At 27.5% G+C, this 72,089-nt stretch overlaps 3 protein-coding genes across 4 annotated transcripts; 2 read left to right on the top strand and 1 right to left on the bottom strand.

Annotated features, from left to right (window-relative positions):
• The first annotated feature begins 892 nt into the window (after positions 1-892).
• LOC145829541 (chitobiosyldiphosphodolichol beta-mannosyltransferase-like) lies at positions 893-2,636 on the top strand. Its single transcript, XM_082937378.1, has one exon. The coding sequence runs from the start codon at positions 903-905 to the stop codon at positions 2,304-2,306; it is 1,404 nt and encodes a 467-aa protein (XP_082793504.1). The 5' UTR covers positions 893-902; the 3' UTR covers positions 2,307-2,636.
• Positions 2,637-3,192: 556 nt separating this feature from the next.
• Positions 3,193-14,549, top strand: LOC145840174 (TBC1 domain family member 23-like). Its single transcript, XM_082947718.1, has 8 exons — positions 3,193-3,539; positions 6,095-6,692; positions 6,943-7,185; positions 7,482-7,588; positions 7,756-7,916; positions 11,523-11,705; positions 11,953-12,085; positions 12,250-14,549. Exons 1-8 carry the CDS (start codon positions 3,223-3,225, stop codon positions 12,803-12,805), a joined length of 2,298 nt encoding a protein of 765 aa, XP_082803844.1. The 5' UTR covers positions 3,193-3,222; the 3' UTR covers positions 12,806-14,549.
• Positions 14,550-23,519: 8,970 nt separating this feature from the next.
• Positions 23,520-48,897, bottom strand: LOC145849500 (uncharacterized). Of its 2 annotated transcripts, none has more exons than XM_082954473.1 (17): positions 48,775-48,897; positions 46,645-46,756; positions 46,048-46,167; positions 44,260-44,397; positions 41,256-41,486; positions 40,776-40,953; positions 39,959-40,075; positions 39,386-39,641; positions 38,939-39,073; positions 34,894-35,141; positions 33,896-34,106; positions 30,917-31,062; positions 30,558-30,674; positions 30,165-30,349; positions 28,763-28,938; positions 26,699-26,811; positions 23,520-26,425 (listed from the first exon to the last, which is right to left on the bottom strand). In XM_082954473.1, the coding sequence occupies exons 1-17, from the start codon at positions 48,861-48,863 to the stop codon at positions 24,564-24,566; spliced, it is 4,434 nt and encodes a 1,477-aa protein (XP_082810599.1). In that variant the 5' UTR covers positions 48,864-48,897; the 3' UTR covers positions 23,520-24,563. The 2 variants fall into 2 exon arrangements, with proteins under 2 accessions (XP_082810599.1, XP_082810600.1); XM_082954474.1 differs by having other exon boundaries at positions 30,920-31,062.
• Positions 48,898-72,089: the final 23,192 nt, after the last annotated feature.

Raw genomic sequence — 72,089 nt, 5'->3', positions numbered from 1 at the left:
CTAAAAATATGCTATATTTTGACAAATTTTAAAATTCTTAAACTAATATGACTAGTATAAAAATCGTGGTAACTAATTTCCTTATTCTTTTTATTAAGCTGCTTTATTTTTTTTCTAATACATTTTGGTAGATACTGTCCAGTTTTACAAGTAAATGTAACATTAATTTTGATTCTTTAAAATATGATTATCACTATTCAGAAATCCAAAAGACATAATAAAAAATGCTTTAAAAATTAAACTTTAGCTTGTTAATTTTGAAAAGTTATAGATAGTCCTTACTTGTTTCCTGACTAAATGTAAACATTTAAACTTGAGTATGATTTATCTTTATAAAAAATAAATAAACTTTTATAAAATTAAAAAAGTATTTGGCTGGTTTTTAAAGGGATACAAAAAAAATCTTTTTAATAGTATAATGTACTGTACAGTCTATACTGAAGTTTTCCTTCTTCTTTAATTAATTTCTTATTTAAATACAAAAAAACCTTTAATTAAAGTAAGAATTTTTTTAAATGTTACAAACAAACAACATCTATTTGTAAATATTTATCTATACATGATTTACTATAAGCAAACTATTCCTGCTAGAAAATAGTCAAGAAGTTATATGTTATTTAAGAAAGTCATTTTTACAATCTTAAAAATACTTATAATAATAGTTTGATACTTAAATATGCAAATCTTGTTCTTTATTAATAATTATTTATTATAGATCATGATTTGTTTCATTAGACTTCATTCTAGTTATTATACTGCTGTTATTAGACTATATGTTCTTAAGAATTTAAAGTTATAACTGAACAATACGTAATGTAAATAAAGCAATTCAAGTTTTTTTAATGTTATACTGTTTTCAAATTGCACTTCAAACATTTTTCAGTTATTTTAAACAGTATTAAATGATAACATTGTTTACTTTGATATTCTACCTCTTGTTTTTGGTGGTTAAGTTTGTTGCCTGTTTTTTTGGAGTAGTATTTGTTTGGAGAATTATAGTATGGTGTTTTGAACTGGGCAAGAACAGAGTGGCAGTGGTAGTTTTGGGTGATATTGGAAGAAGTCCTCGTATGCAGTACCATGCACTTTCTCTTGCGTCTCACAATTACGATGTTAACTTGGTTGGTTTTGCAGGATCAACGCCTCACAGCTCTATTATGAACTGTGAAAAAATTCAACAGGCTCATGTGAAAGAAATTGTTGTTTCAAATTCTCGCCCAAAAGTAATAGCATATGTTGAGAAGTTTATACTACAAGCATGTTATTTGTCCGCAACACTGTTTAATATTGGTCCTACTGAGTACATACTTATTCAAAATCCCCCGTGCATTCCTGGGCTTTTAGTTTCTTTACTTTTTTCTATGGTAAATAGAAGCAAACTGATTATTGATTGGCATAACTATGGCTATTCCATTCTTGCTTTGAAATTAGGAATTGATCATCTTTTGGTAAGAGCTTCTAAAATATATGAAGAATTATTGGGTCAACTTTCTTCTGCTAATTTGTGTGTAACAAAAGCTATGTGTGATGATCTGTATAGAAACTGGAAAATAAGTGCATCAGTTATGCATGATAGACCAGGGCCCTTATTCAAACCTATATCTTTGAGAGAGAAGCATGATTTGTTTGAAAAACTTGCTCAAAACTATCCCCAGTTTCAAAGCAATGATGAACTGTCTAACAATAAAATTACTTTTGTTAATGAAAAGGATGAAGTTGAACGTAGGAAAAAATGTCCTGTAATTTTAATTAGCAGTACCAGTTGGACTGAAGATGAAGATTTTCAAATTCTTATTGATGCTTTAGACAAGTTTGATGCAGAAAACAGTGAAATAACATCAAACAAGTTGCCTGATGTGCTCTGTGTTGTTACTGGTAAAGGACCTAAAAAGGCCTATTACAAAAAAATTATAGAAACAAAAAATTGGAATCATGTTGAGATTGTTACTCCGTGGCTTGAAGCAGATGATTATCCCAAGATACTTGCTTCATCAGATTATGGTGTGAGTTTGCATTCGTCTTCTAGTGGTTTGGACCTCCCAATGAAAGTTGTTGACATGTTTGGCTCACAACTTCCAGTTCTTGCACTTGATTTTAATTGTCTAGATGAGCTAGTGCGCCATGGTGAAAATGGTTATGTTTTTAGAAACTCCAATGAGCTCAAACAGCAAATATGTGATTTGCTAGTTGATATGACAGAGGCTAAAAGCACAAAGGCCAACAAGTTCAGGCTTGAAGTTGATAGATTTAGAGGCAGAACATGGGTTAAAGCTTGGGATGAAATTGTACAGCCATGCTTTAAGTAAAAAATTATAAAACATTGTTTTGGTTCCTATTCTTGAAACATTTTTAGTTTACATTTATATGTATTTATTTTTACACACGTCAAATAGTAGTACCTACTTCTAACTCTTTTGAACTTTATACACAATTGATTTTTGATATTTTAAATAATTCAAGTTGAAGTATCATGTTTTGAAATATCTTTTTTAAGCAGATAATATTTACTTATGTAAAATATTTAGGAAATTTTTGTTAGTTATTTTATCTGTTTTCTACTGTCATGAGTTTTTATATTTTTTTGTTTAATGCATGCTATGTGTATAAGTATAGCTTTTTCAAATACTTCGGTGAAATTGCAGTATTTTTATGGACTTTTTTATTTTAATCTTATTTATTATTTGAACTTAATTCTAACTAAATTCATTTGTCTTAAATCTTTTTAAGCCCTATAAAATTCAAAAGTTTGTGAAGCAATTTTGTGCTGTTATATAAATATTTAAAAGAATAAAATTTCTAAACAGAAATTATTATGTTTTTTTTTTTAAATAAAATTTTTGTAACAAAAAATGTTAAAATTGCTTTAGTAGAAAAATTAAAAGTGGAGTCATTTTATTTTATTGACGCTATTGTAGAGTTAACTTGATTGAATATTTTTGAATTTCGAAAATTTATTATTCTTTTAATAAATGAAATACTTATATAATTATAACAGCAAATTATTTTTACAACTTTAATATTTAAAAATGTTTTAGTTTTTTTAATCTGGAAGTTATTTAGTTGTAATGTATCAATATTTTAACCACTTTTTTTAAGAGGTGAAATAATTTTGTTATACCATAAATTCAATTTGTATTAAAGTTTCTAAGCAAATAAGTTAAAATAAACCTAGTCATTGTTAGACAGAATATTTTTAAATAAATTTAGTCGTTAAATCGAAAAATGGATGAAACAGACTCGGATGCTGTGATAGTGTCTGAAATAGCGTCGGAGCTCTCCAATGATTTGAACGAGTTTGTCATCGATGACACAACAGAAGGTGACGAAGGGGAAGATTTCGCTGAAGATGAAACCAACAAGCCCGAAAGTGAGAACTTTTCAGCCAACATTGATGATGCAGAAAGCTTCAATGAGGAGGAAGGAAATTTTGAGTCTTTCCTGTGGCACGATGAGCTCGATAACGCCCTCAATGGTGATTACGTTGACCACGGAATAGTCAAGTCCATTTGCAAGTTTAGAGTTGTGCCTGATCAGTATAGGTATTTTTTTGTTATTATTGTTGCAGTTATTTTTAGTAAAATATAGCACGCTGTTTAACTTTTATTTTTCTGTTTGGTTTAAGTTTTTGTTGTGTCTTGTCAGTTATTTTTATATTTTTAGTTTATCCTGTAGTATACTTCCTATTTTAAACTAATTTAGTCAAGTTTTTTTAGTGTGTATGTGCTTCAAATACTGTTATATTTCAGTCAGTAAACATGTTTAAAGTAAAATTGAGTATATATTTTGTTTACTGTATATTATATTTGAAAAATGTATGTATATGAACGTAAACGGGTCAAAATTGCACGAAGACAATTTTGCACCAAGGGTCAAATTTGCACTAGTTACAATTTTGCACAGAGGGTCATTTTTGCATGAGAACGAAAATAAAAACAGAAATAAAAAACTAAAAGATGATTTAGTTTTAAAAAAAATGTTACTGGCCGAGGGTAAGGGTTAGGGGTAACAGTGATAGTAAAAATGACTAATGAAAATAATTATAAAAAAAAAAACTAGAAAAATGGATAAATAACAATAAATTAAGTAAAAAAAAAAGCTACCAACGGAGGCTAACAGTAATAAAAAAAAAATTTTTTAAAGTTACTCACCAAGGGTAAGGGTTAGGGGTAACAGTGATAGTAAAATATATAAAAAAAAACTTAATTAAATTTAAAAAATTCAATCGTGAAAAATTGTCTTCGTGCAAATTTGACAGCTACCCATATGAACAATACTTTGGAAACTGTTTTTCAGGTATACTTTCAGTTTAAACATTAATTTTTTTAAATGTCTTCAGAAGAAAAAAAGTTTAAATAAAATTATTAATAAAAGTTATATTTTTAACTACTATTTTTTTCATCTGAAATTGTTTTCAAAATAGTTATACCAAATAAAGTGTTTGCTTTATAAAAAAAATGTCTTTTAGTATATAAAGTTGCGTTTACATTACTGATGTCATGATAGTTTGCTAAAATTGTAATTAAATCTAGTAGATTCTAACTGGAGAAGTATTTGTAGTGCTTGAACACAAACGATGTGCTATAGTATTAGCATTATGGTGTTCAGTTATGTTTATTTAGATCTTGTAAATACTTATTATTATAAACTAATTACTACAAATTATAAATCTATCAATATATGTATAAGATGTAACGTTAAAAGGCGTTAAATCCTGGAGATCCTGATAAGCTAAGCTCATCGGAATATATACCACAGATGTTTTTGTGTTAAAACTTTATTCCGACTAACGGCGTTTCACTGCTCTCAAATAAATTTAAGAACAGATCTACGGAGTCTATAAAATATTAACACACACTAGAAAAAAAGCATGTATAATTATGTATGGTGTTTATGTGGAATAAAAACATAAAACTATAAAATTGTCTACAAAAATACAAATTTAATAAAAGCAAACACTAATCTCAAAAAGCTTTAAGTGTAGGCAAGTTTTTAAAAAGAAAATTAAATTGAGTTGTGCAGAAACGTTACGTCATAATAAATTTAACAGATTGATCAATAATTTATGCAGCTTAAAAACATGAAGTATTAAATTTGCAAGTGTTTGTGATTGTAAATGTGGATATTGTGAAATAAATAAGTGCATAAGTAGACATAGTTATTTAAAGTAGAATCGTTGGTTGTGGGGACAAATATTCGATAAATCTTGCCGTTTATTCAGAAGTAGGTCTTTATCTTCTGCTGCAATTACTGCTCTTTCTGTATTGCAAGTTGGGCAAATTCTACTTACTCCGTTGGATGCATGTTTGATCTTTGAAACAATACTCCACTCCATGTTTGGCCTTTTACCGTACCTGTGAAAAAAGGTCCAGACATAATCCGATAAACGTGTGCTTTGTTTTTTATTTATATTTTTAAAAGTATGTTTATGGTTAGCATATCTATCCTTGAAACTGCCTGCTGTACTTCCGATATAAATTTTATCTGGGCCCTTACTTTCAACTTTAACTTTATAAATTACATTTTAAATTAAACGATTACCTTTTAATGGGCAGTTATCTTTATTTATTTTACGGCAATTACATATTTTAGGCATATTACTTAACTTATCACTATTAGGCTTAGTTGGTTTTGAATATTTATTTATAGTTTTATTGTTATGCATTTTACTTATACTTTTAGCGCTATTATCACTTACTTGTTCTAAGTTTTCATTTATAATTTTAGAAATACTTCTAGTTATACGTTGATTATTATAATCTACACTATTATTAGTACTATTGATATGAATATTTTCATTATCATTAATATTTAAATTATCATTACAGCTTATATCTTTAATGTTTAAAGTTTAAATATGTTTTACATTATGGTTACCATAATTAAAATTACCATTATTAGGATTATCATCATTACTACTGTTATTATCACTACTATTAGAATTATTATTTATATTATTACTGTTATTATTAATATGATTAGTATAATTAAAAATATTATGTATATCTACGTTATTACTAACTTTATTACTAGACTTATTATTTGTATTAGCTTTGATATGTCTATTTTAGAAATAAATTTGTTTTGATTTTAATAGACTGCAAGTTTGGAAGCTGTGCCTCAACATCAACAACCGGAACAACTCCATGCTGTCCTGGGACAAAAAACTGGACTTGCAGGAGCAGGAAACAATAAATTCGGACTGCAAGCGGCTTGTGGAAGACCTCGTGGACTCCGGATGCGAGCTGAACAAGGAGCAGTGCTTGGAAGACGCGATATCGGTGGTGACGTTCTACTGCAAGTCCAGGGCCGTCAAGTACAAGCCCGATTCCGAATGCATGAACGTGCTTTCAGTGCTCGTGCGCATGGGACTGGACTGCACTTCCCTCTACAACTGCTTCTACGCCATCCAGTCCAGGTTCGTCCCGCGCACCGACCTGTCCCCCCAGGTCACCGAGGCGCCGTACAACTTGTTGAGGCTCCTCCTGCTCTATCACGACCCCGAGCTGTGCAATTTTTTGGACACGTGCAAGATAACGCCGGAAGATTTCACAAAGACGTGGTTTTCCAGCTTGTTCACGGCCGTTTGCAGCCACAAGGTGTGCTGCGCGCTGTGGGACATCTACTTTCAGCGTTCCGATCCGTTTTTCATATTCTTCCTGAGCCTCGTGATCCTTGTAAATGCAAAAGAGCAAGTAAGTATTTTTTGATATCACCATTATTTGGTTGAAAAAAAAACGTTTGTGAAGTTATTAACTTATGAGTTCTTATTAACTTTATTTATTTTTTCCTGAATAATGTTGTAAGACTTATATGATAAAGTGTATGTTCGTTTTATTGACAGAAACTTAAACTTCTTACAAGCAATAAAGTATATTAAAATATTTTTAATTGAGTATTTTTTTTACTTGTTATTTTAGTTTAAAACAAACTTTAATTAATCAGATAGTAACCAGCGGAGAGCTGCCGGACCGCGACGAAACGGTGAAAATATTGCAAACAGCGCCGTCGGTGTTGAGCCCCGGGGACGTGGACGACTTCTGCCAGCTGGCGTCCTACTACAGCGACCGGACCCCGTCCTCGTTCAAGCGCGACCTGGCAGCCTGCTTCTACAGCCGGGCCATGATCACTTCCTCTTCCAAGTTGAACGAAGTCGCTTCAGAGCTGAAAAATTCATTCTGCTTCAATGTGAGTAACTTGAAACTTTGTCTTAGTTTTGTGGTTGAGTTTGCTGATGATCTTAAATTTTTTCAATACCTGTAGATATTAGTTTAACTTATGAAGCAATGTTGATTAAAATAAATGTAGTTAAAATATCACAAAGTTGTTGGAGCATGTAACACTAGCTTCTTAGTTATATGGTTTGTTACTAAAATATTTGAAAGTAATATTTTTGTTTGTAAAAAAGTAAAAGTATATAAAGTTAAAAGAATCATTAAAAAATATTGATCTAGTTTATTTTAAGAAAATCTTACAAATACCAGATTTCAATACCCGAGCTGTTGCTATCAAGCCAGCCTCAAGACGACTTGGAAGAAGAGGAGGAAACACAAATAAGATATTTTCTCGTGGATTGCAGGCCTGCTGACAAGTTTGTAATTTTCTATTTTTACAACTTATTTAATGCACTCATTTAAAGTTTAAACTGTTCAAGCAAAATTATCAACACACTTTTGACCGTTTGATTTCGGTTACTAAAAAAACATCAAAGTATGCTTGTTAATGAACTGCTAGTGATTGGAAGTTTCCAAACAACAGGTACAACGAGGAGCACCTGCTGACCGCGTTCCACTTGGACGCCACGCTCATGCTGAGCGAGCCTGATGAGTTCGACGAGGCCCTCACCTCCCTGTTCGCCGCGCAGGAACAAGCGATCAAGTCCGGGTCGTCCGCCGGTGGACAGCACCTCTGCTTCATCGGTTTGATACATTTTTATTACTGTTGAATGAATTGAATTAAAAAGTTTTAAAAAAAGATAATAATATTTTCTAATAGTATTAGATAAATTGTTATTAATAATTATGATGCATGAACTTAACTGTTTTAATAATGAATAAAAACCTGTCAATAAACACAATCAAACACTTTTTCAATTGAATTACTTCTAAAATTAACAAACAGAAAAGTTACAGAAGCTGTAAAATTACTTAACTTGATATTGCTATGAACCAATATATCTTATGAAATAAATAGTACATAGAAAAAAAATCAATTGAATTTTATTAATAGCATCAGATAGAAATGGTTGTTACCAACATATAAAACTTATACTAGTGTTTGAAAATTTTACAAAAAACTTATTATTGCTGAGTATTTAAATATCTTTTCTTTTTAGTGAAGTGTGTAAAGTCATGTTATAAAGTAATTTAATTATCTCTTCTATCATGTCTTGTAATTAAAAAACAATTAAAACACATGTTTATAAGTTTTTAAAACACAATTTTATATTTTTTTCATTTACCCACTATTTAATAGTACCAATTTTTAAGTATATATTAAGCTATTTTATTACAAGATTGCTATTAATTCAGTATAGTTTAAAGTTTTTTAAAAGATGTTATAGCCTTTTGGATGTTTTTTAATCAGGTTGATTAGAGGTTTTTCATGAGTGTTTTGTCTAATCCGAAATAGTTTTATTAATCCTACCATAATTTTTATTAGAACTTAAGTTGTTTGTTAGAAATTTTATTTTAGAAACAACTTAATTTTAATATCAAACTTCTATAACTAATGAAATACTTGGAGCATAAAAAAAATCCCGTTCGGTCCAATTATGACACTTCTTTTATTTTTCTACTTTGTACTGGTTGCACCTAAACTGAAGCAACAGTATTTTATGTCTTTGTTAAAATTTAAACTTTACTTTCAGTTTGTTCGTAAAATAGTTAGGTTGTTTTATATTATACTAATATGAAATCGAAATCAAAGTATTTTAATGAAATAAAAATCAAGGCGCTATTGTCTTTTACAAGTTGATTTTATTTTGTGAGTCAAAACTGTCAGAATTTTTTACCAATTTCAAAGTATTTTTTGAGATTTAAGAGATCAAAGCAGGACATTTTTCTAAATTATTTATAGAAAGTACAAACTTATATGTAAAAGAAGACTATTTTACATATTATCTATGTTCTAATTTATTTTTCAACAATATTTTTATGATTTCTAAGGCTCGTTTAACATTTTTTTTAATGAAATTTTAAAAACTCTTTTAAATTAAAAGTTCCTTGTTTCAAGTATAAGATTATTTTAGTTTAAAATTTGTCATGTTTTAAAAATTACTTAAGTAACATTTCTTGAATACCTGAAATCTCTAGCTCATAATGTAGAACATTAGTTATATTTATAGTAAACTTTCAAAATTCTAAGAAAATTTAGAATAAAAATGTTGAGATCCATATATTTCTAATAAACTTTTTTACAAAATTTAATTTAAACTTTTATACACTATAAAAACTCATTGAATAATTATTTATTTTAATTCTGTAATTATTTTAATTATACATATAACAGGGTTGCCTGGAATCTTACAATTTAGGCTAAAATAAATTAAGAAACCTGAAATTTTCGAAAATTTTTACATTTTAAGTAGTAAATTACAGTTTGACACAAGAAACCTATCATATAGATAAAAAACTGTCATCATCAATTTTTTTTAACAGATTTAATGTAGTTTTACACTATCTTTTCAATTTTGTTATACTATAGGAGACAGTTTTTTACCTTAAACTTGATTTTAAGCTAAAAATATACCTAAAAACGTGTACTGTGCTTATTCACTTATCCGGACTTCACTTATCCGGACAGCCTCGGTCAGAAGAAAATTCAAACAATTTTCAATATTAGACACTAAAATTTTTGTATGATACAAACATTTAAGCTTTCATGCTGTAAGAAAATTTTAAGTTATTTTATAAATTCTACAATTTTGTTCATTTCTATGATGTAATAATTAATAATACTAAAGATTACATTCTATTTTTGTTGAAACTTAGTTTATTTATCAAAAACCTTTGCATGTAAAGTAAGTCAGTTTGGAAATTTTTAAAACAATGCTATTTAAAACATAACTTTTAGTTTTTTATTTAAACTTTCGAAGTGTTTTTTATTGGTAACTAAATTATTATCGCTGTCAGCCAGAAGTCACACCAGAAAAAGTTTCACAACTTATTGAATTCTGTGAGTGTTCTGCTGAAAAACGTGAAAAAATTATATAACAAACTTCTATTTTATCTTATTTTAGTAAAACTTCCATTAAAAACTAGTTTGTTAGGAGTGATATGTTTCTGTTAAATTAACTTTAAACTTAGTCAAAGTTTTTTGTTTTTCTTTATGTCTATTTTTTTTCTTTATTTAGATTTTTTTTTTTTTTAGAGAGATAGTTTTACATTATTTTTTGTTTTCAAAGAAAAACTAAACTTACATTTTCTCTTAAATGCAGCAGTTATATTATTATATGAAAATTTAGTTTTTTGTATTTATCCGGAATATTGGTTATCCGGACATGTTTACAGAAAAATATTGCCCAACGTGTCCGGATAAAAAATAAGCACTGTACTTTCAAAATCTTGAAAAAGTCATAAAACCTGGAATAAATTTCTCAAAACATTTAGCAACCCTGATGTAAAAGCCACTGTTATTTTTTGAAAATATCAGATACCTATGACCTTAGTTTAGAAATACAATAATGCATAGAGTATTTTTTCTCCATAATTTACTATCCAGTTTTTTAGTTTTGATATTAGAAAAATATCAAACACTTAAAAGCATTTAATTTTTATGGCGTCATAAGTAAAAGCTTGATCATAGTGACGTAATATTATAAAACCCGCAAGTGTTTAATACATCACTTCTGTAATATTAGTAGCAAAAAATGTGAAAATTAACCACCGACTATGTAGGCTTTTCCTTTTAAAAAAGCAATTTCTAAAAACCACTGGAATGTGGTTTATATAAAGCAAGTCATTTAAAATTAAGGCACCGTGTTAAAAATTTTCCGGCAGTAGAATTTCAGTTAATTAAAATAATAACTTAAGTCCTGTTACCGGGGATTTTATAACACTATACACAGTGATTATTACAAGTTTGGCCCACACCTACTCTGAAACAATCTTATACAAAGGACTTTGCGAACTTGATTGAAAAACTATTACAGGTTGCAATGAAGTAAAGCGCATTTTAAAAAGCAGTACGGAACCCTTTTACTCATTTAAAAGTATCGAAAACACTCTATTTACCTTAAATTTAGTTTTCTACTAAAAAGGGACAAGCAAACTTGTTTTCTAAAAAACTTGGAATAAAACTAGAAATCCTAAAAGAAATTTACAAAAAAAAGTTCATTCTGTATATCGTGCATCTATACGAAACTTCCTTAAACAGTGCTATTAGTTTATCACTGATAAACTTTTTCAATTGAAGATATAAACAATTTTACAAATCAAGACAAACGTTAAAACCTTATACTATGCACATTTCAATAAAAATACTTTTACTTTGTTATTTAGCTTTAAAAAGTTTACGTTGAATAGGAAGCGGAAGCGCGATTGAAGATCAGTACATGTTCATGGTGGTCGCCAATCTTCTTCAGAAGAGGAAGAACTACATCAGCGTGGTATCGGGAGGGTACAAGTCCCTCATGGAGTATTTCCACGACGTCAAAGACATCGACATCTCAGATTGGATCGTCGGATCACGGAATTCAGAGGAAAAAAGTAATTTGTGTTTACTAAGCATTAGTGGTGTTTTAAGTATTTATCTTATTGGTATTCTAATTATTTTTAACATCTTAACAGGTGTAAAAACTTGATAAATGTGTACATTATATGAATAAATTACTTACTTTGGTAATGAATAGTTTTCACTTCTTTTTATAAGTTTAAAAAACATAAAAATACTCAACTAGAGTGTGTATCTTTTTAACATTTAAAAATTAGATTTAAATTAACTCAAACTTGTTAGAAAATTTGCAAAAGGGAGACAAAAAGTCAAATTTTATGAATAAGTTATCTGTCGGTTGGAAGAAATTTAACCTGAAGGAAAAAATGAGCAAGCTAATTGAGAACACAGAGGAAGAATGGGATCAATCCGGAAGGTTTATTTATTAAACAGAATTTATTAATTTTAAGTTTCATTTTTATTTTATAACAATTAAATTATCCTAATTAAAAGAATAAAGGATTTTGGAAAAATCTTTTTTAATTATTATAAAACATCCGACTTTTTGATATGATATAAAAAATCTAAACTAATTCACAGGCCATCCACCAGCAAGCAAGTGACGTCACATGACTCTAACGACCCGTTCAGCATCGGCGGCGACGAATCGTCTTCCGATGACGGAAACGACGCCGACGACGAGTCGCACCAGGTCGCCAGCCTGGCGTCATGGCAACGCAGGTCCGACACGCGCCACTGCTTCGAGTGCCAGTGGGTGCGGGGCGACGGGCAGCTGATGCACGCCCATTTACATTTGTCTCCGACAACCATGACCTGCCTGCTGGAAGTCGACCCGCGCACCAACAAAGGAAATCCCCCCAAAGTGATACGAGTTAGGGCGATGGAGGGCAGGACGCTGAGGGCGGTGGTGAGGATCACCTCCAAGAAGTCCTTCCCCGAACTGATCACGTTCAGGTTCGGGGATTCCCAGCAGATGAGCGACATGACGGAGTTCTCGGAGGGCAGGAAGATCGAGGTAGTGGCCACCGACAAGTATATAATCCCCGATGCCGGAACTTGCACCACCATCATAAAGAGGCTCATCCAGGAGTGCGACGAGAAGTTCAGAAGGGAACAGCAGAGCGGTTCAAACTGATTTTTATTATTTATTTGTGCAAAAAGAAACAAAAGGTGCATTTTAGAGCGATTTTTTGAGAAAAAGATTATTAAAGAAAAGCTCTTTTTGTAGTATCTGTATTTTTTCCATATGCAAAGCTGTGTTTTTTTATACTCACTAATTACAACATTTAAACCAGGGTTTCCCAAATTCATTTTCATAATCTCCAAGGTTACCAAAAAACCTGGAAATACCTGAAATTTAACAATTTAAGCTAAAAATATCTGAAAAAGTATAGAATTTGCAAAATTAAAAAAACTTGAGTTTGGAACCAAAATCACTATAATACCTACAGGGTTGCCACTTTACCTTGAATCCTGGAAAAACCTGGAATTTAACAATTTAGGCAAAAAAAAACCTGGAGTTTTAACAATTTTCACATTTTCAGTAGTGAAATTTTAATTTAACTCAAAAAATCTATCATATAAATAAAAAAAAATTATCATCATCAAAACTTTTTTTATTAAAAAACATATTTAAAGTAGCTTTACAGTGTCTTTTCAATGTCTTTACTATTGAAAAGAGTTTCTTACATAAACTTAACTTTAAACTAAATATAGACCCAAAAATGTGTACTTAAGAAAACCTGGAAAAACTTTTGAAAAAACGAGTGGCACCCCTGTACCTATAAAAAACCTGGAATTTTATACAATTTTTACAAGTAAAGTGCTAAAATTTCGGTTTGGCACAAAATATCTTTCATACAGATTAATAAAATTTGTAATTATTAATTTCTATTTTTAAAAACACGTTTAAAGTAACTTAACACTATCTTTTTTATGTTTTTATACTAACTATGATAATGTTTTTATCTTAAACTTATTTTAATATTAAAAATAGACCCAAAAAATTTTCTTTTGAAAACCTGGAAGAAATTTCTTAAAAACCTTTGGTAACCCTGAATCTCCCAGTCGATAAAATTTAAATAAAGAATTTCCCTTTTTCATTACATAACGTCCCTTAAATAGTTTATTAGTCAATTACTCATTTATTTTAGCGTTTCCTTACTATTTATCGCCCTTGGTACCAAAAATTTTTTTTAAAAAGGGCGATATCGCCCAATATTGAAAACCCTGTTTTAAACTAATTATACCCTTTTGGTACATAATATCGTTTCATAAAGTTTTACAAAAAAAAGATTCACTGCTCACTAACTAACTTTCTTCACAAATAGTTTAACTTTTTATATATTGAAGTTCTTAAAATTAATTTAAATTTTTAAAAGTGGTAGTTACATTTGTCTTTGTGAGTTTGTTAAAGGTTTCAAACATTTTTTTAATCTTAATACTTTAACTTTGTAAAAGCCTAAAAGCGAATTTTTTTTAAAGTATTTATGTTCACGTTGATTTAGATCATATCTAAAAAAAATTAATAAATCCTGTTAAAGTACTTAAACTAAATATCAAGTTTAGCTTTTGTTTTTTTTTATAAGTTTCAAAATCCATTCGTACTGAATAGTTTGTATTGAAAATTATATTGTGTAGGTTTTGCAATAGCTTTTTTAATTATAGAATTAGTTTCAAGTCCAAAGTTGTTTATTGTTTTGATGTTATTTACTATCTTTTTCAAAAATATGTAATTTTTCTATATATTTTGCTTGATATTTAGTTACTAAACTAAAATATTCTATTGAAGGATGTACTTTTCAGCACTTTTCTATCACAAACATATTTTTCTTACTTTTAGTTGCTTTCTTTTGAAGCTTGTATTAATAGTTTTGTTCAATGAAAGTACGACCACATGTAGTTTATTGTTGCTTTCAGTTGTTAGTCATAGCTAAAGTTTTTCACTTAATTAAGTTACTCATTTTGTTATCCAAGTTTCAATATTGTTTAAAGTTTACAGTTAGCGTACACAATAAATCTTGTTTTTCGATAGTATTTAGGTTTTAAAGTATAGTAAAATCATGTAAAACTGACAAGTGACAATTTCTTTATTTTCTTAGTAATGGTAGCTCGTTGTATTGTTTTTACTAAACATGCTTTTTTTCAATAGGTTTAGTTTTGTTTTTTGAATCTGTAAGTTAATGAAAAAAAATTGTTATATGAAAACATTCAATTACAAAAAATAGGTTTCATATTGCCCATTACATATTGGAAAGTGCTCAATTTTTTCACTAAATTTTTAAATCAAATCTTGAAAATAAAATTGCTTATGATAAATAAATTTTAATACTAATTTTTTTTAGAAAATTAGCAGCTAAAGCTACCTTTATTAAAACAATTAAAAGTTATTTTCAAGTACTTTTTTAAAAATAATTACAGACTAAAAACATATCTAGAAATGGGAAATAAAGAATAGCTAAGTAATTTAACATTAACCCAAAGAATTCTGAAAATCTTGACAAATTTCTATAACATAAACCGTTCCTGTTAATAACTTTAGTAATGTATACCATATATCGTTTGTTAAAGCGATTTCCTACTTTAATCATAATCCTAAATGAATTTATTAAAAACTAAATTTATCATTTTTAAACTTTGTACTTTTTTTAAATGATGTATTACCCACTGCATAAGAGAATGTAGCAGTGAGCTACTCTTTTCACATTTTGAAAATTTAATACTAACTAATAACCTTAATTTAAAGATGTATAAACCAAGTATAAAAATTTCTCAATACAAAACAGACTTATTTAGTTTTTAAGTACTTAATTCATGTTGCTTTAGTTCCATTTAAACTAGCTTGCAAAACTTAAACTGTTTAATTGTCTAAGATTAGCTACAAACGTGCATTGTAAACTAATAACATAAACTTTTAAAGGGGGTGCACGACAATTCAAATTATTAATGAATAAGTTAAAGGGGCATAACTCAAAAACTAATATATATTATAAAAAAATATTTATGTAGGTCTTATTAATATCTTCAAGCCATTTTTTATTTTTTGCAAAACTTCTAATATTTTTTAAGATATGATTAAAATTAGTTTAAAAATATATAAATTTTTAGTAACTTTTAAACATCTCTTTGAAAATTTTGCAAAAAATGACTTGAAAATATTAATAAGACTTACATAAATATTATTTTTATAATATATATTAGTTTTTGAGTTATGCCCATTTAATTTTTTTTTTAAGAATTTGAAATGTCATGTAACCCTTCTAAAGAACAATTAAATTTTTATAATTGTCTCCATAAAAAACTAGCAATTAATTTGTAGTAATATGTAACCCAGCCAACTAAATAAATGGTATAAAGCTAATTTAGTTGCACTAAATGACTTAAATTAAGTGAACTAGTAAATATCTTACTTAAATGTTTATTATAAATTGTGTTAGGATTAGTCGTATAATAGTAATTTAGTTGCTTCTAAAACAAGCTTAGATAAACCAATTTCAATAAAAAGAACGATTATAAACTTTAATCAAAAACTATAATTTTTATGTTTATTTAACACTATTGACTTAATGCTTTAGTTTAAATATAAAGCAATATGCTAAAAACTATTTAATTCGCTCTTGGCTTATACTCCTTGTTCAGTTACTGTGTAAGGAAAAAACGTACCTTAACATGAGGGCATTTGAAAAGCGATTGAATTTATTGCCAGAGCATTTCGGAACTTTGTTTTTAGTATTTGCAAGAGATATATATTAGCTTTTTTTAAATAAAAGGTATTATTATTGAATTCAATTATCTCACAAAATTTGTGATTAAAGGTTTATAAATGATGCATATTGGGATACCATTAAACTAACTTGAGATTTCCAACTTTTTATTTGTTAATGTTATTAGTTGCAATAAAATTTAAACGACCTACGATTTTACTTTATTACTTAGATAATATCAGTATTTCCATTTAAAAACAAGATATTACTAAAATAAGGTTATTTTTTTGAAAATAACTCATATAACAAGCATAAGAAACTTAGTGTATACAACATAAACCAAATTCATAGAAAATATAAGTACTAGAAATAAATAAGAGTTTAGTATTACTCAAAACAACTTAACTACTCGTTGATGGTAGACATACTAACTAGAAGTTCATCAACACTAATACCTAAGTGAAAAAGTGATAGAACAAAAAAAGAACAAATCATGGCGTTTTGATGCATTTTTGATTTAAGCAATTGTAAACGAGATGACAGCAAACGGAGTTAAATACAAGATGATGATTAGAATAAATATTTGTTTTATGTCCAAATATAATTCGCAGTTTTCACCGTCTGTTACAGTTTAGATAAGTCTCAGTTAAAATGCTGAAGTTTAATCAGTTATTCAACTTAGTTTTTATTTATAAACTATAATCCCTAATAAAATAAAAAACAAAAACTTATAAGTTACCATTCCAAACAGTAATTCTTAAAGTTGTACTTTAATTGTTATTTCATACTTAAGTCATGGTATATATAATTACTATTAATAAACTAACATTTAATCTAATGTTTCATATCATAATTAATTCATTGCTCAAAAAACATTTATTTACAAACCAGTTAAAACTTTACTCTTTCAAAATTATTGGAAGAGTGATGGGAAAGGTTTGATATTATATATGATTATACTGTTGAATTGTTTTACCGCTCAGCTATCACGGATGTTCAATACTATGGTCCAAGATAAGTTGTTGTACATAGTGTAGAAAAATACAAGAAATTATTGTAAAATATAACTGATTTTTCTTAACCATTTTTATAAACTAATGGTTTCTATTTCAATGTTCCACCTCACGCGACGCCTGATGTTAAAATTGTCATATATTATTTACTTTTTAATTGATAAGTCTATCAATTACCAATTATAGGAATAAATATACAAGGATTAGTTTTATCAAAAAGTTGTCTGCACGTGTCTGAATTTTAGAATAGATGTACATTTCATCAGTGATTCTTATTCCTAGTATTTGTTAATAAAGATGCTACTGGTTTAAACTTTTTTCATTTATAAATTTTAATTATCTTTAGATTACGGAGATTTATTAGTGATACAGGTGTTAAAATTTTACATTTAACATACTATTTAATAAAAAAAAACGAACATGCCTAACTTAGAGCTTTATTTTTTTGTAACTGAGATGTAAAGCAGAACTGACAAAATGATAACAAAAACACAATTCGTATAAAAACATAAGAAATATTGCATAACATTACGCAAAACAAATACACTAACCATTAATGATAGGAACATTAACTAAGTAGAATATCAATATCACCAATTATAAAGTTATTAAATGAAAGAACAACACAAACACTAAGACAAATTAGCCGCTTGAAAATCAAATCATGGAGTTTTGATTCATCGTTTATTTTAACAATTGTGATTGAGATGACAGCAAATTGAGTTAAATACAAGATGGTGATCAGACTGAATATTTGTTTTATGTCCAAATATAACTCGTAGTTTACACCATCTGCTCCTGTTTTATATAATACAGTTTAAAAAAAGACTAAGTGAGAAAAATTATAAAAAAGTCTGTAATTGAATTTCTCATATTTCAGTTTATATTGATCTAATATAAATTCCCTAGATAAAATTGCATCTTAATACTTATGTCACTAAAATAACTAACTTAGTCATAATTCTAAACAGTAATTGTTATGAAATCTTAATAATAAAGAACTATTTAATTTTAAATTCTTCTTTTTACTAAATTTGAATACTTATTAACTACTATCATTTAAACTCACCTTTAACAATAAGTCCAGAAGATACTACTGCAACTGGTGAAGTTACATATTGCTTTATATGTTTCATCTTAGCAATTGTTTCATTTTTTCCAGAGCTAGCGACATCTTGGGCTTTATTATCTGTGACGTTATTACACTCAGGGTCTTTTGTAGATTCGTCAGATTTGAAATTTTGATCCGGAATATCGTGGAGTTCTGTTTTAGGACAATCATCATGGTTTGTTGACATAGAGTCAGTGAAAAGCAGAGAGTCCATCTGAGCAATCTTGTAGGCTTGGGCGTCAACATTTGATTCAGGGTTGGATCCGGTTTCATTAGAAGAAACATTATTTGATACACCTGTTACTATTAGTATATTTGACTTCGTACATTTGAAAACACAAAGTTTACTTTAAATAGAACTAGAATGGCCCAAGTAATACATTTTAAATTGATAAGAAATAGATTCAAACTAACAAATTTACAAATCTAACCTGGTGGTCCATCAAATTCACCAATCACCTGAAATTTTAAGCAAAGTTAGTCAAAGATGTGGCTAAATCTTTTTGAACTAGAAGACAAAGGTTCATTATATTAAAACTATCTTAACTTAATAAAACTAAATGAAAAAAATTAAGGTCAGTAAAAATAATAATCAATATTATTTGTAAAACGGACTAAGATTGAAGAGAAAATGTTTAAAATTATAAATTTTTGTTATACCTAAACTTGTTTATACAGTCACCTACTTAAAATAGAGTATGCTAGTAAACTTACTTTGTCAATAACTAACTGATCAGCAGTTGAAAAGATTGGACACAAGATTAGTAGAAGTATAAATGTCTTCATATTTAAACACTGTATTAAACTACAAAATAAAGACAACCTAATGTTATTTCAAGATAATTGTTATTTTAACTAATTACTATTATTAATAACTATTTCGTAAACTATAACCTAAGTTAATAAATGAAAGCCTTCTTTGTTATCTAATTAAGGTTGTAATTAAACATTACAACAACAATAATATGAAAACTTACACCTAGAATTTTCAATATTTAACAAATGTACTAACATATGCTTAGTTAATTGAACAAAAGCCTGGAATTTTTAGCAAGGGAAAACATTTAACTAAAAAATCTAATGTAATCAAGTTGATTTTTAAAAGATGCAAACTATTTGTTAGCTAAATTTGATATTGTTTCACTTCCTACAACTATTCAAAAGAATTTAGATAGATTAAATTTCAAAACTTATATCTAAAAGTAAGTCAATCAATGTGCTTTATCTTTGCTCATAGGAATGAATTATAATACAGACCACATCAAGTAAATTTACTGTCTAAAACTCTTTTTGACAAAAGTTGATTCTCATTTAGTGAAAGCTCTAGTCTTAATTTCGCATACAAAAAACTTTATTGCTTACAATACAACAAGCAAAACTACATACAACATAAGAATTTATGACATATCTCGTGCTATAATTTCGATTTAAGATTTAAATTTACAAGCAAGCCATTTAAAAGCCGCGTCGTCAAATATCATACAAACTCTTATTAAACATTCCGTGTTAAACTTTACTTTTTATTTCATTTCAATTTTTGTTGCTTTTGTTGATATTAACAGATATACCAATCGTCAAGAATCAAGTTTTTCTATTATCTATTATATGAATAAAGTTTTACTCATAATAATATCCACGCATAATAATTGAAATTATCTCAGCTAATACAATTTTTTAACTTTAAAATTGAAAGAATAAGAATAAATGATTATACTAAAGTTGTTAAAAAATGATTTGTTTAGAAACTTTTAACGTGTTAACAAACTTTTTTTGATACTTTTTTAAAATCTTTCAGCAATTTAAGGTAAGTAAATTTAAGATAACAAAACTGTTTAGACTTCGTTTTGAACTATATAGTAGATTTCTGTATACAATATTACTTTTTATCTAAAATAGAAATTCGTTCAAATAGTCAGAAAATTTTTTGAATCAAAAATTTTTTTTTATTTTAAAGTCTTTTTAAAAAAAACTTTCGGTTTTTATTAAAGTACGTTAAAGTTTTTATTTCACTTGATGTAGAACATTTAGGTCCTTTTGTACCCCCTAAGTTTTTTTTTTCATAGAAACTAAACTTGTTTATATCGAGTTAAATTTTGGATGGAAAATTATCTAATTTTATCAACTACAGAAAATTTAAAAAACACTTTTTTTGATTAAAATATTAAGTGTTTTGGTTGAGTTCAATAACTTCTTTGTAACAAAATATTTATTTAAGTGTTTCGTATGTTATAGTACGAAATACTCCCTAGTTGCTCAAATCATGAACCTCAATAATAACTTTTTAAAACTAAACTAATATGTAGACCTCAGATACATATTTTTTATACAAAAAAGAGTTCAGTTTATCTGAGTTTAGTCTATAAAGTTAAATAGTTTATAACAAAAATAAAGTATATTAATATAAAACAATTGTCATTAGTAAAAAAAATTATGTCATAAAACACATATCAGAAGCTTAGGTGTAGTTTTTTTTTCTTTAAATTTAGTTTATGTATATAAAGCTGCTCCAACTAAACGTTACTGCTTTTTTTGACTAACCAAATTGTGCATTATCACATTTAAAACATTGCTAAGACATTTATTAGGAAGAACCTACTTTACTAATCTTATAATGATCCTATTAAGCTTATTTTTTAACAAGTATACACTGTACTACAAATAAAAACAATTCAAGTTAATTTTCTATATTTTTTATGTATTTATTTTTGTAAAACTTAAACTTCTTATAAGGACTTTTCAAAACTTATATATCCTTTTAATGAGTACTTTATCACGCTTTGTTCTTTAATAAAGTTTTCATATGCATTTTATACATAAAATAAGCTCGTAATTATTACATATATTGTCCTGGGCATGACGTTAAACTGTTCTGGTGTATGACTCGATGACCGAAAGGTTTTTTGTACACCAGGTCCTTTGACCAAACCTTTTGAGCGTACTTTTTGTCGTTCAACAAACAATAATATATTTTGTTCAATCATTAGCAACCGATTAATAAATGTGAATTAGTTCTTCGTTCCATTCATGTAAGTAGTTTATATTATTACTTGTTATCTTATTAGGTATTTTAGCTTACTTTACTTAATTTAGACTTAATAATTACAAATATTATACAGTTTTATAACAGTCGGATTTGATATTAAGTATTTTACCTATTATTAACCATTAACCACTAAAAATCTGTAGAAATTATTTTTATTTCAATGAACACATGTATACACATACCTTAGCTTCTATTCTTTTTCTTTTAGAGTATTTATTTTTACAGAACCCAGTTGAAATGTGTTAGTCCGTTAACACACAGAAACAAATATCAGTACAATAAAAGAAGATACTGTTTAATTTGTTTTTATTAAAATAAGTTATCTAGTTTAAATGTTTCAATATTTTAGTTTGTGCTATTAGTTATAATTTTTTCTAGTTCTTCTTCTAACTTATCATTTTTTTTTTTCATATTACTAACTAACACCGAATTGGCTGTTCATTATCTATTAATACTTGTTAATTTTTACTTACTTTTTTTAGCTGTAACAACTTATTGTTCAAGTGCAATTTGCTGACAGATAATTTTTTAACTTTTATCCTATTTATTAAATGTTGTGAAATGCTACTTATCAGCTTGTACAAATAAGTTTTTGAATAGTCTAGCTCAAAGTTATATTAAATAACTTTAAAAACTAACTAATCGGTTTTGTAAAACCAAACTACTATTAATTACTTTTATCTTCAAATTGTTAACAAGTAAGATATTCGAATATTTGTATTTGAATGGCATTGAATTTGAAATACTTTTGTTCTTGTTAAGCAGCTGCATGAACAATTTTAAATACAAAGCTGAACTTTCTTTCAATCTAAAACAAAGCGATAAGCAAACAAATGATACACCATTACAAAACGAGTTTACTTACAACTTAGCGTTTGAAATTTTTTTTAAACGCATTAAATAGTGAAATACCGATTTATATATAGAAAAATAAATACTTAGAGGACATCAATTATTTACACTAGTGATTCATAAGATTTTCTAAAGCTGTTCACACTTCATTACAAAAGGCTTTGTTTATTTAAAAACAATGTATATATAAATTCATTAAGTCGTAAAGACCTGTATTGTACAATAGTTTAAACTTCAATAAAAAAGCAAAATAGCGTTAAATATAGTTCCTGTATAAAACTTTTTAGTGTTTTTATTCTAAACAAAAATGTTGACAAGCAGTTGAAAAATTCTAAGCAAGTACGTCCTTACGAAAATAAAAAATAAATTATAATTTATTTAGTTAATATTTGTTGCTAAATATTTATGATAGTTTAAAATTTGTACTATTCAGATTTTTTTGCACATAATTCCAAAAATTTAAATCACATTTCAAACTTTAAAAATAACTTTTGGTCTTGGCTTATCTTATAACTTAAACTCATTGGAGAAAATCTGTTTAGATAAAAATTTTCAAATCTAGCTTAGCTGGGTATTTGGTGGGTTTTATCGTTGTATCAGTAGGGATGTCTTACTATTTGTAACAATATTTCAAGCTCACTTCTTAGTTTTTATGATAAAAAAAATTCAAAATTTCGATTTTTTCAAGTAATTTTCATACTCTTTACTAAAATAATTTCCAGACAGTAAAAATTAGTCAAGGGTTTAAAATAATAATATTTTTAGTCATATTTTTGATATTTCAAAATAAGCTAAATTTGTTTAATCCAGAAAAAATTGTTTATTTAGTTAAGTAACATTTAAAATACTTTATTTATATTTTTTCAAGTTATTCTATATTAACTTTTTATGTTTGAATCAAAAATAGATTCTTTTATATTAATGAAATTTATACTTAAGGAGTTTATGAGTAATTTGGGTTTTAATACCTGTTTTTTATTTAATCAAATACAAAACTTACTTATAGCACATTAAAATGCTACAAAAAAATATTTCAATACTGAGTATCAGTACTTGTTTATATATTATTAGATTTATTAAAATTAACTTTAATTAAGTATAACGATAGAAAAACAAAAGTTAGTAAGTTTACAAATGAAAAAGTAAACACGAATTAAAACACAAAATAACAAAAAATACACAATTGGTGATCGAAATTAACAAAATTCATCATTAAATGGAAGCACCTTAAGCTTTTGTCATATATTTATCTACTAAGTGCACTGAAATGAAAAGCATCTAACTGTTAGAGCGTTTCACAACAGACAGAAAGACCACTTTTTTTTAGTTCTTTGTCATTTATCCTGGTCTAATTTTCTATATTTTTAAATGCTAAGAGCGTGATAGAATATTAAAGTAAAAACGTCCATACAACACATCAGTAAACATACCGATTAAAAGCAGATAAAAATAGAATTGAATCGTACAAAAGCAGGGATAAACTCATCTTACAATGAAAACTGTACAGAACAAATTGCGTTCGCACCGTACAAAGTATTTTTGCAAAAAAAAAATTACACACAAAATAACGTAATTGAAATCCTGACTATTTCCTAAGCGCTTAATTTTTCTTTTTTTTTTTCAAAAAGTCTTGAAACGCAGCTAGTACCCTAACCAAAATAAATTCATCAAGTAAAAACTTTATATATGATTCTGTACAAAACTCAAATATGTATAACACACAATAAAAATAAGTAGATATATTTTTGTAAGATAAATGAACAAAACTGTAGTTTACAGAAATTTGGTATAAATATATTATAAGCTTCAAAAAGAGTTATGCTACATATATCAAAAAGTCGTAGGTTTCCAAAGGGTGTGTGCCGAAATATAATACGGAATGTTTTTAGCCGATTATGTTAAATTAAAAATAAACATATTTATTAAAAGTCGCAGTCTAAATGAAACACAGTTTTTTAAATGAAAAATAAAGCTGACCGATTATGAGTCGATATGTAACGTTGGAATCGACCGAATTTCAGGTTTCTCAGTAAACTCGTGCCAAACAGATAGTCACAGTAAAAACACAACAAAAAGTTGATAAAAGCCATACAGATAATCAGTTAAAAAAGAGATCAAAAAAATAATTGGTACTATAAACATTGTTGTTAGTTGATAACATTTGTTATACTTCAGATTAATGATACTGTTGATTCTTCAACTTCTTCTTCATTTTCTTCATCGAAATCCTTCAACACGTCATCCAGCATCCCGCAAGTCTTCTGAACCTCGCTGTCGTAATTCTTGCTTGTGACGTCACAACTTATTGAGTAGCGGCGCTTCTGATCGTCCTTGGGATTTTGGTACTTGGAAGGAGACGACGCCATCCTGCTTTTGGAGCTGCGCCTCGTCAGCGTAGGAAACTTTGGCTTGGAATTTTTGAAGGAGTAGGAGCTACCTGTGAGATCCACGCTGCTCGACCTCGAGTGGAAGCTGTAATTCGAAGTTTTTGACGCGAAAGACAAAACTTTTGGCGGGCTCTTTTGCTTGCTGTTGCCCAGCAACCGGCTCACAGCCGACTGGCTGTCGCGGCTCTTAGGTTTGGCGAACAAAACTGAAGACCTTCTTTTCAGCAGCTTCGACTTGGAGGCGGGGAAGAGCGCGTAACACTGCGTCAGGCTCGACTGGTTGCTGCTTTTCGTCTGCGGCTTGCCCCTCGTGTCGAACAATTCTTTTGCCGTCGGCCGCTTATCCGCATTTCTCGCGCTCCACGTTGAGTTGACGCCCGACTCCAAGTTCAGTCGCTTCTTGACTCGCAGCGTGTTGGTTCGGCTAGCCACCAGCATCTTGAAGGTTTCAGTAGAAGTGTTACTCGAAGGCCGGGTGGACTTTCTATGTGGCGAGCCGCGAACAAAGCTCCTACTCTTTTCCGGGCTCTTGCTTTCCGCCTTCACCGGGCTCGGTTCTTTGCTCGCGGGTTCTTTAACTTTTTCTTCAAGCGATGGAGTTAAAGGTCGCGGAACTTCATCGAAAGCTTCGACACTTTCAGCAACAACTTGCAACTGACCCTTTGAACTTTCTACCTCTGATTTTTTGTCAGTTTCTTGCAATCCTTGAAACTCAAAATGTTCGTCCTCTAAACTTTTCTTTTCCTCTAAACTTCTGTCTTCCTCAAAACCTTTTCTCTCCTCTAAAATATTTTCCTCCACTGAACTTCTATCTTCTATAAAACTTTTCTCCTCCTCTAAACTCTTGTCGTCATCAAAGCTTTTGCAAGTTTGATAGGATGCAGGAGAGCTGGATAAATCAGACTTGTCATCTTCAGCTTCGGTGATTCGCTCATCCTGCACTTCCAAACTCTCCATGGATTTCTCTTCCTCGTTGACTTCCTCCTTCTCCAGCTCCACGCTGACGACCTCGTCGTTCTTGGAAGAGTCCTCGTCAAACATATTTTCCTCCGACAAGTTGTCGATAGACTCGATGCTCTGGCGAGAACTTTTGTGCGTCTGGCGGGAACTTTTGTGTGTGTTGGCGGGAAATATGGTAGACATGAGGTCGTGGCAGGACATCCTGCGCTGTTGCAACTTCGGGGAAACACCGCACGAGTTCAGCTGGTTGAGGAAGTTGTTGTAGGACACGGGCCGCTGCATCACATGACCGGAATGGTCGTTTCGGTTTTTGCCGCGGAAGCGTAGCGTGGTGCTGAAGTTGGGGAAGAACTTTTTCATTTTGTTTTCGTGTGGCGGCGGGGGCGCGCTGTTCTCGTCGTTAATTGTGACGTCATCGCCAATGCTGTAGATCTCCGGGTTCGACGAAAGGGGGACTTTCCGCGCTTTGAAATTTTTCTCCTCGTCGCGGTCCGCTGAAGCATCCAAAACCTTCTTTAAAGGGGGGTTTCCCTCATCAATGCTGACGTTGCAGTTGTTGGAGTTAACGTTGAGCTGCTGCAATCTGACGCTCTGATTGGTGAATGTTGAATCTATTTTACATATCTTGCTGCTCGTCTCATCGTCGATGAAGCCTACTTCCTCCTTCGTTGAAACGCTCCGCTTGCCTGTAAATTAAAATCATCAGATTTTCAAAAATAACGTATCTTTGTGTTAATATATAATAAAAGTAGTGTTTAAAGTGTAGACAAAAAACTTATTTTTTATTTTTTATGTTTATAAAACCTCTTTTGTTTGCTATTTGTTTTATTTTTTGTTATTATTTATTGTTATGTTTTTTTTGTTAAAATTTGTTTGTTTTTGTTATTATTTTATTTTTGTATACCTTTTGAAAAACTTGAATTTATTCAAATTTAATACTTGAACAAGTGAAAACTGACCGTGGAAAGAAAGGTCGTTCGTGGAATAGCTCATTGGGTCGAAGTCGAGGCCGTTTTCCATGACAGTTGGGAGAAAGAAGTCGCTCTCATCAAGATCGTCTTCGGTTGATTCGCTGAAGTAGTTGAATATTAAAAATTATGTGAAAATGTTGAATTTTGTGAAACACAGACATTCAAAACTACATTTATTAAGTCGTTTGAACATACACAAGGCTGCTAAAGGTTTTTTGAAATTATTTTTTAGTTTTACTAAATTTTTCCCAGATTATTGAAAGTTTAAGTGTTTTTTGATTATTTTTGGTACAAAATTAAATTAAGATAAAAACTGCTTAAATAGTATAAAAAGATACTTTAAAAATGTTTTATGATATATTAAATGTTTAATGATACAAAAAAAAATATTGTATATTATAGATTTTACGTATATAATAAAAATTTCATTGTTTTACATGTAAAAATTGTATAAAATTCCAGGCTTTTTTTTTTTTTTTGTGAAATTTCTTCAAAATTACAGGTTTTTTCACGTTATTTTTTCCTAAATTGTTAAATTCCAGGTTTTTATAGGATTTTAGGCAACCCTGCATAATGATCTTGAATAAAATATATGAAAAGCAAACGTATGATTATAAGACAGTTCGTAAGTATTGAAACACATATTTGCTAACAAGTTTGCTTAATAAACGTGATGCGTCCAAACTAACTACATAGATTAATAATGAAAGGTATTAAGTGTTAATAATCCTGAACAAGAAACAAAAAAGTTGAAAAAAATCCAATATTATGAAGGATCAAGTACAATTTCACTTAGTAGTACTTAAAATATTGTTAAACAAACTATAATTAAAGTACAACTGACTACATCAAGCCTAGTATTACAAAAATATATTACATCATTATAAAAATTCAAGCGTTTGAGGTACATGTAAAATACCTGCATTTAAGTTTTAATTGCTTTAAAACAACTAGTGACACTTTAACAAAAACATCTGGTGAGTTTAAATTTGGAATAAAACTGTTTACTTAAATTACAAACTTGTGTTTAATTAGGAAACCAAATGAGTAAATATAATTAAATAATTAATAATGCATAACTTTTTTAAATCAATACACGAACGGAAAGCAAATGAATAAAATAAAAATGTTCGCAGTGCTACTTAGAAGTATATTTGATGAAATAGTTTTATTTATTGATAAAACCATAACACATCAAAGCTTTAAAACTTACAAATATTTTTGTCTGTTAATAATAAAAATATTTTTTTAATTTAAACAACTATTTATTGATTAATAATATACGCAGAGCAGTCAACTTTTAAAAATATTTATAATATAAGCTTATAATTTTCAAAAATATTTATAATATCAGCTTATAACTTTCAAAAATATTTATAATATAAGCTTATAACTTTCAAAATTCAAAATGTTAAGCAGATTAGTTGGAAAAAAGTGTTTTTTAATTCTCGTAAGGCTTAAAATAAACTTTTAAAGCTTACAAGAAAGAAACCGCAGAAGCTCTTCTGAGAGGTAAGTATGAAAATATTTACGTTTAACCAAACATCATTGGACTCGTAAGAAGTTTATCAGAAAATCTGGCTTATAAGCCTAGTGAAAGTATTGCAACAACTGAGAATAGTCGCAAAGGTCAGCACGTAACAAAACGTGATATTGCACAAATACTTACCAAGGCATATTTGTAAAATATACATTTGCTTTATTAGATAAATTTTAAGAGATGCTACAATACAACTTACCGTTTAACGTTTACCATTTATGATTTAGATACTTCTAATTTTCCAAATTCTATACTTATTTTTCCACAACAGTTTAAATAAAACTATTATAAATTTAATTATATTTTAGAAAAATATTAAATAATTTAATTATAAAAATGTTTTACTATGGACAAGATAATGACATAGACTTGAAAAAGTTAATTAAGTTATAGTTTGATATAAAATAATTTTATCTAACCAACGAAATAAATAGAAACCTGCACAAATATCGTTTTCAACAGATGTGTAATAAATATACAAAATTTTCTATAATACACAAACAAAAACTTACTGTTGAACGTCTTGATTTTCAATTTTGGGCGAATCGTCCAAAACTGGTGATTCGAAGAAGAATGTGGCGTGAGGCCGGGGAGGCTTGCGGCTCATTATGATGTCATAGTCGAGCGTGTTGTCCATGCTCTTCGACGAGTAGTGACGAAGTTTCGGTTTCGACATCTCTGCTGTTTCCTGTTAATATAAAAAATAAAAATTAAGCTTGTAAAAAGACACTGTTTAAACTAATGAAGTAAAGAGACCCATAAATTAATTTAAAATTGTATAAATATAGTCATCAATATTATATTGATTTTATTTTTTCAAATTTAAACATTTATAAAAAAAAAAAATCAAAATATTATTTATACCCAAATTAGTATTTAACTGTATAAGACAAATTCAAACTATCTGTTTTTTTACAATACTAGCCTTAGAGAAAAAGGTTTTATCACTAGAAAAAAAAAGACTTAATTTGTTCAGATACAAACTCAATATGCAAAATTCTTCAATCGAAATATTACGTAAATTGTAGAAAAATTATTAATATAAACCCAAATATTTGAACACAAATGAGTTCCAGAACAACACAAAAGAAAGGCGACTTAAGTGTTTTGACAATAACTGTCGCAACAAATAAAAAAGTCTTACATAACAAAAACTTCATAACAATTTGTTTATTATAAAAATAATGAAGACTTAGCATGGACTTTTTTGCAATATTTTTGATCGATGTTTTATTGTTTTGACCTCAAACAGTCAACAAAGTAGAAAACGTCAATATTAAGATGTATCTTTTTTTAGTAAACAACAAATAATTTTAAGGTTAACTTTATACAATGTCGAGAATTAATCATACTGTATTTATATCAACTTGTAGTAATTTGTACCATAACATCTTAATATGTGTAAAACGTGAAATTAGTGTAGAGAAACTAAAACCACACAATTTTATTAAATCAGAACAAAAAAATTCACGTGCGCAAAATAAAAATTGGTTCAACATTTCAATATAAATAATACATTTGCATTAATAACTTAATTTCTTTTAACTTAAACTAAAAGTTTATAAATCAACATGATCAATTAGTTCAGATAAAGTTTTCTTTGCAATAAGACAGTAATCTATAATATAACGACCAAAAATTAATACTTCAAAAAAATATTCACGTGTGCAAAAATACATTCTATAACTTAGATTTTTTTAAATCACCACAGTAAACTTCAACTTCGTAAGTTTAAACCCAAAGTTTATAAAACAAAACGCTCAACGCGCTCAGTTATAAACCTTCAGAGCTTACAGATAATACCAAGCAAGAAAGTTACGAATAATGAAAATCACTCATGAGAAACCAGTCAAACTGCTGTGCGCGGAAAATGTTTACAAATTTCGCTACAACCTGCCATAAACAAAAACAAACTTCGACTTTCTCCGAGTCTGTCAGCATGTCAGCTTCGCATGCAGATTGTTGTTGCTTGGCAACCAGCTTGCTCGCCTGTGGGGCTTGCTGTTGCTTAGCAACGACGCCCTTGTTGTTGAGCTGCTGTGTGGAGGAGTGTCGGGATGAAACCAGCGAGTCATCACTCTTCGTTCTTCTCAGGGAGCCTAAAGTTTGAAGATCTTTAGTATATACATATATAAATATAATGATAATGTATAAATGTTTATGTAATAAAGATAAAACTTTATTGAAATACGAACAATAAAAGCTTTTTATACAAATAAAGTTTACAGTTACAAAATATTTAAAAACTTTTACAAATTAAATATTTTAATTTAATTGTTAAACAAGTTATAAAACTACAATACTCACTTCTTCTCTCATTGATTCCGTTACTTCTCTTCCAAAACCTTCCGAACTTCACCTTCCATTTTGAAGTGGCGCTGACGTTTTTGTCGTACATTTCAGTGTGAGCCCGTTCTCTGCAGCCTGCACAAATGTATAAAAACATATAAGATAGGTAAATATAAATCCTACAAAAATGTTAACACTTAATGAACAACTTCCATTCACCAATTCTTTGAATTTTTTTCAAGTTATGTTACAGCAAAGTCAGAGCTTTTATAACTTACATAACAAACATACTCAAAGCACAAAAACCATATGAGATATATATGCAATTATTTAAAACTTACATTAATACAAACACAAACTATCAAACGTAAACAAACTACCTTGCTGGGTTTTCCCCGAGTGTGACGTCACGCTGAGGAAGTTGGGAGATTTTATCAGCTGATCGCAAGGTGGCGACGCGGAGGAGTCGTGGTGGTGGGATGAGATCATCAACGAAAACGTCTTCGACTTGATTCCCCGCCGCCTGTGTGTGCATTGTGACGTAATAAACTAATGCGGCTGCATCAACAAGTAGCAAACTGCTCGTTAAACGATAATTGATTTGTTTTATCGAGCGGTTTTATTTTCGATTACCATGTATATATATATAAACAAGATTTTACAAATGATTTATCTATTACATTTCTATATTTTTTATCAAAAAATTCTATGGCTTTATTTAGAATAAACAAACTTGAACAAATAAACTACTTCAAACCTTTTATAAAAATAAGTATTAAATTGTCACGAAAACACTGTTTCAGCTTCAACTTTAATTTGCACATCATCTTTACATCAATTACGTCGGTGGCACGAAAAAAATTGTTTCCTAAACAACCGTCACAATTGGAACAATTATGCGCGAACGAGCTAATTAGTTGTCAAAAAATTACATCATCGCAGTTCGAATGCGAAGCGCAATTTTGTATTAAAACAAAGGGATGCGTTCATTGTACAGCGAACTTCAGTAATTACACAGTTTAAAAGTTCCAATTTAAATTCCTCAAATTGCCCATTGCGCGCAGTTGCATGTAAATTGCCCTACTTTATCCGCGCAGCACAAATTAAAAAAAACAAAAACACACAATAACGTAAACATAAACAGCGACCGCTCAAATTACCAGTTTCTCTCTCAGAGATGTACAGATTCTCTCTAAACTATCAATTACGGATTGGTAATTTTCTAAATTTTCTTTTTGCTAAGATGCAATTACCTGCCAAACTGAGCCACTCCGAACCGTTACCGACCACCTTTCTTTCTTGTCATTTTTGCATGCATTGATTGAGTATAAAAAGCTAAATTAATTTCGAAAAGAATTAAATCAAAGAAAGAAGGTTGTGACAGCGCGATCAATTATTTTTTTAAGTTTGCATGCATAACTATGAGAATTTTTACGAAATCAAATACTTTGTATGCGGGATTAGCAGCCGCGTTGCGATCGAAAAAGTAAACCAGTGCGCGACAATAAATTCAATATCAAATCGCGTGTTTTTATTGCTCTTTTTCTTGTGAACGTAAAATTATCCGCGGTCATCGGCTAATGCCTTGCTTGCAACAAATATTTACCTTCAGCGCGCAGACAGATAAAAATCTCCCACACAATATTAATCCCAAGAAAATGCGCCCGCTGAGCCGGCAGATTATTTTTTTGGGGAGGGTAAATACAACTTGCACAAACACAGATAATAAATAACAAGCGTGAAAAACGCAGTGTGGCGAATTTCAAGTCACAACAATGTACTTATGCACTTATCAGCTTATGAACTGTAAACGCGATTGAACCAATCAAGTTATCGCGTTACATCAAACGACTTTGTGCTCTGCGCGGAATTTCAACTCGCACGTTATTTGTATGCGAGCTACTGTTCACAGCAAGGTTTTGTAAAGCGGTCGTTAACTTTTGTTGTTAGGACTATCAAATAGATATTGCTTTTGTAATTGTCACTTTCGCGTGATTGACTGCTGAAGTCGTGAGCAATTTAGTCTGGCTTTTGCTTTGTTGTTTAAGTAAAACTTGTAAAAAAATAACACTCTTATTACTCTTTATAAAGCAGCAATGGCAACATTTATATTTATTGAAGTGAAAACAAAATTGAGGTCGTTTAAAAACGTATTAGTATCATAAATATTAGCAAGAGAAAAACTTCAAAATAAATTACAAATAAAGCTGTTGAGTTTCAAAACTCTGAATAAATATATTTTTTTTTACTTGATCAGAAAACATACTAAAGATCTAAGTTATTAAGCTACAAAAAATTACTCTAGAATTAAAGTAAATAGAAAGGTTTCAGGGGTCGGTAGTGCAATTAATTTCAATTTGTAGTCGGTGCATGTTCATCTGCCTGTTTCTTTGCTTCGATGACATTCCACCGTAAGACCTTACTCTATTGACAACACTTTTATCAATAAGATTACCTTAATTATATACAAAAACATAACATAAGCTTTTATAACAATGTTTTTCATAAGATGGAAAAATACTAAACAGATAACATCTTACGTTTTGTAATGCATAAATAAATAGTTTATTAGAGGGTTTTTAAAAATATAACAAAAAAAAATTTGTTAAAATAAAGCATTAAATTACGAAAGTGCTTAATAGAATCTTCTTTAAATAAAAAGCCATACATGATTGAAAGGTAAAAATTTTAAAAATAAACTTCATAAACACTTTGTACGCACAACAACCATTAAAAATTTATTTTTTATTTAGTGCACCAACGATTATTTTTAAATATTCATACAAAGGCTCCGTATCAAACTAAGATAAGAATGATAGACATGCCACAAGAAAAAGTACAAAAGCGTTTGTTTTCCAAGCACTCTTGAAGCAAAAGAAATATGGCTCGAATGTTCATGGTACAAATTCATGTTTATGTGAACAATTTCCCATGCTTTCTATTCACTGCACTGTGTGCTCTTTTGTCGGTTCACAACAAAAACTGAATAGAGTGGAGTTCATCTGATTAAACTTTCTTCCTCCTGCCTGCTATGGTTTCCCAACAAAGCGTACAAAAGTATTGGTTTAGTAAAAAGTCGTACAAGTGTTTCAAAAAGAGCATAAACTAAATTAGGTTAATTGAAGGCGGAAAAAATACTTATGCAAGTTCTATGTAAACTGAAAATGTTTTGCACCGCAAGCATTAAGTATCGATTAATTTTGCATTGAATCAGACAAATAATCTAATTATATAACTTTTAAACGCATGTACTTACCATTAAATAACCGAAAACTTCAAACGCAAAACTTATGAATGGTACTTCATCGATCGCGCGAAGTTTCAACAATTTACATAGAAAACACGAAAGCTCTAACCTTCTTTCGTGCGGCTTGCTCTTGTCGTGGTCCCGGTACTTCACCGGGGGATTCACCTTTGGAGGGCTCATAACGGCTTCTGATTGGTTGAGAAGTTCGGAAGAGTTGAGGCTTCCAGACAGTTTTCCCGACTTGCTCAGTTCCTGCGCTCTCTCCAGGCTGATCAGCTTGGGAGGCAGCATGAGAGACATCGGTCTGCGCGGCTTCAAATCTTCAAAATATTTTATGTAACTGCACCATCCTTACAAATGGTAAATACTAACTTAATAAAACTCACCACTTTAACTTGAAAAAATAAGTATTGGTAAGTACATAACAAGTAAATAACACTCTAAATACTTTTTTGTGACAGTTTAATATATATTTCTCTACTTATCTTCTGAAACTAAAAGTAGAACAGAACATAAAACTATAAACAGTTTTTCAATTTGTTTTAGTGGGTAAATTTTCGTCATTACAAGTTGCGTAAATTATACTTTACTAATTGTTTTTTTAATTTATAAGTTAGTTTTTAATTGTTTTTTTTTAATTTAAATATATCTTGAATTTTACGGTTTATTATATTTAATAAGCTTAAAACTCAAAGAATCTAGTCTTTTTCCTCAAAATTAAACACTACTTCGTAAATTGGGGGTAAATTTGATAATAACCTTCCAAAAAGGGTAAAAATATGAAAAAGGTTAAGAACTGCTGTGTTAAGGGAAACGAAATGGTTTATCTAAGTAAATAAAGACACTTTGTAATTAAAAATACTTTTTGTTTCACAATTCTGTTTTTTTCTTTTAGAGATAGCCTTTAACTTAACGAGGTCAAAAACACTATTTCAAATCTAGATATCTGTTAATTTTTAGCACAATCTTTATTGCTATCCCCATCGCTATAAAAAAATATAACACAGTTTAGATGCTAAACATTCAAATCTAGAACTTCAATAGATCTTTCTATACAAAGTTTGTTCAACACATACTGCAAAAACATATATACAAATGAAAACTGACTGGTGCAGAACTGAATGGCGTCGATTCTCTCATCGAACAACAGCTCGCAGTTGATGATCAGGTACTCGGCCACCACCGACTGCACCCTGGCAGCGTCGAACGCGGACGGGCCCAGCTTGCCGGTCTCTATCTCCCTGCTCCTCAGCAGGTTGGGCGCCCACACGATGGCCAGGTTCCTGGCGTGCATGCTGGTCACGTGATGCAAGTTTGCCATGATGCGCAGGTGGTTTATTATGTGCTTCAGCGTCCTGGAAAAATTAAACTTGCTAAAAATGAACAAATTACATGGGTACGATTATTAAAAGAACAAAATTAAGGGAAACACACACAAAATATACATATGTTTTCATTCATGTTATTCTTTTTTTAAAAACTACCAATATGCTCTTATACTTTTACCACCAATAAACAGACTGAGAATCTGTTCTTCAAAACAGAAAAAAATTGTTTCGGGTAAAAACGTAGTGCTTTATTAATATATATATATATACACACAATATTTTGATAATTAATATATAAATATGAAAAATATACCATTGAACTTCATTGTAATAATTGCATAACTGGACTGTGAATAAACTGAAGAGCATTGCTAAACTCCCCTGAGTCAGCATACATGAGCGTTTTAGGTTTGTAGTAAGTAAGTATTACTGATCAGCATATTTTAATACCTTTAAACAGTTTATTAACAACTCGTTACAAATATTTTTAGTAAGAGAGTAAAAAAAGTTGGGCTTGATTTTAGTCTTCAAAGTTTCAAATTTTAATTAATAAACTAAAATATTAATTTAACTCTACTGATAAGCTAAACTCTTTTTAGCCAAGTTAATTAAAGAATTTCAGAGTTAATCAATAATATTAAATGGGTTAAATCATCTAAAACGTCAAAACTTCGAAGCATTTTTGGCAAGGGCGGGTGTGTGCACTATCAGGCATTTTATTATTTCATAAATTTATAAAAAAGAGATTATAGGGCATACGAGCAGACAGAGTGGTAACAAGTTTTGTGATTGTTGCTTAATTGCATGCTCGAAGTTAATAGGATTACGATCGCGTTGTTTGGCCTTTAATTTCAATTAAAACTGTACAAACCAGAGCGCCGTGTTTATATTATTGCTAAAATTACAATTGAATTCGAATTGTTGTAATGTTAGGCTTGTGGCTTTAGCACAGTGCTTTTATTGGAAAGAAAAAATCATTGTTTTCTCGCAGTAGAAAATAAAAGGTAACCTATCTTTTTTTTCTGAAATCTATGACAAATTACATATATGGTTATTAAAACAGCCAAGAGGAAATACACACCACTGTGTATATGCAAAACTATTGATCCAGCAAATGTGATGTAATATATCATTTCAGCGCGCCTGCACAAAATACATTTGATATATATTTCCAGCTTTGTAAATTCCATTACAAAAAAAAACAACATGTCGTAAATAATATTGAAACACAAGTGTCTGAAGATAAAAATTTTGTTCAAAAAGACAAAAAAGAAACAGAAAACACATTAAATTCGACGTATAATACAAATTCAAGTTGATGCTTCAAGGGCAGCAAAAAAGCCGTTTGAAATGAGAAGGAAAATCGATTTGATTTTGGCAGATCAAAAAAAAGTAGCACGCTCACAAGAAATGTTTCAGGTAGAAACTAAAGTGCAATATTGATTTCTCAACTCTGAAATAAGCCGAGAGCCTTTTGAAAGGTCGAGCATGCACCTTCTTAACCCAATAATAAAGTTGATATTTTTGAAGGCACTCTTTCATAATTGCTCTCCGATAGAACTTGACGCGCGAATACCACCTGCAAAGAATTTTAAACTTGTTGAAATGGCACTGGATCGAACTTGTTTGAGATGAGCTCACAAATGGGGGTTGAAAAGTTAACAACTACACAGTGCTGCATCTATTATTCATATTCGGCTTAGTAAGCGCAAAACTGTAACTAGTTTTTGGTTACAAATTGTTCACGTGAAATTTGTTGTTGCAATTACGCATGAGGAAAATATTTTATTTTATTTAGTTTTTAAAACTTAGAAAAATTAGAGAAACTGTTTTAACCTCAGCTCATAATATTTTTCATAGAACTACACTAACTTTTATACAGACTACGAGTATTTGTAATTCAACTTTACTAACAAAACTAATAAAACTCACTTAAATACACATCATCAGCTTCAAAAAAAACTAAAACCAATTTTTAAATTCTGATGAACGTTTACTTAACACACAAACCGCTCTGGCAATGTTTACAAAACTCTTCAGGCGCAAAATGTTGTACTTTGGAAAGCGAAAGCTCGAACACGGCAGTTGAAATTGAAACTTTCCGCTGAAAGCTACTCGAAACAGTCACACATCGACGGTTGGTCGTCAACCGTGAAAGTTTGTTGTGTGAAAAGTTATTTGTATGCAAATCCGCCGTGCATCGTTAATAAAAATCAAATTTCCGTCGTGACGCTTGAAATTAATATGAAAAAGTGAATTCGTTTTGTTGTTTGTTTAAGCGATGTGTTTATAAACCGCCAATACTTTTGAATAAGAATAAGTTTTGAAAGCGCGAATTTATTTTAGGTCTCAATTAAATTTTACAGACCAATGTAAACATTTAAGTTTCCTTTTAAGAAGTTTCCTTAGAATAAAAAACCCAAGCTCACATGCAAAACTGAAGACAAGGATAAAATATACGTATATAAATCATGTATTAATATAAAATTAAAAATATAATCATTCAAAAATCACATGAAAGTAATTATTTTCTCTTTATGTATTTAACTTTAAATATATGAAAACCATACAATAAAAAACTTATTATACATGATATGCCAGTTTAAAAATAATTAAACCAAAACGGCCAATGAAAAACGTTTTGCTTTTATAACAATAACAAAATCAAATAATAATAGCAATAAAAAGTTTTAAAGCGTAATGAAGTATAAATTAATAAAAGCGACGAAATTATGTCATAAACGCTTGTTTGCTTTTCTCGCTTTGTTTTCAGTTTTTTGCTGGCGAAATACATGGAAGTATATATATTGTGGGGTGTGTAAATTTGTTCTTGGTGTTTACACAAACTGCTTGCATACACCGACAGAATGAGCTTGTTTGGTTGTTATTATAAAACAAGAGTGAACTAATTGTTAATAGACGGGCAGTAACCTTTCAACTACACTACATGCCTTTTTTAATTTTTTTTTTTTTAAATACATATTTGGAGTTGAAGACAGATAAATATTGTTCAATTAATTTGATTAAATTTATTAATTTTATTAAGTATTATTAAAAACTACAATTTAACATTACTTAAGCTTTCGAAATATAAACTGACTTTGTGAAGCAATATTAAATTAGGTTGATTAAGTTTTAGTTTTAAACGATAAGTAATATATTGCTTTTTTTTGTTGTAAGGTAATATATAGTAATCTAAAACTAATTAAATATTAACAGACCGTTAAAGATAACATAAAGCAATATCCTTATACAAAAATGCACAGATACAACCTAAAAAAAACTTTTAAATAGGTTACTTTGATAAAACTCTGCATGTTATTGTCTTAATAATATTCACTACTAGTATAATGGATATATATTTAATTTATTTTAAAACAAGATCAAAAAACATTAGTAAGAGTAAAAGAAAACTCTTCTTACATTTAGCTAAAAAAGTTTCGTGTTTTTATTCAGTAAATAATAATTTGGCTGTCATTTGAAATATACGTAGAAATTCGTTCAAGTTATTCGCCAACTTTCAATATTTTGCTGACAGAAATTATCTATTCATTTTAAGGTCTTCATAATGCTATTACTTTAATTTTACGGTGTCAAATTTCTCCAGTTTATTTTCTTTATGTTTAAATTTTAATTTACTTTGACAAAGCGTTTGTACGTGGATTATAAGTTAATAAATCTATGAAGTTTTTTTTTTAATTTTAGCTAAAAAATTGCTCAAATCAAATAAATCGCAATTTTTAAAATCCGAACTATTGATTTTTACATCAGGAAACAGTACTATTCAAAAACAACGTCGAAATAACTCAAAATGTGCAACAAACCTGTAATGCGGCAGAGGTAATTGTTGGATGGCATCGTGAACCCTTACCAGCCGCTTCTCTTCGTCTTTTATGAGCGTGACCGCGTCGGCAAACTTGTCGTACAACTCGTAAGTTATCAACGGGTTCGGCAGGTCCCTGCGTGTAATAGACGGATTAATAGAGGGCTAAGTTGCAGCTCGTAATAACAATGACAATTGCATGCCGATGTAATTCATTAACTAAAGCAGATGAATCAGGCAATTTACAATACTTAGTGGCTAAAAGACTCGCATTATTTTTATGTAAAAACATAAACATATTACCTAAAATATATTACGACAAATTGAGAAGCTGATACACACAGTATACTAAAAACATCTTTATTTTTTTCTTTACTCTTTTATTTCGTAACTCGTAGGAAGTAAGAATTTTTTAATAATTATAGAAGCTACATTAAATAAAACAAACCTGAAATATCTCTTGCAGAGTCCTGCCACGCTGTGCGGGTCGCAAATAATATTCCCCTCGTACGAAAGTCCGGTTATTCCCCTGTTGTGTCCCTGACCACCCCTTATCTCGCTCTCCAGGTCCACCTTCTTTTCTCCCTGGTCGAACTCGTGGCGCAGCTGGCGGATTTGCGAGGACACCCCGCTGATCCGATATATTCCGTCCACTATTCCGTGCTTCTCAACGAACCTGGTGCAGTCCAACACCACCGCCGGTACTGAAATGTATACGACTTGTTTTTATGGTCATTATTTTTTTTTTTTTTTTGCATAAATGCAAAATTAAGTAGTTCACAAATCTTGTATAGCCTAAAAGCGTTTTAATCCGTAGTCAAACAAAATAAAACTAAATTACTTTAAATTGTAATAAATCTTAATTTAATTACTTAAAGAAAAGACTTCTAAAAATATCAAATTAATTATTATAAACACATATAATATTTATTACCTTTTAAATATAAAGTAACAACTGTGTAAGAACTTTTATCAGTATAATCACAGTGCAACAAATAAACAAACGCGTGAAAAAACAAACTTTCTTCTTGCGTTCTGTTGAGCAACTTGCACAGGTCCGTGCCAAAAACTCCGTGCTGGTCCTTGTTAGACTGGCTGTGGTTCTTCTTGCGCAGTATGCTCGATTTTGGCTTCATACCTGGTTATTAAATACTAATTTAATTAAATTTAATGTAGTAGTAGACCGCAGCGTTATACAAGTATACAAGCGACACGTGCTATCAATTGTTACCTTGTATAACTTCAACTCAGTTGAATTATAATTTAATTAAAAGTTAATTGTTACTAATCGCTTGATTCTTTAAGTTTAAATAAACGAACTGATGAACTATCTTTTAAAAGCTTAAGTATACATAACTTAAAACATAATAAAACATAAAGATAGTTTTTACTCTTGTGAAATTATGGTCAATATTGAATTTTATTCAACAAACTTAATCGAAATTTTTGTTATTTACTAAAAAATACTTAAAACTAATTAGTAAATCATATATCCCTTTTAAAATAAAACTTTTGTATAAGTATAGTGCATAACATGCTAAGTAGTTTGAATGAACATTTCAGGAACTATTATTAGTCTTATTTTAATCATGTACGCTAAAGTAAATGCAGCTTAACAGTTCTTTATATAAACTAGTAATATTTTAATAATAGATAATTAAATTCTTTAAGTGATTAAAATCAAGTTTAAAATTTTACTAGAATAAGTAGTTAATATATAATAATCAAAAGAGTTTATAATATATTTTGGTATATGCATTATTTATTTTGTAATTTTAATAAAAACATTTCTTTTAACACCAAGTACTATTGAGAAAACAAAATTTAGAACAGTGAACCGTTTTTTTGTGGAGTGGCGGTGACAGACGAAACTTCTGATTTTCCCATGGAAGCAACGTCGGACGAGGAGCTTATTTTTCTGACGCACTGCGTGGGAAACGATCCCACCCTCCACTCCTTCTTGCCCCTCCACCACCCCGACTCGCCCATCTCTATTATCGACACTATATCGCCCACCTGTGAGTGCAAATTAACATTTAGAATGCTAAAATGAAAATTAGAACAATGAAGTTTGTGAACAGTTGAGTATTAAATACAAATATGTAAATTATAAATATGTACGTTATAAAAAACAAATTATTTTTAAAAGTCGTAATAAACTAAGAGAAGCAATCATAAATCAAACTAACTTCAAAAAACATCTTTGTTCATGGTTTTTTGAAACCCAATTTTAATGAAAACTAAATCAAACTGTCATATTCTACTCAAATTGAAACCAACACAAAATACTTTTTTTTAAATAAAACAAAGCAACCAACTTCTAGATCCAATTCGTCGTCTTCCTTGGCGACGTACCTCCTCACCACGGAAGCTGCCGCGATGGCCGGAATGTTGATGTCCGCCACATCGCCGAGCGCGTGCGGCACCTTCAGGTTCCTGCCCCGGTTGTCGCACTCGAACCAGTGCAGGATGGGCGCGCACGTTATCTGATTGTCGTTCGACAAGGAGGACAGCAGCGTCAGGTAGCTGTTCAGCTCCTCGTATGTTTTCTATGTGTGAACAATTTGTGCTGTTTTCTTGTGTGAGTTTTAAAAGGGATAAATGTAACAATTCTACTAAATTTAAAATATAACTGTGGATGCCAAAACGCTTTAACAAATGGAGAATTCAAACTATTTGAAAATTTTCAAAACATTTTATTTTAGAATTTTTCTGTAAGTAAAAACTTTTTCTATATACGTCTTAAAATAACATAATAACACAGTTTACTTATACTCTATAAAAAAGTTTGGTATCATTAAACTTCTCTCCTCAATAATTTTCTCAATAACTTTTAACCCATGTTTAGCAATTAATTTACAAAATATTAAATTAAAACCATTAAACTTACTTATATTCATCTTAACCACAATACGGCTTTTTAGCTTACTGAAAGCAGTAAAGATAAGATAAAATTTATATTTGTTGTTTTTATGTAAAATGAATTATAATGCATTCTAAAATTATTTAGAAAAGCAAAAATAACAGTTGTGGTTTTAACTACCTACCTATTAAGGGCATATGGGTTAAATCTTTTTTTTGATCTTAACTTGTAAAGTTTTAACTAAGCTACTAATTGCTTTTTATAGTACTATAATACTCAAACAATTTTTTAAGATAAAACCTGTTCAAGTCAGAAAGTATGATAGGTTTTATTATAGGAGGCGCAAACTAAAAAGCAAAAAGAGACTATTTCAATAAAAATTTATTATCCTACGTTTTTTAAGATAAATACCTTAAATTTCAAGAAAATATATCTGGCAACATTTTGAGTAGGGATTTTTGGTAAGGAATTGTTAACTCTGACTAAAAACTCGTTTTTTTTCAAAAATAAGCTAAAAAATGTATTTTTGGTTTTTTGGTCATAATATTTTTTTGAATTCCTTACAAAAATTCTTCTAAATATCGCAAAAAATTTTGAGGTATGTATTTATCTCAAAAAATAAACAGTAAATATATATTTAATTACTGTTAACAAAAGTTAATAATTAAAAAACACCCAAAACTGCTTATGCTAAGGGTTGCTAAGGGTCTAGATTTTAAAGACTTCTAAAATAATTTAAGTAGCTATAATAACAAAAAAAAAAGTAATTCAAAATAAAAGTTGATGTGTTACATAACTCTGTAATAAAGGGTAGTATACATTTTATTATTTAAAACATATTAGTTGTTTATTTTTTGTTAGAATTTAAAATTGTAATTCAACCATAATATTTGTGAAAAAACTTTCACTATAATAGTCTGTAAAAAGTTTTATATATGGATAAAAAAACTAGTTAGACTTTAAAAATAAAAACTAAGACATTTAAACATATTTTGTATTCGTATATAAGTCTAAATAGGTACATAGCAAGATTGATTATATATCTAAAAAGATTAAATTACTAAACTTATAAAAACCGTTAACAAAAAATAATATTATAAGGTATTATTTGTATTATATAATACTAAGTTAACTTTTATCATTTTGAGACGTGACCTACAAATCGAAAAAAAAAATTAAAACTGTATAAGTAGTTTAATGTTCGGTGAAACAATTTATCAAATTTTAAGTATTATTGATTGAAGTATTTGCACAAAATAAACTAATATTACAAAAAAAAGAAAATTGTAAATTCAAAATTACAAGTTCACTTTATTAACTATTTTTACTTTGGTGTGTGTCAAAACTAGCCTTCAAAAATTAAGTACTTTATTTTTTTTTTATTGGTTTAAACTAAATTAAGTAAACTAAAACAAGCATTACCCAATGTTTGTTTTAAGATTAATTTTTAAAGCAAAACACGAAATTACTTAAATATTTCATGTTATTTTGAACGACCTAATTCTTAAACAAGACAAAGGGCTATCAAATTGCTAACCATATTTTAATGATATAACTTTTACATTTTGAACATTTAGTAGTTTTATATACTTCAATACTTTTTTTTTATGTATGGATTTAACTACAGTTTTTATAAGTTCCAAAAATTTTAAATACTATTTTTATTATAATGACTTATAGTTTAAAACACACTTAATTAATAAATATAAAACAAAAACGTGTATCATAATAATATTAAAAACCGCAATTTCTCCTTCATTTTTCAAAGAGTTATATTTTTGAAAGCTCAATCTATAAATACATTTGGTTTGATAACATAACAGACTTAAAGTAAAAGTTTATATTTTATCAAAAATGAAAGAAAGATGAGATGTTTGTTTAAAAATGTAGATAGATGATAGGTTTTAAACATTTATGTGTTAAATTTTAATAAAATACCATGAAAGATTGCTTTTAAGGTCTAAGTATACACATATTATAAATTTAATGAACTATATTTTAGAAAATAGTAGTTACAATTTAATTTCTTTTGTAAAAATCAATATGTTATCAAGACTTTAAACTTTCATTTAAAAATCAATTCTAGACACTTCCTTCACATTTTTCCCTATACTTAAATAAATAAAGCTTTATACTTTTTACTTATTATTAAACAATGTAACTATAACTTTCCTTAAAATAATTCAAAAATTTTACTAATATTACGAATTCAATGCATTACATTTCAACTGTAATTTTTTTTTCAAAACAAATTTTGTAAAAATAAGCTATAACAAAAAATAATTACTTATTACACCATAGTAATTTAATAAACTTTCTTTATTAATTTAGCTTTGTTACAAAAAACAGCTGTTCACATTAATATCGAAGCCAATTTACTAAACACTATCGATTCAATCAACATTTTGTGAGAGCTATGTCAAAACACGCACACCAACAACATTTTCCATCAAACTAACATTGACTGATTTCGTGTGAAGCTCCTTGGCGTTGAGCACTGGCAAACACGATTTGGATCTTTCGAATATGCACTCATGCAGCCAGGTGTCCAGAATTTCGAAGTGCTCTATGCTCCTTCGCACGCCCCACGATATATTCTGCAAACATTATTGATTACTCTCAAGTTGAAGTATACGCTTCAAATGAAGTTTAAATTAGATTTTGTAGTTTTTAACTACTTCAACCATTGATAATTAGAAGTGTATAAAATAAACCTAATTTAAATATACTTTTTGGTGATTATTACATACATAAAAAAATAATTAAGTTTAGGTTATTGAATATAAACAAACGTTTATTTTTTATTTAGAGTTTCATTTGATACTTTGAAAAACACTTTCACAACTATTGTAAATTGTTTGATTTAAAAAAATTATATTTTATATAAACAATTCAGTGAGAGAAGTAAACACTAAATTTTTTGCAAATATTTTTTTTAAGATTGAGAAAAATAACCTGATTAAAGTAAAAATATGTTTTTAATCAATGCATTTAAAATAGAAGTTTAAATCTAGAACATCTACCGCAAAACTAGCAAACAAATAATAAAAGTATAAAAATAGCTTTTTAGTTTTCTAAGTGAATTTGATTACTTAGATTATTGTTAATAATGTTACTTCAACCATAATTAGCTCAGATATCGCAATATTAATTTCATTTGATGAACTGACAATTTAAGTTCAATTAAAAACTTTATTTTGTTCCAAACCAATATATTCAAAACTACTTTGGATCAAGTAACTTTCTATTTAAACTTTCTCTAAACAAATTAACTAAATCAATTTTTTTTATAACTGCACAAAAAAAAACTGCAGATGTATAAAAACAATTTAAAATACTGACAAATATTATGTAGCAGCAATATAAAATTATATAAACATGATATAAGATCTTATTTTTATTACAGTATTTAAAGGTTAAAGGTTATTGATAAGGAAGTTGCAAGCGGAATCGTACTAAAACAAAACATAAAAAATTTATATTAAGTTTTTTTTTATAGATATCCGACAAGTATCTATTGATAACTTTTCTTTTGTTTTAAGAAAAACTGCAAAAATAAATTTCAACATATTCTAGCTTAAAAACCTGAAATTAAAATATGTAGTATATCGCGTGTAAAGTCTTAGTATTTTGTAATAAAAATATTTTTACATTAAATCAAATTAAAATACTAAAAGTGCTCCTTTATTATTACTAAAATATAGCTACAAGTATGTCACACAAATTACAAATAATACAAATACTTTTCACCTAAACTACTTAACAAAACACCATGTATTTGTGCACTCATATAATTTTATGGGGGTAAACTAATTAAAATCAATAAATGAGTGCAATTTTTTTTTCTTTTTAATAACTAAAACTTTTTTTTTAAGTTCAAAGCGGTTTTTCAGAAAAAGTAGTTACTAATTCTTCTAGGTTAAAATAAAAAAATACATAAACTTGTAACATTAGAATTTAATAAGATTTTATTTTTTGTTAAACTAAAAGTATAAAGGTTGAAATTGAAGTTTTAAGAAATAATTTAAAAATTTACCATATTTTTTAAATAATAGCTTTGTATATTTTAAAAACTTTTTTTTTTAACTTCACTATAATAAATTATTTTAAAAGTACTTAAACAAACTTTTCTCAATTTTTAATCCTCACATTTTAAATACTATGGTGCACTAAATATCAAACATATAGAAACTTTTTACTTAATTACACTTTAAACTTGTTGTTATAAGACAAAACTATCAAAAAACCTTGCAAGTAACTTTGACACAAAAAGCAGGTTTTTCTGTTGGCTTGTTTTCAGGTGTTGGAATTGTAAATTTTATTTCATTGCTTAAAGAAGGAGAAGTTGCCCCATCAGCTAAACAGATCTAAAAATAAGAAAAAAAACATTGATTTGTTTTCAACGATATTAAGTTTAATACTTTTTATATAGTACAGATAATAATAAGTACTTATATATCAATGTTGTAAAATAAAACACTATAACGTAGCTATTTTTTAAAGCTTTTAATTGAATTGACTATGTTATTTTTTTAATTGAACTAAATATTTTAAAAGTCAAAACTAAGTTAATTAATATACATAAGGTTCACATGTATGAGAATTAGAATTTTTTTTTTAATTTAATCTACAGACAAAAAATTGTCAACTTTATTTTACTTAATTATATTGTTAATTTAGAAACTAACTTTGAATAAATATAAAAAGTTTTTTCAAAAATAAACTCAATAAAATTTATAAAAAGCATAAAATGTTTAAAAATGTATAACTTTTATAATTACTAATATTTTTTCAAACACTTTTTTCAGGTTAACATGTACTGTAAAAAATAGCTGAAGTATTACCTGAATATAATTGTAGCTAATTGATTCATAATGAAAATGTATACAGTCTTCAACTCTGGGAAAAATAGATGTTCCTTCAGATATAAATCCATTTACCTCTCTCCTTATTACACTAAAAATATAAACACAATTTAATCTTTTCTGGAAATCTAATAAAATTTATTGTTTCAAAATAAGTTATTAATTTCATTAATCCAAATCTTTAAACTAAAAATTAGTTTAATCAGCTTAAGTTTTTTTTTTTTTTTGAATAACTTAACCTAACTTTTAATAATATTACAAATATTAAAAGTTTGAAAGTAAATCATTCAAGAAACTTGACAAGTTCAAAAATAATATTCCTAAACTTTCTAAATATATATTTTATGAAAATAAGTTAAGGGTGTTGGGGTCCACAGTATTCTTTTTTAATTTTATCTTATTTAATATAGAGTATACACTTAGCTATGAGACAAAATTTCAAATTAACTCTAAAGATATAAGCAACTGAAATCAGTGAGTTTTTTAGGTTCCTTATACAAAGCACAAATCATAAAGACATAAAATACTACTTATTTAAAAATCTATATTCTTCTTCATTTTTAAATTAATCTTCTTCAAAATTTAACAGTAAGTTCATTACTAATATTTTTTTGTTTTAAATGTAGAAACTGTTTTAACTTTTATTTTTATTTTATCTAAGATTCTTTTAAATATTTTGAAATTTCTATTGTCTGAGGTCTTTTCAACTGCATAAGGAAATGTTTCCTAAAAAATTAGGTTCTCTAGCTTCATAAATGAAGGTTAAAGTATTTTTTTAAGGATTTTTTAAGTTTATAAGAAAACTGGCAATCAAAAATTTGCTGTTCATACGTTTGTATTGAAAGTACTTTGGAAATTTATGTATCTTAAAGTTAAATAAAGTTTTTATATGCTTGTAGTTTATGCTTAAAGCTTTCATAATATGCAATCTTAAGCTTTGCAAAAAAATCCTTACCCACCTTTATGCCCATAAACTATATATATAAAAAATAAACATTTACATAAAATTTTTTACAATGAACATTACATCTTAAATAACTTGACTATATTTTTTTCTACTTATGTTTTCACACATACTACTAAAATTTTGTGAAATTCCTCATCTTAAAATTAAGTAAAACAGTGTAACAAATATAAAAATATAGTTGAATATTTGTTTGTTATACAGCATACTACAAAAGGCCTTAAGAAGACATTTAAACTGAGTTTAAACTGATAATGTTGCATTTTTAGACCTGGACAACATTAACTTTTGAAGTTAAAATATCCTTTTATAAACAACTGAAAAAAATGAAAAGTAGGTACCTTTTAAAAGAAGCAAAGTAAAACAATATTTTTTTTTGTTTTATTAGAAATGTATTTATTTTCTAATAACTTTTAAGCAACCAAAAACAAACTTTAAAATCAGTCTTATCTTAGTAAACTTTTTATTAATTTCAAATAGTTTGTTTCTGTAAAAAAAATTATTAAAATAGACTCTTGTTTCATTTGAAATTGTCATTTAACGAACATAAGATAATATAGATTTTTGTGAACTTAAAAGTAAAAGATAAAATAAGTGCCGCCCATATGTTTAGGTTGGAAACTAATAAGAATAGAATAATTACATAACTATCTATATCTCAGTTAACTATTTAAAATTTAAAATTAATCGTTTGCTGATACAGATCCTACCGAAACAAGTTTACTGGAATATATAATAACAATATTACACAGTACTCTTTCTTTATTAAACTAAAATATGTTTCTGTTTGTTCTTCTAAATAAGATTTAATTGTAAAAAAGTACTTGGAACACCTTTACAGCTTATACACTTTTAATGTTTAAAAGCTTATATACTTTTATATGTAAAACATTATTTCTATGTATACATAGATAATTTTTGTTATAGTAGAAAACTGTAGTAAGTGTAAGATCAAAACTTGTTAGTTGACACCACATTAAAAAAAATTAAAACTATCATAAATAAAACTTTATCTTACCTCTAGAAAGAAATCTTAAAGAGTAAAAATAAAGATGTCAGTAAATTCAAAAACCTAAGCAGAAAATTTATAGTATTATATGATATACTATCTATATTAAAAATAAATATAATCAAATAAAACATACCTTGATAATGCTGGATATGTATTTCCATTAACAATCAGTTGTTTTGCTTTTAAATTTGTAGAATTACTTTGGCTTGTATTAGTGCTCATTGCTATTGTGGAACATTTATTAATTATAATGCTAGCTTCTATTAAAAGTATGAAATTATTGAAATAAAGACTGTGATTTAAGGATTTTTCTTAATTTACTTAAATTTTAATTTGGATGTATAATAGAAACACTAATTAAAAATAATTAACTTTATATACAACAAGAAAAAAACAATCTACTGGAAGACTAAATAGTCCTAGACAAGACGTTAAAAGGTATCCAAGTGGTGTACGACTCGATAACCAAAAAATTCTTTGTGCACCAGGTCCTAGGACCAAATACTTTGAGCGCTTTCTTGTTGTTTAAAAAACAATAAAAATTTTAGTATGCTTAACTTAAATTTAAAATATATATATATATATATATCAGGGTTTCCTAAACTAGGCCAAGTGGCCCCTTTGGGGGGCCACGATAGAAATTTAGGGGGTCATAAGCTGTAAAGGGGCTACAGGGAAGCCATGATGTTTTAATTTGAAACTTACACTAGATATTAGGGGAAAAACTTAAGAAATTAATTTAGGGGCCACAAGCAGTTTGTAACTTACACTAGATATTCTGGAGTTAATGATGAAGAGCAAAAAAAAAAGGTCTTAGGCAGTTTTAATGGTAGTTTTTTGAGAAATGATGTTTGAGGGGACATAGCTTTTTTATTTTTTTAAAGGGGGCTTTTTGAAAAATGTTTAGGAAGCCCTGATATATATATAACATTAAGTATAATTGAATTTCTTATGGAAGTTGAGTCAATAAACCATAAACTATTTTACCAGTATTTTCTAAAAATTTAGATCTTTAACTCTGAAAGTAAAAAAATATATATATTAACAAAAAACTAATATTAGTATTTTACTTTGAAAATACTCAAAAGGACTTTTAAGAAAAATGTTTACCCAAAATCCTTGAGCATGCATACAGGTACCCAAAAATATCATCTGTTCAACTATGTAATAACAGTTAACAAAAAGAACTGTCAGTTGTATACAAAAATATATATAAATGACATCATAAAAAATTAATTTAAGTATAACTATAAAAATGAACTAAATAAAAACTTACTATCTTTAATCTGCTAAGAAAAACAATAAATTTAAATAAGAAATACCCATATTGTTATATTTAATTTATCTGAAAACTAGTATCAGAAAACTAAAATAAAGGCTAGTACTAGTATGCCAGTGTTTTTTATATATACAAAAGTGTATGCTCAATTCAGATCTTACCATATTACTTTCAAAACAACGATAAGATTATTCAAAACTTGCTAAAACCTGTATTATTGATTAAGTTTTTTTAGGTTATCCACTAGCTCTAGACTAATTCACTATTTTTAAGTTAAAAAAAATACTAATCTTGATTTCAATATTCTAAATAAGAGCCTTCCATAAACTTAATTCAGACTTCACAGAAACGGATATTTTTTTTTTTATAAGTTAATTTTAAAATTTAAATAATTTTTATTTCAAGTTTCTAGAATTCTGTTTAGCTTGTTTGGAAACTTTCTCAAGTAGTAACTAGTTATATATTCATTCTGCCATTACATTTAGAGTAAAAGCAGCGCAGACCATTTTGAACAATGCTTTTTTAAATACTTGCATGAATGCATGATGGTATTAAAAAATATTTTTTAGTTTAAGATAAAACTTAACGTATACTAAAGTTTTTTTTTCACTCGATTTAATTTTAAAAAACTCACTTATAAATATTTGAATTTATAAGCTGCATAGTGTTCTGTTAAATTTAATTAATAATTAAGTGACAATTGTGTAAAAAATTTAAAAAGGAAAGAATTAAAGGTCAGTCTGAGCTAAAAATACCTGAGGAAGCAAATTCTTAAATGCTTTTATTTTTTCGTACCCTTATACCTAACCCACTTTACCCTAACATTTCAAAATTGGTCAAAAAACAAAATTTTAATAACTAGAATTCAAAATAAAAAATTTGAAAAATAGCTTCTTTTTTTCCTGACTCAGCATTTTTTCCTTTTTTTTTTTTAACTTTTTCAGGTCAGACTGACCTTTAACTACAATAAGCACTAAAACTATTTGTAACTTTTTTCAAATGTATTTGTGGCTTAAACTCACCAAAAACATTAGTTATTTGTTTTCAAATCGTTTTTATTTTTACTGTATTCGACTTTCAAAGACCTTTAAGTAACTCCTGTAACAAAATAATTAGTTTACATGATTGTTTACTAAAAAAGATAGTAAGATTATTTGTTTTTAACTTAACCTTAATACGCGAAGATAAAGTATTAATGCTTATGTTTAAGTATTAGTTGGGTTGCCTTGCCTCTCACTTAACATTACTTAACTATTTAAATTATTAAACTAAAACACACTTACCTTAACCATATTTTTAAAAAGGTTCGACGGAAATCGTAAGATAAACATTAGTTTTTTATGTATACTCAATAACCAAAAGGTTTTTTAGTGCACCAGGTCCTAGTTCCAAACATTTTAAGCGATATTAAGTTGCAAATCGTTCTTACAGCCTAAGACGCGTTGGCTGCAAATCTAAAACGCTTCTGATTTGCTAACATTTTGCTTAGTTTTATTTCAATTTAAAAAAAAATTCTAGTTTATTTCTTATATACTTTATAAGGGTATAGATTCTATTCTAGGGATAAGGGTAGATAGGTTTATTTATACTATAGATTAAAAATCTGGGTAAGGTGGGTTAGTGGGAAGGGAATAAATGTTCTTAATTTACTTACTACTACATTATCACTTTATCTCATTTGCATAATGTTATGAATGAACAAAATTACAAAACCTTACAGCTGCAGCCGACCCTTCTAAGACTGCTTAAATTAATATTACAAAGCAAATTTTAATTTTGTCGGAACAAATTAACCTTAAATTATAAATCAGTTTTCTTATTCCTGAAAAAAAATTGTTGTTATCGAGTATTAATGACGGCAAGCCACTTAACTAAAACTACAGTCGCTTGCAAGGTAAGGCACTTTAAACGGGTGAACGAAACCACGCGGAGTTTTAAGATACATTCATTATCGCTGTAGGATGTTCGTGTGTTGATTAAAATAGTTCTAACCTTTTGAAGACATAATGACTATGTTCTTAATACGTTGCTACCCTCTTCATCGGCGGCAGAATTAACAACAATTTGGTTGAATATAAAACAGATTTTATTCAAAATGTTTGAGGTTTTTGACAGCTGTTTTCGTAATAAAAAAACTGTCATACTCATTGCTTATAGGTAAGAGATCGTATAGAAAAGACAAAGCTACTTAAATTATATCCTAATTAGTGACATTTAAAAGCTTTTCAATAAAAGTTGGTTATCTTAGTTCCGACAATTTTAATAATCAAAAGTAATTTTTGACCAAAATTATTTATACAGTATTTGTAAAAAATAAAAATCTATATCAGGGTTTCCAAAAGTGGGCTATTTTATAAATTTAGGGGCCATAAGCTAGCTTCAAAGGGGGGCAGTGACTAGTAAAAGGGCCACAAAGTCATAAATTGACACTTATAATAAATAGTTTGAATTTATGACGAAGAGCAATAAAAACAGTATTAGGCGTTTTAAAGGGTAGTCTTAAAACTAACATTAAGTATATTGGAGTGTATGATGTATAGCAAAAAAAAAGGTATTAGGCGTATTTAAGGTTTTTTTTTGAGAAACCATATTAAAGGGACCATTGTTTTTAATTTTTTTCAAAGGGGGCGTAATGAAAAAAAAATTGTAGTAAACACTCATCTATATTTTAGATACAAAAAGTTTGTAACATACTTATTATCATAAATGTACTAATAATTTATCTTGAATTGTATGGTTGATTTAAGTAATTATATGCGCATGTAAAGTTACTATGTTCAAAAAAAAAAAGCAGAATTATTGAAATGACTATTCCTAACTTTTTGTAAACTATTGCTGTTCTAAAGTAATCTTACAAAAGCTACTAAACAATAAAAAGTTATATCACAAGAAAGCCCATGTTTATAACAAGCATAGAATTTTTTAGCCTATGTTTCATTGTTGGCTTAAATCGCGAACCATGGAAGCGTTTTAAATATGTTTATGAACCACATGTTTATGAAGCAATTGAGGTAGTTAAATAACTAAATGTTTCATGACTTGTTGGATTTAAAAACTAATTTAAATAAATAGTTAGTTTATAAAGACAGTCTAGACTAAAAGTTTTTTTTTACATTTTACTTCAAAATATTAATTTTTTAGATAAGTTAATGTTAAGATGAAAAGCTGCGAATATTTTTACAAACTAACAACTTAAACTACTTTAGATTTAATAAAATTGGTCTAAAAAAAAGTAAAAAACAGTCAAAAATATTTTTTATAAAAACATTAACAGTAAATTGTTTTATTACACCAATCTACTACTAGATTAAGCTTGTTTTAATCAGAATATTTTTCAGAATGTTTTGTTAGTATTTGTCATAAAACATTTTAACACCTATAAAGATCTCAAAAACATCAGTTTATTGAAGACTTTCCAAAAATATTGGTTACTTAACCGTTTAAATAATGACAAAACTTTTTTTTACGAGTTAACTGATGATAATAACCGAAAACATAATTGGTATTTTTTAATATTGTGAAAGAGACTAAAGTGAAATAGATTTAAAATAAGATTATAGATTTATAAAAGTAGATTTATAAACTGTATAAAAATTTTTAATTCTCATTAGAATAAGGACCTTTTAAAGGTATTTTCAGGGTAACTCCACGTGTAAATATTTAACTAACAACATAGTTAGTTTTAGACTGCTATGTGTACTTGTGGTACTACTCTTTTTGTATGAAGTTTGGTGTTTTAGCCACATTATGTACTAAGATTTTTGAGTTTTGAATGCTTGTCTAAATAAGTAATTGCAAAACTTATAATGATACTTGTTAAAGAGCTTTTAGTTTATATTTTTTATAAAAATGCTTTAATGTAAAACTAAACTTCTCTAATGACAAAGGAAATTTTTTAAATTTAGAAAAATATCTTAACAATTTAACAAGCATAAAAACTAGTAATCTACCGGATCCAAGTGTAAACCGGCTGGATAAAACCTTTTTAGATCCGGTAGATCTTAATATAAACAATTAATCCATTATAAGATAAAAAAATATAGCATAAAAGCACTCATCTACGTTCCACTAAAAAGTTTCAACAAGTAGAACAACATAGAATGTTACAATGTTGAAATATCCGAGTAGTTATACATGATGTGTTATTAAATTTTTTTAACTAAAAAAATAGAAATATAGTAATCATTTATAATAATAAACAGTAATAGTAGTCATTAGTAATTTAAAAGACTTATTATGAATTTTGACTTTGAAAAATTTGTTAATAAAAGGATATATTTAAGTTTCGATAAGTACTTATAAATAATATAAACTTAAGTTTTATAAAGTTATATACCTAAAATATATATAGTATAGATGTAAAATAGTTTTTATTTGTAACATAGTACATAGTATAAACTACATACTTTTATAAAAATAAGCTTAGTCTGTTTATTATAAGATAAGTTAAGTAATTTTTTTCTAATAAATGTCACAGCATAAAGTGTGATAATGCACAATAAAGCTTGTCTAAAAATTAACAGTAACGTTGAGTTGGAGTATTTTTATAAACGTAAAACATAAGAAAAAAAAACAATGTAGAACTTATGTGTTTTATAATAAAAATTCTGATTAATGTTAATACATTAGTGTTTTTTTTTTATGTTACAAAAATTTATAATTTTTAGATCAAATTCAAATAAAATAAGTTCGTTATACAAAAAGTAAAATAAAACTCTAATGTATAAAATAAGTTAATCTGAGCATTAATTATTAGGTTAGACTTTAATTTAAAAATTGCTAGTGATGAGATTCAAGATTTTAGCAACTTAGAAATGTTTCGTACTCTGTTTTAAGAAATACTGAACAACTATTTGCTGCAGAGAAAATATTATAATTATCATTTTATTTTTTGTTTATATAATACATTTTATGTTTTGATAATGTTCAACAAGAAACACTAATTACTGAACTAATAAGTAAGTTAATAAACAAATTTTAATTGAAGTGCTATGAAATGCTAAATTCTAAACTTTAATTACCTTAAAGTATTATTAAATAATATAAACTTGGAATTATATATTTCTATAAAATGTTAACAATAATAAAATCTGAACTATTACATAAGAAAAGTAAAATACTACTTTAAATAACAAATTAATAGTTAAGCCACTAACACGCAGACCCGAAAGGCGCCGAAACACAAAACTAAAATTGTCAATAAGCATTCAAAGCCCTGACTAACAATTGAGTTACAACACCGTGCATAAAAACATCACAATTTAAACTGCATAGACTTTACATACCAAGTAAGATAACTAATTATTACTTTAGAAAAGAGCAGTTGGGTGTTATGATTAAATAAGTCTTATACAGATATTTTGAATGTATGATAAATTAAAAATTGTTATATAATATGCATGTAAAATTTTAAAAAATATAAAATTATAAAATAACAAGATGGTTATGCACTAAGTATATACCTACAGTAAACAAACCTCTCACCGATTATTTGGGCGTAGTAAGTAAAAGAGCACGATTTACCTGTTATTTGAATTCAGGCTTTCAATTTAACTTGGAACTTAACACATACAGGAACATGAAAATTATATAGTTGAGGCAAAAACTAGGTTGGAGAATGAAAAGTGACATGTATAAAAACAGATGCATAAAAATAAATAAAAATTATGTTTTAACTTTGTTCAAGGAACTCAAAAGTTAAATAAATAAGAAATTATTCCGTTAATAAAAAATATTTTAAGTTCTATGTGTAAAATCTAAAAACTAAAAAAAAACTAATTGAAGCTAAGTAAAAATGACAGAAAATCTGACTGCGAGCTATGTGATAATTAAAAATTGGAACATAACTGACCAGTAATTATACAATAAGGCATACAAGTCACACAAGTTCAATAAAACTTTTTTTTTTGAGCAGTTCTCATCAGTAGAGTACAAAGCTTACAAGAGAATTCACAAACTTATATAGTAACTAAGTGATCATAAATAAGAGTAATAAAAGACAAGAGCAATTAGTATAAATTAAAATCATTCAAGTTTACTTACATTGTAATTAACCTACAGTAAAGCTATACATTGATATAATGACTACAACACGCCTTATAAAGTATTACGAAAATAAAGAAACAGTATAATTTTTTTGCTTACATAAAACTGGTTTCCTTAATTAAATACAAATAGCTTCTACTTTAATCAAATCGAAAACATTACTAAAAGTTTTAATAATTCTAAATCTACTTAAATTATAACTGTTTGCAAATGTTGAGATTTTTACCAAATTTTCTGCAATGAATAAACGTTTAAATGCGTTTAAAACTTTTACCGGTGTATCATCCTTCTTTTTTTAAAACAAAAAAAATGTTTGCACTCTTTGGGACATGCTCTTTTATCCTTTTCCTTGGATTTCTTGTTGTTAATCCAATATAGCTTGCATAATTGCTTAATTTGATCACGTTTTAAGTTTAAAAATAAAATAGTAATAATATAGACAATATTTTTAGTCATTTGCAGGCCGCGTTAAAAAAAAACATTTTACTAAAATTAAAAAATACGCTTTAAGTTAAAATTTCCAATGAGTTAGATAACATGTTGTTTTTAATTAAACGACAAAATTTTTGTCTTAGGACATAGTGCACAAAAAAACCTTTTGGTTATCGAGTCGCACACCTTTTGGATACCTTTAACGTTTTGTCCAGATATTAAAAGGCATATTCTTAAATTGTTGTTATTAAAAATTCTAACTTTATTTGACTTGAACAAAACGAAAGACTTGAGCGAAAAAAAAAAAACGTCACGTCACGTCTCAACCATAATCGAATTTCAAACTTGGGTATAACTATTTATGGAGCATGGGTAATTGTATAACTTTATTAAAACCTTTTTATTTGATTTAAAACTTTTGATTAAAACTACACTCTAATCCTTTACCCACCTTACCCAAATAATAAAAATTCGAAGAAAAGTTCAATGGCTTAATATTAAAAATATATTTAAGTAAGATATTAGCTAATCAGATGCGCCTTAAATTTGCAGCCGACTATATGTATAATTGCAGAATTTTTGTAAAAATTTACCTTGTTTTAGACTCTAAAATTTTGAGCTTATATTTTGTAATCAGAACAAAACTATTGTCTAGCTAGGCTTATGAGAAATTCACATTGTTTGTTTATTGTTAAAAAAATATATCTTAATTAAAAAAGTAACAATACTTAACATCTTGCTACATTTAAATTATTGAAATATTTATTTTTATTTATCTGCTGTTTACCTATAACTTTTAATATTATTTGTATAATTTAAATGTTTAAAATCAATCATAATTAAGTCATGGAACTCTTTAACTTTTCCATTATAGCTTATCGATGTTTTTAAATAATAGTGAAAATTAAATTGGTTATACATAAGTAATGAAATTTAATGTTGCTTCCTTTTCTTAAATTTAAACTTTGTTAGTTTGTTTGAAAAGGTTGTTTTTCAATAAGATTTAATTATAAGTTTTAATGTTTAATTTAGAATAAAGTTGACAGGGTGGCCATTAAACCTAAATAATTTTGAAAGTTTTGAACAAAACCATGAAAACTTTAAAAATTTGTTTGTTTTTTATTAAAAAAGAAAATAAAACTTATATTTTGAAACATCTAAAAGTCAAAAAAGTTTAAAACTTTTTAGCTACCATAATTTTAGCATTTTTTGTTAGGTCACTTTTGTAATGTATGTTTATTTCTTACAGGTATACTTAATAATTAAAATTACTAGCAGCCTTTCCATTTACTAATAAGTAAAAACTATAATGTGAAAATGAATTCACAGAACTTTTTGTTACTGAAGTTCATAAACTTGGTTCAAGGCCACTTGATGAATATAGACAAACTGTACTCTTTGTGTTAACCCATGATGTTGATGAAGTTTACCTCAAACTTCAACTGAAATTTGCTATAGACTAATCTATAATTCTAATCAAAAACTCTGAGGCTGTGGACTGTATGTTTAAGCTATTCCTCAATTTATGTATGGTTTTGAAGACCATCACAAATAATTAAGTCTTAAAGTTTTTATTTTTATGATTAAAATTAAAAATGTTGTTTTCCAAATAATACCTATAGTTTTGTATGGGACTAAAATATAGTTTATTGAACAACAAAAGGCTCAAAATATTTGGTTCTAGGACCTTGTGCACAAAACAACACACTATAGACAAGTTTTAATTTAAAATATTTTTAATAACATTATAAAATATAACAACAGGGTTACCAAAAAAACTCAGATTCCTCAAAAGTGACTATTTAGGTTAAAAAAAACTGGAGTTTAAAAAAAACCTTGACTTTAGAGAACTTTTGTATGTTCAGGGTTTCCACTTCCCTTTAAATCCCTAGAAATTGTAATATTCTGAAAAATCTCAAAATTACGCTTTTTTCATGGTATTGAAATTTGACAGAATTAAGCAATGTTGAAAATAACAAAAAAAAATATTTATTTTTTACAAAATCAAAATCCATGCAATCTTAGTACAAAACTGTGACTCTATGGCGCCTAATCAACAAGTTAATGACATATTTTGCTCTATGTACCTTAAAAATTTGTTTGCTAAGTTTAAAATTCTTTGTTTTTTTTTGACAATTTTCCTATAAACTTCCTATATTTTATGGATTTCCACAAGTTTTTTTTGAAATGTTAATGGTAACCCTGTTAAGAATAAATATGCACAAAGACATTTTTGCTTGAGAGTAAAAACATTAAAAAAAAAGAAGAAAAATATAAATAAAAAGAAGTTACGACCAATGGTAAGGGTTAAAAGTAAGAGAGATAGTAAAAACAAATAAGAAAGATAAAAAAAAAAACTAGAAAAAATAAAAGTAAAAAATTAACTAAGAAAAGAACTAAAAAAGAAACAGTACACAAGGGTAAGGGTTAGGGTAATAGTGATAATAAAAAAAGTAATAAAAAATTGAAGTGTAAAAATTTATTTCAAGTTCAAAAGGCTGTTTTGTGCATATTAGACCCTTTGTGCAAAAGTATCCCTTCATGCATATTAGACACCTACCTAACAATAACACCTACAGTTATTTTTTAAAAATAAACATGCATTACTTTTTGAGTTGTGACCCTTTTAGTATATTATTAAGAGTTTGAATTGTCCAAATTTGATGCACCCATGAATCAAAATACAATAATAATGTAAAATGGGTTAATGTTTATTAATTAACATTTATTAATATTTTACTAAATCTAATTATTTTTTAAATTTAAGTGATTAGATTTTTACACTTAAAAACCATGGTTACAGGAAAGTTTACGTTTTTTTAAAGTTTATTTACAACACCAGAGGTTCACCAGTTTTTATTTGTATTTAAAGCAAATATAAAATATATCTTTTTAAGTTTTGCTATTTCTATCATTTTAAGTTTTATTAAAAATTAAATTTTATAAATGTTAAAAAATATATGTATAAGTCTTTTTGCAATATATTTTCGAATATGCTTAAAACCATGTTTTATAAATTAAAATATATTTTTAACTTGTGGTTATTTGGAACAAACCATTGGATTAGTTTAAAAAGCTTTTGTTGAACAATTTATTTTAATCAAGTTTTATAAATCCTCTGATAGCCAAAATTGCCAAAAAGGGGTAAAGTTGCTTGATTTGGTAAACCTTAATTTTGACAATAGTCTTTTAAACTCCTGTATTAATAGTTAACTCATTTTTTAAAGTGATTTCAGGCATATTAAGAATTGCAAACCAAATAGTGTTTAATAATACACTAACAATTCATGAGTTGATACTTTGAAAAAAAAGTATACTTATGAATGACAAAAAACTCTCAAAATATTTGGTTCAAAGACCGTGCATGAAAAAAACCTTTTGGTTATCAAGTTGTGCACCACTTATTGTTTTTAGTATGAACAAAAAAAAAATTAACTAAAAATCTAACAGAGCCTAAGCCTCTATGAGCTTGTCTCAAAGCATACATAAATGTAGTCTTAAGCCCGCATGTACCAACAATTTTTGACAATGATGTTAAACTATATTCTTTTAGGTTTAATTTGACAAATGTCAAGAGTCTTTGTAAAACTTCTCTAAATGAACACTTTTTTTTTATTAAAGTAAAACAACAGTTTGATAGTTTTAATTAGTTTAAGCTAGTTTAAAAGTATAGTAGTTTTAGTAATATATTTTTTAATTTTAAATCTTTAACTAATCATTACAGCTTTAAAATTTTGCTTTTACTTGTATGTTAATGCAAGTTAAAACTTTTTATAATTAATATAAAATTATTAGTGTATGTAAGTATATTAACATAAAAATAAAGTTTAGTCTAAAAAATAGTTTAAAGTCTTTTAGTTTATAACTGTTTGCCCTGTATTGTGTATAAATGATCTTTTAAGCAATAAATTGAATAATTTATTACTGTGTTACATAATTTTAACCAAGATTTGTGTTTAAATACTGTTATACATTTTATAATAATAACTTTATGTCTTACAAACTCAATCTATTACAACTTAAAAGTTATTCGTTATAAAATATGTGTATGTAATGTACTGATTAGTGATGTACCGGACTCACTAATCGACTCCGGATCCGGCCGGATATTGCTATTTCTGTCTGATATTGGGGTCCGGCCAAATCTTGATATAAAAAAGTCTGGCCGGATCCTAATTTGAAAAAAAAAAGTCCGGATCCAGTTCCAGCTGGATTCTAATTTGAAAAAAAAGTCAGGATCCGGGTCTGGCCGGATCCTAATTTGAAAAAAAGTTCTGGATCCAGTTCCGGCCGGATCCTAACAGAGATCCGGCCGATTTGGATCTAGTTAGTAAAAAAGAACATTCAGAAAAGTATTTTTAAAAAACAAACCCTTTGTAAATTAAAAAGAGTCATTTTTGTCAGTTAAAATCAAACACGTACGTTACATTTGTTTACATTTAAACTATAAAATAAACATTTTAGAAATGCAACTCTTTACCTATGTTGTAAAATTAAAAACTTTACTACCAAATTGTTAGGCTAGTTTTAAGATTTTTTGAAAAACTCAGGCTAGTTTTCTTTTAGATTTTGAATGAGTTTAAGCTGATCCAGTTTTCAATATTTTGTGATTTTCTAGTTAATTTTGTTCAAAAACTTGATTTTAATTGATTTTAGATTGGTAAGGGATAGGGGTGGGGGGTCCTCCTTGATTTTTAAAGGTTGATCTTATTTAATATATTTTAATCTTAGCTACCAGATATTGTTTCTGTGATGTACTTTATCTTTCTATTAATTTTCCTTTTACTAAACTTAAAGTTATTCATAGTTTTTTTTAGCTGTTATAGAAATGAAATTTTGAAATTACAAATGTAAACTCTACTTTTTATGTGAAAACTAGTGATGTACTGGACTTACTATCCAAGTCCGGATCCGGCCGGATATTGCCATTTTTGTCTGATATCCGGATCCGGCCGGATCTTGATATGAAAAAAAAGTCTGGGTCTAGTGCATCACTAGTACTGATTCAAGTTCTAGTGTTTTTGGTTTTACATGAAAGGGGATGTAACTTTTAAACTATTCGTGTTTGAACAAAAACATTTAAAATGATAGGCTAAAACATTTGACTTATTTTAGAATAAGAAAAATTTAAGTATACACGGATATTCTATATTTATCTTAGAAAATCCAGAAATTTATGTTAGAAAATTAAAAAAATAAAAACCTTGCAGACAATGACCCGCAGATGGCAATGGAGTTCCCAGTTGGAACTCCTTTTCAATGGTATTTTTGTTTTACAAGGTCCACTTGTACATGGAATCTTTTCTTCTAAATTCATTGTTTTTTAATTATATTTTAAATTATAGAAAGTTTAAAACACTTTTGTACAAGCGTCACTTTAGCACAAGCGTCACTCTAGCACAAGGGACACTTTTGCTTGGCAACAATTTTACACGTCAAAACTTTTGCACAACGTTGATTTTGTATTACAACATTTTTGCAAAGCGTCACTTTTGCACAGCGTTATATTTTTACAGATATACTTATGAACTGCAAAAATAAAAAAATCTGTAAATTTGAACGGAACTTCACTTTTGCACGCTTCTAATTATATTTTCTCAAATAAAAAATTAAATAAAGTTTTTTTTGTCAACTTAAATAATATTTGCTTTCAAACGCAAGTTGTTTTTTTTTGTTATTTAAGTTAATTGTCAAATAAATAAAATAAATATTTTTTTTGAAGTTTTGAATGAATAAAATTTAGTAGTTTTTTAAAGAAATTTTTATGTAAATTTTTTATGAATTTATTCATTCAAGAATTAATTTTACAAACTAAGTTTTGGTCAAAGACCTTGTCAGTGCTTAAATAACGTTCTTAAATAAAATGTTTTGTTTGAAGTTGTACGTAGAACAATATAATAACGTACCACAATTCATTAATTTATATTTATAATCTTAACTAAATAAAATAGATGGATACAAATTTTCTAATTTTGAATAAAAACAGTTTTGAATACTTTAAATGAAAATAATATGAATCTTGTTAATTTTTAAACATAAAGATAAATTTAATTTAGTAAGGCCAAAAAACACGAATCTTGAGTATTATTTTTACTTATATTCTCTTGATGTTAAAATTAGCATTATATAGCTGTTAAACAAATATTTTAAATTCAACTTAATTTGAAACTATTGTTAAACTAAAAAAAAAAAGATTTAGTTAATTTACAAAGTGTAAAGGTATTTCAGATTTTATTTGATATTTTTCTTTAGTTTCTTTTTTTAATTTAGCGTGAGAATTAAAAGAGCATTAAAATAGCATATTTTTTATGATCTAAACTTGGATTATTTCATTAATATAATGTTGCATGATCATGATAAGCCAATGAGAGAAAAATATTTTGAAGTTTGAACTTATGTTCAAAGAAAATATACCATATTAGTTTTCAACCCTGCAATATTTAAATAATGATTTTATTTATCGGTCAGTTGAAATATGGAAAAAACTTTAAAATGAATTATTTTCTTGCAAAAGTTTTAAAGAATTTCGATTAAGGTTAAAAAAAGTTTTATCTTTATATTTGTGTTAGTAAAATTAATAAGTAATTTTATCAACCGTTGATTTAATTTTTAGATTTAGCTTAGTTTATAGTTGAATTTTATTAGCAGCACCTTTACTCTATTAATAATGAGTCATTTTTTAATGTATTTAAAGATTATTCATCTGGCCAGTCTGTTGTTAATGTTTTTGGAGCGTTAGGTTTTTATTTTTCTTGTTAGTCAATGTTGATCGTTCTACATCAAAGCGTAAATAAGTATAAGTTTGTGGTTAAAATTTTGCTTTTTAAGTTAACCTATGAATTTTATATCAAATTATGTTTTTATCTTTGTTTTAATAAATAAACTATTTGTGCTAATTTTAGTTTTTTTTTATGTGTCTTCCAGTTTAAGTGGTCTAGGTTTTGAAGCTTAGGTCCATCATATGGACAACAAACTTGTAACCGTATAGTAAAATATATAAAAAGGCATAATTATTGATTAATATATACAAGTTTAAAATAAACTAGAACAATTTACTTACACTTAAAGTATTTTTTTATTCGAGTTTCTAAATAAATTAAATTTTTGTCCCTGGTATGAATCTTTTATGAATAATTTTAGTTTTTCATTAGTTTGTTTCTAACATTAACTTTTGCTGTTTAAGATTTTAAACCTTTCATTTTTTGCATTTAATATAGGATTGTTATAAATTTTTAGTTTTCAGTTTCTTTTTATGTTACAGATTTGGTACTAGCTAAAAAATTTTTAATCGGCCTGCATGCAAAATTGATGCATGCAAAAGTATACTTGTGCAACAATGCAGCTGTCAAAAATTCTTATTGTAAAAAAATGTTGCCATGCAAAAGTGTCTCCTTGTGCAAAACTGACCCTCCTTAATTTTTGTCTTTAATATAAGTTTTTTATAAAATTTTAGTTTTCAGTTTCTTTTTATGTTACAGATTTGGTACTAGCTAAAAAAACTTTTTACCAAAATGCAAAAAAGTCATTGTGCCAAAATGTCGCTGTGCAAAAATTTCATCTTAAAAATGTGACTGTGTAAAGCAAAAGTAATGTAGTAAAAAATTGTCATCTACCGCAAAAAAATATATTGCCGTGCAAAAGTGTCTGCTTGTGCAAAAGTGACCCTTGATGCAAAATCATCTTTGTTGCTAAATATAGGCCCGTATACTTAAGTATAGATAATTTGTTTTTTAATTTTTGAAGTATTCTGTTCTTCCAACACAATGTCACAAATAAGTCACTTTTTGCCTTAAAAACAAGTTTTTCTTTAAAACTAGTTTTTCTTTAAAACAAGTTTTTTAAAGCAAAAAATTTCTTTTTTTTGTGACATAATTTTTTTACCAATTTAAATTTCAAAGACTGAATTGCAAAACTACAGATCTTGGGAAAGACACCCATACCATTTTACGACCAACTTTGCTTTGTAGGAGAATTCTCCAAAACAATTTTTCTAAGACATAATATTTAGAAAAAAATACTACTGTTATGAAATTTAAGGTAATTTAAAAATTGTATACTTAAAACAAAAACTATTTTCTAAAACTTCAGTTCAGACCATTTAGAACAAGAACGTTCTTTATTTTTTGGTATATATTTAACTTTTTATGATAAATTATCTTTTGAAAAAAGCTTCAAATACTTAATGAATACTACACTAAATGCTACAAGGGCCGTGCAGCTGAATTAAGTGCAAAATTGACTGGGAGCACGGCAACAAAATTGACACAGTGCGTCACTTTGGCACAGCAACAAATGACACGGTGGTCACTTTTGCACGGAGGGTCACTTCGGCACGTGGTTAATAAGGGAGGGAACGATTTGTTGTGAAACTTTAATCTTCACTGGTATGGACAAAGATCTTATTTTTCTAGGAAAATTTTTGGTTTCCTGTCTTCTAACCAGTTTTGTAGAATCAGCAACAATCACATTGATTAACTTTAAAAACAAATACTGCAGGAATTTTTGATTGTGACTTTATAAAATGAAGTGAAACACGTAATGTTTATACCTTCTATTGTCCATTGTCATACTTATAAACAATATACTCATTTTTAAGCAGTAGCAAGGTGTTAGGTGTGCTTAAAAGCTGTGCTTAATAAACGACAAATAATTATTTGTATCAAACAACGTTCACAAAGATGCAAAAGCAGCAACTTTTTTAACAAAATACGACTGCTAAAATTAAAGGTAATTTATTTTTGATTTCTTTCGAATGGAAAAACTTAAACACAGTTTTGTACTAGAACTTAAAACAAGTAATAAAAATTAGAAAATGACTTGTCATTTTACAACTAGAAAGAAGAAAACTCATTCAAACATATTTTTAAACTTCAGCAACATTCTGATTTAAAACAAATACAATCTATACTGTAGAACAATCAATCAGCATATAAAATCAATAAACTAGTAGTAGTAAACACATAGAAAAAATTGTTTTATCAGCTAAAACTCAGACATTAATGAGAACAACTATTCTGCAGTTGTAATTCTAAATTCTAATGTGGTTCTTATTTTACGTTTTTATGCTTGAACTAAAATACTGCGTTCCCTGACGTTGGGTTGGATTTTATTTGGTAGAAAATCTAAATTTAAGCTTTTTTCCTTAAAAGCCACAATGTTTCTTGATATATATATGAAAGATTACATATTTCAAACCACTATTTATGTTTGTTAATAAAATTAGGGATTGTAAAACAATTAAATAAAAACTATATAATGTAATATTGATTAAATACTATAATATTGATTAAATACACATTTTTTATTTTATCATAAGTTATTAATTAAGTTTCTGATACAGCCCTTTGACTTTTTCTAGATCTTATATTTAAAAACTTAAACAATTAATAATAGTTTAATTCAAGTGTGTGCACCTATTTTTCTTTAGCATTAATTTTTCTCAAAAAAAAAGCACCAAAGCTATAATCAGAGTTGCCACTTTACCTGGAAAAACCTGGAATTTCACAATTTAGGCAAAAAAATCTGGAAAAACCTGGAATTTGAGAAATTTTGTTAATAATCTATTTTGAAAAAAAATCACCTAAAAAACCTGGAATTTTAAACAATTTAACATGTTCAGTAGTAAAGTCTTGATTTGACTCAAAGAATATGTCATAAAAAAAATGTCATCGTCAAAAATTTTTTTATTAGAAAACATATATAAAGTAGCTTTACAGTATCTTTTCAATGTTTTTATACTATTTAAAAAGTTTCTTACCTTAAACTAAAATTTAAAATAAAAATAGACCCAAAAATGTGGAACCCTGTATAATTAGCATAACTTAATTTACTTAGCCAAAGTTTAAATGCAATAAGTCCTATATAAATAATTGACAATAAATTTCTCATGAAACTTTAAAATTTTGTTCAATTTCTAATACTATTATATTATTTAAAAAAAGTTAAGATGATAGACTATAATTTCTATGGTTTATATTAGCAGTAGTAGGTTTAAAAAAGAATAACTACTTTTTTAGTATAAAAATTTATCAATTAATATTTAAAAAAGCTAAAAAAAAATTCAATTTTTTCATAAAAATTTATTTTGTCACTAAAAAGTCACAATATTGTTCTTGTTTTTATTTGTACTTGTGACAAAGTTGTACTTGCTCCAGCAGTGCATATACTTATATCTTCCAGTCTTTACAAATTTAAAAGTAACAAAGCTAGTAGAGAGCTGATGACCGGAATGTTCTGCTCGACCATCCATTGACATTGATGTCTTTTTGAGAAAAGTTTTTTTTCAAAGTTTAAAAAACCTAGGTCTCAATTATTCAGTATTTTGACTTAATTATTATTGTGCAAACAAAAGTTGTTGATGAATTAAAAATTACTGCTTAGATTAACAAAATATTTAAATAGACCAATTAAAACTCATAAAATAGTCAGGGTTGCCACTCGGTCAGGAAAAGTCAGGAAATCAGGAAAAGTCAGGAAAAATTTAAAAATGTGACAAAAGTCAGGAAAAGTCAGGAAATTTGACAAAATTTAAAAAAAAAGTCAGATTTTGTCAGTTTAAATTTACAAAATTCCTTGTTTTCCAAAGCCTTCAATTTGTAAAAATTAATTAAAACTCCTTTAAAGTCAGAAAAAAAAATCCAAAATTTTCCTAGATATTTAAAAAAGAATTTAATTTTATTTCTAATGCTTTCACCTGGTATAAATTAGTAAAATATATTTTATAAAACTGCAAAAATTTTTTATTAACATATTGAACAAGCAGATTTTGTAAGCTTTTTAGTATTGATGATCTGTAGCAAGGACACTTCCATAGTGAAACTGTGATATATACACAAAAGTTTACCTAGCATAATTTTAGAATCAAAGTGTTTTTTGTTTAAATAATTGAGTTCTTTATAACTAAGCAGTTAGCTAGGTATTTTATAAAACAAGTTAATGTGTATACTTTACCTCTTTATATTTTTTTCAAAGTTGTTTAAATTTATAAATTAAGTTATAAGAGAGTTATATGCCAAAATTAAGTTAACTTATTGTTTGTATTTTTTGTGGAGTAACTTAAGTTTTTAAAGTAAATAAGAGTTTATTTATTTGTTACAAATTTTATAATAATGATAAGAGGAAATATTTTATACAAGAGATATATAGTTGACTTTTTTATGTCTATTTTTTACAGTTACTGAAGTATATTCTTTTTTAATTGATTTTTAATTTAAATATTTTATATTAAATAGTTTAGGTAGTATTTTATTAGTCTAAGTGAACAATTTATAAGTAAAACTGATTTAGAAAAGTCAGGAAAATTTTAGTAGAAAGTCAGGAAAAGTCAGGAAATTTTTCTCGGCTTGATGAGTGGCAACCATGAATAGTACAAAAACAAATTTAATTTAAGATTATTAAGGTTCTTAGGGTTGTTACACAATCAGGATAACTGAGTATTCTGAAAAGCGCAGTATAACTCAAGATATTTTGAAATTTCTATTTAAATTTAGGCTGATTCAGGATTGTTTTAAGTTTCTTTTTAAAACACAGTGCTGTTTTAATATTTTAAAATTCTTAAGATAGAATTCTTTCTAGATTTTGAATGAGATTTAGTTGCAGTATTTTTTATTTATTTCATAATTAATTCTGTTGAAGAACCAATGCTGTTGAAAATTTTTTTCAATTCTTAAATTAAAAAAAAAAAAAAAATTAAGGACTTGAAAAAAACTTTAGGACAACTAAGAAAAGCTTTGGGTCAGTTGTGACACATTGTGGTTACTCAAGACAGATTTTTTATTGACTCAAAGAGTAGTTACTCTGTTTGTTAGAAATTGATATAAATTGTTATTACCTTATTTAAAAATCTTTTGAGTTTTACATGATACTTAAGAAAATATTGTTATTATTGTGCAAGTTTTACTTGAAACTTTATATTTAGATTTCTATCAAAATACTTGTTTAAAATTAAATTATTTTATTAGTTATATTATTCAATGAGTTTTAGCTGGTATTTTTAAATATTTAATTAATCTAACCAGTAATTTTTAATCCATCAGCTACTGAAGTAGTTTGCACAATAATAATTAAGTCAAAATATTGACTTGTAGTAACCTATATTTAAAAGCATAGTCTAGAACTTAGCCCAAAAAGACAGCAGTTTGATATAGATCATAGTTGTGGTGAGCATTTGCATATTTTTTAGTTGTTTTTATTTTTAAAATGATCAAATTAAGATTAGTTTTTTATTTAATTTCAAAATAACAGGGTTTGTGGGCGTCAGACTAAATCAGGCTAAATCAGTTTTTTTATTTGAAAAGTTTGAGAATCTCAGTTTTTCTCAGTTCAAGCGCTTGAAAATTTTTGGTTAAAAAAAAAGATAAATCTTTTTAAGATCAAATTGAGATGTGAATTTATTTCTAAATAAAGGTTTAGTTATTAAAGACAAAATCAGTCAGTATTTGTAAAAATAAATGCTTATAACCTCTTGTTGAATATCTAAAAAAATTTTAAGAATCTTCATTATTTTGGGGTGGCTTCAGATTTCCACTACTTTTTTGAATTTCTTGAAAATCATACTTATAATTTGCATATTTGCTGAGTCAGCAAATTTCTTTTTCATATAATTTTCAATTTTTTTATTAATTTTTTTTTGATTTTTTTTTATATTTGGGTAAGATGGGTTAGGGATAAGGGTATAAATATAGATAAAAAAACTTTAAAATATTTTGCTGACTCAGCAAATATGCAAAATATTTCCATGATTTTCAAGCAATTCAAAATCAGTAGTGGAAATTTGAAGCTACTCATTATTTTGTTTTGCATAGATTATATACGTCATAATTATGAAAATTAATTAAAAAAATATAGTTTAAACATTATAGTTTAGTTCAATAACTTAGCTGTTTGTTTGAATTTCAATACTCATGTAAGCATTTTATTTAAAATTTTAATAAAACACAACAATGCACACGTTGTTTTAATATAAATCTTCTGGTTATAATGTTTTTACTTAGTGCTTAATTAAATTGAACAAATGTGTTTAGTAACAAATATTAAATTTTAATACTAGTTATAGATTAGATATAACACTTATTTTAAAACTTATCACTGAATTTGTTATGTTTAGGGCATAAGGGACAGGGGTCAATCACATTTATTACAATTTAGTCTTATACTATTGAGTTGTAACGAAGCTATGAGTTTCTTTTTGCAGATTTTTAAAGCTCAAAGTATTTTTGAGATAAAGCTGTTTGAAGTCGAAGACTACATTAGTAGTAATCAAGACCCCCCAATACCTAAAATGACTTCTAAAGGGGATTTTCCTTACTTTGAAAAAATGTTCGACTAAATTGGTCTTAGTCAGGCTAAATGAAAAAAAGTTTGCGCAAGAACCCAGAAATAAGCTTAATCAATGACAACCAATAACGTTGAGTTGTTTTAATCTTAAATATCTTGACATGTTATACGGTCTTTTATGTTATATAAGTGCTATTGTATTTAACAGGGTTGTCACAGACTCCAGCCATTCAAAATGGTTTCAAAAATTCAGCCTGTTCAAGTCAACTCAGGCTAGATTAAACGTTTTGAGGTTATTTAGGAAACTCTTACTAGTAAGATATTTTACCTAAGTTTCAAAATGGCTTTTTACTAAAGTCTCAAAATTGCTTATGAATAGATATTTGTTTGAAAAATAGTTTATTTCTGGATATAAATTTCTTATGTAGTTATAGGTCAAGAAAAGTAATAAAACCTTCTCACTTTTATACTATTTTTACAGGACAGAATTGTTTTTTTTTAACTAATTAAAATATTTCTACAAGTATTATATTTCAAGAAAATACTTTAAAAACAATGTTTTACATTATTAGATATTTTCAGTTATAATTAAGTTATAGTTAAAATAGAAATTACACTAGAATATATATTTTATTGTTCTAATTAAATAACAATTTAAGTATAACTAAAGATCTCTCCTATAAGTTAAATACAGGAAAATCGTTTTAAAAAAAACTTTTGAAATATAATATTTGTATTTATCTTCTTAAACCAAAGTTGACAACTTTTATTGATACACCTGAAACCAAAGTTTACATAAAGGTTTGGTAATACCACATCAGACCATTAGCTTTTGGTAGACTAAGATCTGGACAAGAAAATTTGTGTTTTAAAAATATTGGAATAAAGTCAAGAACATTCGGAGAAGATTAAAAAGCTAGATAAAAATCCAACAAATTATTGACCACTCTTAAGTTAAGTTGATAAATATTTAAAAGGAATAAAATTAAATTTGTTTCCAACTTTCCTATTACAAAAAATTGTAGAATTTAAAAAAAATTATTTGTCAAGTATTAATAAGGTTATCATTAGCTAAAAGATGTGCATTTAGAAAAATAGTACGCTAGCTAATGTCTACTGATCTTGAAATAAAGGTTTTTTAATCTTAAGCAAAATCTTATAATTTAGTAGGAAGATAGTTCCAAAAATTTAAGCATAAAATTAAAATATACGACAAAAGTTGTGATAGTTTGTATTTAGAATAAAATAAAAGTTGTTATGAATTTCTAAACTAGCTAAAAATAATGTAAGCGTATAAGCATCACATTTTATAGTCGTAATTTAAACCCTTACAAGTTACTTTAATTTGAGTTAGCATTATAAAATTCAAAAAACTATTTAAAAAATTATATGCATTAAACGAGTTTTCAAAATACAGCCTTGTAGATTTTTTTTATATGTTTTAATCAGTTATTCTATTTTAGTTTCAATTTATATTTCAGTAAAGGTATTTTTTATTTAACTTTACCTGAAGCTGTTATGGGCATAATTGTTTATTTTTATAACAATTTTTCAAAAATTTCTGTGATTTTCTATTATTAGTTTAAGCAAATAAAATTTTCATTAAGGGCATAGGGGGGGGTAAACACCCTTTTTTGGTTTTTTATCTTATTTTATATAGTTTTTACTAAGCTACAAGATGCTTTTTACAGATTTAAAAAATTCAAAATAATTTTTGAGATATAGCCCGTCAAAGTCGGAGGCAACAATAGGATCCTTATGGGAGGCGCAAACTAAAACGGCAAAAATAGACTATTTCACTAAAAATCTATCTTCTCCTACATTTTTTGAGATAACTACTTCAAACTTTCAGGAAATGTTCCTTGCAGTATTTAGAAAATTCTGTCGGAACAGAATTTGAAAAAATTAAAAAATAAAAATTTTATAACAAAAAAACAAAAAAAAAACTGTTTTTTTTGTTTATTTTTTATATAAAATTTTTATTTTTTATTTTTTTCAAAATTCCTTCCGACAGAATTTTCTAAATATATCAAGGAACATTTCCTGAAAGTTTGAGGTAGTTATCTCAAAAAACCTAGGAGGAGATAGATTTTTAGTAATTTCTAGTTATTTGCCATTTTAGTTTGCGCCTCCCATAAGGATCCTATTGTTGCCTCCGACTTTGACCGGCTATATCTCAAAAATTATTTTGAATTTGTTAAATCTGTAAAAAGCATCTTGTAGCTTAGTAAAAACTATATAAAATAAGATCAAAAACCAAAAAAGGGTGTTTACCCCCCCCTATGCCCTTAAATTCAAATTATTTAAGTTTTTGATTTTTGACTATCCATAACTGTTTTTCACATTTTCAGTTTATAGCAAAAAACACAGTTGTCAACTTTTTATTTTTCTAAAAAATTGTTTAAATCATTTTTACA

Source organism: Thalia democratica, chromosome 1 (genome assembly GCF_965202585.1).
Source record: "Thalia democratica chromosome 1, ktThaDemo2.hap1.1, whole genome shotgun sequence".
NCBI lineage: Eukaryota > Metazoa > Chordata > Thaliacea > Salpida > Salpidae > Thalia > Thalia democratica.
The sequence above is the reverse complement of the archived record's forward strand: the minus strand, read 5'-3'. Positions and strand labels throughout refer to the sequence as shown.

What these genes read in the sequence shown, in the direction of transcription:
- LOC145829541 (XM_082937378.1), top strand. Translation starts at nt 903, where the DNA reads ATGATAACATTGTTTACTTTGATATTCTACCTCTTGTTTTTGGTGGTT.
- LOC145849500 (XM_082954473.1), bottom strand. Translation starts at nt 48,863, where the DNA reads ATGAGCACTAATACAAGCCAAAGTAATTCTACAAATTTAAAAGCAAAA. An exon ending in TTAGCTACAATTATATTCAG is followed by an intron (nt 46,168 to 46,644) that starts GTAATACTTCAG and finishes TCTTATTTTTAG; the next exon opens with ATCTGTTTAGCTGATGGGGC. An exon ending in GTGTCAAAGTTACTTGCAAG is followed by an intron (nt 44,398 to 46,047) that starts GTTTTTTGATAG and finishes TAATGTTTGCAG; the next exon opens with AATATATCGTGGGGCGTGCG.
- LOC145840174 (XM_082947718.1), top strand. Translation starts at nt 3,223, where the DNA reads ATGGATGAAACAGACTCGGATGCTGTGATAGTGTCTGAAATAGCGTCG. An exon ending in GTTGTGCCTGATCAGTATAG is followed by an intron (nt 3,540 to 6,094) that starts GTATTTTTTTGT and finishes TGATTTTAATAG; the next exon opens with ACTGCAAGTTTGGAAGCTGT. An exon ending in GATTGCAGGCCTGCTGACAA is followed by an intron (nt 7,589 to 7,755) that starts GTTTGTAATTTT and finishes TCCAAACAACAG; the next exon opens with GTACAACGAGGAGCACCTGC.